Here is a 60,948-nt window from a genome sequence, read left to right on the forward strand (position 1 = left end):
AACAGCCTTGGTTCCTCTAAATTTTCTCAAGAAACAACATTTCTTCTTTGTCCTTTTGGCAGTTGAATTGAATCTATGAAGTGATATTTCAATTACATTGAAATGAGAAAATAAGCAAAAATAAACACTAGATGAGGGATTGGCCCAGTAACAATTTTCAAAGTGTCTTCTCAGTCAGCCCCCTCTTCATCCAACAAGTTTAATTAGAACACTGCAATCAAAAGACTAGGAGGTAGAATCCAGATACTGGTCCAAATCCTGCCACCTGCCAACCATGTGACCTTGGTTGGACAAGTCACAAAGGGTTGGAGTTCCCATTTTACAATTCATCTAAATTTCTTAGGTGAATTCTTAGAAATTCAGCCCCTAAGATTCCCTTAGAATATAAGGAATAATATTCTTTTTTACATCATTCTACTTATTAATCAAAAGGTTTATGGAGGGAAATAAACAAGAAGCAATAACTGTCTGAATTCCCTGGGTGGAGAAATCTTGTTTATCTAAGCTAAAACTCCTTACAGATGAAGACCCTGAGAGGCAGAGGTAAAGTGACTTACCCAAAGTTGTAAAAGAAAGCAAGCAACAAAGCCAAGATGCAAACCCCGGGTGACCTCAGTCAAGTTGTTTCACTGCTTCCTTTACCCTAGCTTTTAGGATCTGAATTTTACTTTATCAAGTACTACTTTGGACCTAGTTTAAAAAAATCCCATGTGCTAGACATTTTGGAATTGTGAATGTGCTACTCGGGATTCTGCTGTCAAGCAGGCAATAAAAGGACTGAACTAGCCAGTAATCACTTTTCAATACATTACAATGGAGAATCATTTACTGTAAATTTCATACCATCCCCTATTCAGTGGGTTGCCAATCCTAAAGTGATTTGGAAGTAGGACTTCCCTATTTACCCAACCCTGCCCACCCATCTCCCATAAAAACTTGCATTTCCTCCTTCAAAAGAATTGAGATCAAATAGCATGGATATATAAGGTAGGTCTTGATAGTGGGTATTTTTATGGTGGTAAAAGTGAAAAACTGGAGATGGATGATTGAGAACTCACACTTTGGTGGAAATATCATAAAACCAGGTATTTGTAGGGCCTACAGATACACTATTTCTTCTACAGGATTATTCTATATTGATATATTTACATGAAATTCAAAGTATTATGACCCTATTATAAACTACATACTATAAATTACATCTAACCTAAACCAAACTAATTACTGAAGATCAAGAATGAGAACAAATGGCAATTTCATCAATGTTTCTTATTTAAAATCCAAAATTTACTCTAGACTTTACTGTTTATGCTTAAAAATAAAGTTTGCTATATTATTGTCCTTGATATAAAATTACTACACAAGCTAATTTAGCTTAGAATGCTTAAATCAGGTACACTGTTCATATGCATCCTAAGAAGCAAGCAAAGATGCTAATCTATTTGCAAATATGACTGGTTCATCTTAAAAAATAAGAACCACCCCAACTTGCTCAAAACTAATACTAATTTGCCTTCCTGTGCTGCATAAACAGCACATTTTAGACATCTTTTCTATGCTCATGGGCAAGCAAGTCACACCTACAAATACATAATTTAGTTATGACATTGTACAATGTTAAAACCTTTCATTAGTTTAAGCAAAGAACAGTATACTTCAAAGCAAGATTTTTATACTTAAATCTGAAGGTGATAGATTTCAAGAAAAAATTATGCCCCCATCCAATGATAAATCCAAACTTTTGTTACAGGAATTCATGGAAACACCTAAAATTTCACTGCAAATTATAAAGGAAACAATGATAGTGGGTGGTAATTTATTAGATTTCAGATTTTAAAAGGGAAAGAATGAAATCCTAAAATCCTAACTATTCCCCCCACCCCTTTTAAATTCTCAAAATTTTAAATATACTTTCCCAAAGCAGCTTGGTAAAGCAAAAAGCAAGCCTCTAAAGCCATCTAAGTGGGTTCAAGTCCAACTTCTGACATGTTCTGAGCAAACTTGATCAAGTCATTTCACTACCTTGGTAATTATCATAATCGAAGGAGAATAGCTTTGCATTAAGTGTTCGCCATACCAATGAAATCTTATCTTTTTAATCTATGCATACCTATTTAAAAAAAAAAATAGTATAGTCTCATTCCATAAGTGTTCATATTCTACCCCTACAGTTCAAAATGCTTTTAATTGCTATGTTTTTATTAAATTTTATTGCAGACACTAATTTTTAGATTTATAGACTTTTACATGGATGTCAAGTCCCCCTAAAATCTTCAAGCAGACTACAGAAGGCGGCAACAGGTAAATTGCAAAATAAACTAAGGAAACTGATTTGATTTACTGTGATTCTTAAGGGGAAATTAAAATATTTTGTTTCAAAGATAAAAGGAAAAGTTTTCTATTTTAAATGGGCAGTTATAGTAAACTGGTCATTTAAATGACAAATTTAAATGGACATTTCAGACTTTTACTTTAGTATAAATCTGCTTCCCACATTTAAATCAGAAAATATATGACAATAAGGTACTTGAAACTTCTGACAAAAATAATATTAAGCATTAGCAAATTAAAATATCCATATTCTAAAGTGCTTATCTTTGATAGCTCAGTAAAAGATGTAACCTGTCTAGGTGGTTCTAGACTCTCTCTCCCCCAACACAAAAAAATAAAAGCATGGAATTATTTCATAGGAATGATCACACACAAAAAATGGTGGTATTCTGTGTGGGAGATTATGGAAAACACAAGTATTAATTTGGATTATTTTTAAATATGTGAATGGTGATGAGAAAATCAGTATAGTGCAACTAAAAATTCACTGAAAAGCAACGAAATGAGGTAGCATGAGAAAGGATATGACTACCTATACAGGAACAGTAATTTATTCCAGTGGCAAACATGAAACTTAGACTTCACAAACTTCAATATTAATTCTAAAAAGTTAAATCTCAAATGAGGCACATGACTAACTCATTGATTTGTAACTGAATAAAATCCTACCACGTACAGCACAAAAAGATGCAAAAAAACTTTGTGTTCCAATAAAAAAAAAGATATGTTTACCATAAGGTAACAAAGTTTTAAAATTAACCTTTTACTTCTATACATACTTTGAAAAATATACAAGCAAGTTGGATGCTTCAAATCAGACCTGGTTAACTTAAAGTTAGGGGCACTGCAACATGTGAATTAGTGATGCAATGCTCTAAATAAGGGAAAATAATTGGATTTAACTGTATGAGTTTTTTTTTTTTTTTTCAATTTAAAACCAACAGCAGGTTTCAGTTTCCTTGCCTCCTTGAGGTTCATTCTGTTAATGAGCCACAAATTAAACCCATTTTATCAAAAGATACTTGCATTTGAGAATTTAGGGGGAACTATTGATTAGAGCTTTGTTATTATAATGGGACATAGGACAGTATAATTAATTAATGTCAGTATGTCAGGGACAATAGAGTAATAGAACCTCAATCAAATTTTAAAAACTTACCACTGGTAAACTCACAGTAAAAACAACCCCTTTAAAAAGGCATTTGTAGGCCATCAGATCATATCCACAATAATATGGGGAAGAGATAACCAGACTTTCCCTCCACTTTTATTTGTTATTTCTTCCCAAACAGACATTCAAACAATAGTTAGAATGGCCACCTCCCAACATTTTTTAAACAGCACCTCCAATGGGTGAACAAAGTAGGAATAACCTAGAGTTCAGTTGAGTAAGCCACTGTGGAGCTTAAGTGGTCAGGTTGTCCAATTTCAGAGTGTCTTGTCTTCAACTTGTACCATCATTTTAGTGGAAAAGTATAATTTTTATTTCGTTCAAATGAGATTCCTCTCCAGTCAGGATTTGTTAGTGCATTCACTGAATTTCAAATTCTTCTTGTCAAACTGTGAAGAAAAGGAATGGTAGCTAGAAGATGAATGGGATTCCAGCTCCAGCTGCAGATGGAATGACATACACTCAGGACAAATACCTACATTTTGATTTACAAAGCTAAACAGTCTTAAATCTGTAACTTAATTACAAACGGACTACACCACAACCTTTTCAAATGGCAAAAATACAAAAAGGTTTAAGTGTTACAAAAATATTTCAGAAAAAGTGCATAGTCTAAGTGCATAGTAAATGAAAGCACTGGAAAATATTTGCTAAAAGCTTAACTTGGTAAAATCTTTAACCAAGCCAAACTTTTTTTTTCTTTCCTTTTCTTTTCTTTTACACAAACCATACTTAAAAATAGCTTTATGAGAGTGATTTCTAACTAAAGGACCAAAGAAAGGGTTTATTAAAAGTAACTAACACCATAACAAGCTTAGAAGGGGGGAGGAGGGGAGAGAAGGAATCATTACAATAAGCTGACTACCCCCAAGAGCTCATTTATTAAGATGCTTGCAGTATTGAAGTTCTGATATATATATATATATATATATATATATATATATATTTATATATACCTTAATGGCTGAATGTGGCAATCATGAAATTATTGCTAAGGCAGTTTTCAAATTAAAAAAAAGAAACAAAAAAAAAAACAAAAAACCCCCAACTAAACTGGAATTAAAGGGCACAAAATTATACCTTAACGTGTGTAATTTACAGTCTTAACAAACTTAATGTACAAAACACCACATTTACACATAGGCATCTGGTAGCATTTTCAGACAATTTTTTTTTAATTTATTCTGACATGCTATATAAATGAATAAATTACACTGTTTAAAGGATTACCAGCAATCAGAGTTTTTTTTTTTCTTTCCGCTGGGTCAGATAAAGTGAAAAAGAAAACACGCAAATAAGCTGGAAAATGCACTCACACAGGTTGCCTTGGAGGGCTAGGGATAGTAATCATAAGAACACCACAGTGTGAGGCAATCTAAGAACAAGAAACAATCTGGTCATAGCCACTTCACAAGAATCTGAAAGAAAATCTCCCTTGTTTGCAAAACCCTTTAACACTTCCATTCTTATTTTCAAAAGGAACAACACAAATCAGTCCAGCTGTTTAGTCGATGGCAACACTAGAGCTACCAACACCAGTCCTGCAGTTGCGCTACTAGGCATTGATGCAAGAACTTAAAAAAAAAAAAAAAAAAAGAATGCCTTCTCCCTTGAGGAAAAAAATACAAAATTTATTTAAAAAAAAAAAAAAAAAAAGTACAACACTAAATCTAAAATGATTTGCAAAGGAATATGACTTAACAATGGCCATCAAGTAGTCTGTTAAAAAAAAAAATTGGGGAGATGTTGATTCTATCAATGAATTTTAGCCAGGCATTTCTTTAAAAAAAAATTTTTTTTTACAGAAACATTTTTTTTTTTTTTAGTTTTTAATGAACTTGTAAACAAAAAAAGCTCCCATTTCAAAATAAAAACAAAATCCCAGGTCATATAGATGTTTACAGTGATTACATTGATCTAAGCAACTTACATACAAGTTTAGTTGTAAGATGTTAACTAAATTTCTGTGACGAGTATGTTTTTCTTTTTATACCAAGAACATTATAGAGTTAATGCAGAGTCCTAAAGATAATCTAGTAGTCACTAAGTTTTTCTTATGTCTTCACTTTTAGATGCTGTTTAATTCTAGCACAGTAAGCAGGCAGAGTCTTTCATATGCTTAAAAACTGGAATCTTTGGTTGCTACCATGTCAGCTGACTTGCACACAGAAGCCAACAATTTTAAGAATGTGTAAGTTTACAACTTTCAAACCCTAGGAAGGGGGGAAAAAAAACACAATTGTGAACATTTACAATTATCACAACTGTGGTTGAAAACTGTTCATGCCGTTCTTCTGAAACGAGATCTCAAAGCAGTGTAGTTCCAAAAAAAAAAAAAAAAAAAAAAAAAAAGGTAACAAAAAATTGGCATATGCACAATTTCTCCACCACTTGTGTGTCAACCATTTAGTTAACTTTTCCACTTGAAAAAATGCAATAGAAAACTGGACACCATGTTTCACTATCTCAGTTAATATTCACAATTACAGCGGCTACAACTCAGGATGCAGCATCACCAACGCTGACCAGAGCCAGTTTATACTGAAATTAAGTTCTTTACACCAAATAAATGGTTGCCCACAACCACTGGTACGTGTACATATGAACTAAAATTTCTAGATTTGGGGAGTAACAAGTCCTGCTCTGATCATCTGCTCTGCTTCATCTGTTCCTCTTCATGTTTAGAAACCTGCCCAAAAGAGACAGAGAAAAGAAAAACAAGAGTTAATTCAAACTGGAAAAAAAAGAAAATATATTGAGAACAGGGGAAATGAGCCATACTAAGAAGTATCTGAGAGAGTCCCTCTTCTTGTATTCTAAAAGAGTTCCCTGTTCTAATTGAAGGGCTGTTTTATCTCTTGCATATTAAAATTTGTAGCTCTAGATAGCCTTGCAATCTATTTTAAAGTCACTCAGAGATCAACACACAACTGTTTAGTAGTGGCTAATCCTCAAACCAAAGGGATTTTTTGATTAGGGTTATCCTAAACTAGACATTGCTCTAAGAACTGTAGATTAGCCAATGTTCATCAAACTGAAATAAATCAGTTTTAATAAGTAAAAGAACTCATTACTTGTAATTTCTGGTTTTTTCCCCTCACTGAATTTGGTCCAAGGGATCTGGTCAAGAAAGTTTGGGTTGCATCCTTGAAGATTGCTGGACAACATAGGTCTTCTAATTAGTTAGTTTCAAAATCTAATATGAATACGTTGCTTAAATTTAACTACCTATAGAATTTCTCCAATCTTACAATGGCCAAAGAACCAGATTTTTACATCTATTATGTCTCCCTAACAAAACTCATTTTAGCACTAGAAGCCAAACCAGGTAAAGGAGCTAACCTGTCACTTGGACTTAAAGGTGCAGCTATTTTTTTGATCAGCAACTGACACCTGTATTACCTCTTAAGTTTTATACTTTTATCTTTAGATTTTCACTTTTTTCTTTATACTTAATACATTTTAGAAGTCAAATTAGATTCTATTTTAGAGACAATAAATTCAAATATTTTGTGGAAAGGTCTCACTTGCCTTTAACAGTGACCACTAAAAGAAGCTGTATCAACTATTAGTGATACTCAAAAATCTATTTTAGCAAAAATAAAGACCCACATTTTCCAAAAACACGTTTTGTAATACTAAAAATTTTCATCATATAAAAATAATTGTATACAATTACTTTTATTTATGCTAGAAGAAACTGAGAGACAAGACCTATGAAACATCAATCAAATATCATTTTAGTAGTTATTTGCTCCACATAAAAGAAAAAAGCTGCCATTAAGAAGAAGTGATGGAAAAACAAGATCTGGCACTCTTTCCTGACACCAGCATTTGAACACTTTGAATGAGGATAGAGACAAGGTTTACACTTTCTTCAGGACACAATAAAACTAGAACTTCTAAGAAAGGGAAAGGAAGGAAACTCCAAAATGCCCATTACTGTTCAATTTGGACAACTCCATAGAATAAGCTCTTACCTCCACCTAACTTAAAAAACATTATCAACTTCTTTCTTCACACTTAAGTAAACATTCTGCTTATTTATAAATTTTTTGCATAGGCCCTACCTCTTCCAGAAAATCTTCCTCAAATTCACCCTTTCTCTACACTATTAATTTGTTTTCCTATTCACTTGCTTAGCAATCCATGTAATTTTATGTGACATCTCTTAATCAGTTATATATATAACTGCTACCTGTCTCTGAAACTATCTTTCCAAAATTTCATGTGTTTATTAAGATTATTGAGGGAAGAAATAGTGTCTTTTACTACTTGAAGAGTATGCACTTTACCAGTATGAATGGTACATACAAAAGTTTGTTGTTTTTTATAAATTAAGAATTTACTTGGGATAACCCAGACATGAATTATTAAAAAAATAAAGCCTGTAGATCAATTCCCAAACCAAAAATACATTAAAAATGGTCACACTTAATGACCTAATTTCAAAGAATTAGAAACCGTACAATTCAAGGTGAACCCAATTCTTTCATGGCCAGCTCCCAAACTACAAGTTAATTTAACTGGAAATGGCATGGGTTTTCTTTTTGAATCATAAAACCTGCAGTCAATTCTTGAAAATTTTGTTATCATAACTAGTAATCTTTTAAAAAAGAAGCCTTGTGAAAATGTTAAGAAGTCTATATATTTAAACAAGAATCTAACATTAAACTAGAAAGGGGGTTATACTTTCTTTTGTTGGAAAAATAACTTTGCAATGTTTTAAGGGTTAAACATTGCTCCATTTTTTTTAAGAGGGGGAGGATAAAGAGAAGTGGGCCAATCTTGCTTCCCTTAAAAAGCATGCAAGCTATAATTATACAAGACTTCAGTTCATTTAATCTGACCTATTTTGAAAATTATTCTGTGCAAATGAAACCACTTTCTTGAGAGATAAATTTAAGAAGGGGTCAGTGGGTCAATGTTTTTGGAAGGAGTGGTAGTTAATTCCAGATTCAACTCTCCAAAAAGGTCAACAGTAAGATACTCCACCCAAGGATGATCATTCCTCTAGTAAATTATCCTAGGATTTCAGTGGAGTTCAATAAACATTTATTTGGGTGGGAGGGGAGATGAGGAGAATAGGGGAGGAAAGGAGAACCAATACGCATATCCACCATATATATAACATTTGGGCTTTGCATCTCATCTTCCAAGCATTAAATACTCTCTTGAATTCGTTTCCCAGTTAGCATAATCCTTTATTCCTTGGCTTTTATTTTTCAGTCCAGATGAAGCCAGGATCCTCCTGGCTTCCAAAAGATAAAGGTTGCCATCTTCACAGAAACTTCAGCTAAACTAGGAGCTAAATCCTTTCCCTCCTGGAAACAGTAAAACCAGAGCTTGAAGATAGTCCAGAAGTCAGTGGTATGCATCTGGCTATTTCTCTATTTTGAAGTTTTCCCCAAACCTGTAAATAAATATTAAAAAAAGAAATAGTTAAGTTGTATAAGTTAATATAATACATAAATGTATATATAATTAGCCCATGTATCTGTAGTCTTTGGTATATAAATTTCCACATTTCTCATTTAGATCAAATAAAAACAATGACCAAATTTAGCATCAACTGATCTTTACTTATCTAGTATAGGAATCAAGACCTTTTATACCTTAAAAATTTAGGATCCCTTGATGAAAGATAAAGCACAAACACATTAAAAACACAAGAGTTTTCTACTCTTCATTATTTAACTTTTTCAGACAGTTTTTAATAATACAAAATTTAAAATGAACTATGAAAATTCTACAATTTGAACTATAAGATAGCATACAAAACTGAATTAATAACAGCAATGCTGCCTTCCCACAGAAACTTAAAAAATATTCATTAAGTGGGAAGAGATAAAAAAATCTTATTCTTATCTTCACAGCAAAAATAAATTAAAACACAGCAAGTATATTTATTTTACTTAGCTCAAAGATGACCAAAATAAAACTTAAATGAACTCAAATGCTTTCAAATCTTTACTATAACAAAGGTCATAATTTTACAGATATTTGTGAAGTTTTTTTTTTAATTTGAAAATAATACCTGTTGTACTGGCTCCTCTCCCAATAGGAAGACACTCTGTCTGATAGATCGTTGGACTGATCCCTCTCCCAACTGGAAGTTACTCCACATCATCACTGATACACCAACATCGTACTCCAGTTAGGTATTCACAAGGCCTTCTCACTTGTTATAGAGCTACTCAGAAATATAGCAATGCCAAGAGCATGAAAGATTCGGTGAGTTTTTGGAAAAGATGAGTTCAAATCACAATAGATTCTTTGACATTTATCTTCTTTCTTGCTGGTTAATTTTTAATTCTTTGCAATCCAACTTTATTGTTCAATTTTTCTAGATTCCAGTAGATAGTCACAGTTCTTCTGGCACCTCATTAGATTCAAGAGATTTTTTTTTTTCCTGAGTAGATTAGCATTTCCAGATCTTCATTCAAGATCTTCGCCTGTGATTTGCATTATGTTGCTGAGTAACCAGACATGTTCCTAGCAGTAATTGGTGAAGTCAGAAAAGGTTATGCTAGACAAAAACTGAAGCTGAAGTCCAATAAACATTGGAGGGTAAGAAAAGAAATTGTAAAGTAGGTATGATGAAATAGTATCACTCCATTTGTTCTGAATGCCAATATCCTCCCAATATAGAGAAATATCATCTCAAGTCAAACTATATTTATTACATACTGGCTTTGCTATCTAGATTATAGCTATATTTAACATAAATGCTAAGCATACTTAAACATTACACTAGAAAGTCTGGGAGATAAATATACTTTCATGTATACTTGAATTATTACTTAAAAACATTTTTGCTTTCAATCTCTATCAAAAGATATTAATGGCATTACTTTATAATACAATGCAGACTCAAATGAATTATATATTCCATTCCAGAATCCAGATGAAATATACCTAACCACATCTAGTTGACCCTCTCAACCACTTCAGAGATTTCCTTTATCATCACAACCTATAACAACACTTTGCTACCTTCAAGCACATTCCATTTTTATGAGCTCTAATTTATCTTTAAGTTCTTTCTTATAGTTTATGCGTGAAATGTGTTTATCTATTGTCTATCTATAATTTCAATTCTGTTCTCTGGAATAAAGACAATCTACTTTCTCTTTCATAGGATAACTTCTCACACAATTCAAGTTATATTCACTATATCATCTTGCCCACACTTCCATCTCATCCACCCTTTTCTAGGCAAAAACACACCCAGATTCCTTCAAAAGAACTTCATGTTAACACAAAAGACCTGTAAACTATCCTGCCTACCAACCATTCTTAAAAAATAATACTGTAGCATCAAGTTGATCAGAAGAGAGCCTACTAAAAATTTTACCTCACTTGAATTCTGAGCACAAACTGCTATTGATTCAATTGAAAAGTACATTCTCATTTTTGACAGTCAAACATCTACTAAGCCTGAAGATAACACAAATTCTAAATTCAATTTCATATTAAAAGCCATGTTTTTCTAAACCTGTATTTGTATGATGGATTTTTAACCTAAATTTAAAGCTTACATTTACAGCTAATAATTTTATGTTGCTAATTACTAAAGCCTGTCGAGATATTTTTGAATCCAGACTTTGTCAATCCAGAATATTACCTGTTCCTTCTAGATTTTAAGCTGAAAACTTAATGAGTGTTTCAATGTCTTCATCCAAGTTGTTGATAAAAACATTGAAAAGGATCCTATCTGTGACATGCATTAAAATAAACGGTGTCCCAAAAAGTTTTAAAACTTTGGTTCTAGAACCCCTTTATGTCTTTTTTTTTAAATGTCACAGATATTTGCTTACTTTATAGGTTCAACTCATGTTTTCTTTCTAAAAATCAATACCAACTGCTCTTGATAACACCATTTTGTATATTTATTTAGGCACTCATTGTTAAAAATTAATGCCTGTCAAAATTAAGTTAAGCTCATATAGCTCTTATAGATCAAAAGCCCCAGTAAACAACAAATGGTTCTAAGTTGTTATTTGTTCTATTGCACTGAGTCCCTGAATTTTTCTTTTCCAGTTTCTAAGGGGGAAATGAATTATAGTCCCTTAGAATTAAATAGTTTTCTCCTGTGCCACTCTCTCAGTAAACTTCATTACTTCAAGAGTTAGACCCTTATTTACCTAGGTTAACTGGAACTGATCTCCTAATTTTTTCTTTCCTTTAATAAACCCAAGTTCTCAAAAATAATTCACTATTACTAAGGTAGATATTTAATGAGAAAAAACAAGTATGAAACTGACTTTAAAAAAGTGCTTCCATTTCTTCAGTGTCTTTACTGGGTATAGAACACATAGGCAGTTCACTTCACTATTTAGTTACAATATGAATATGACAATCCATAACTCCTATCTTAAGAAAGAACTAAGGAAAAAGTTAAGAAGGGTTGACCGTTGACTAAAAAGTGAATGACCAGACAACAGAAAGTTTCATTTAATAACTTGTAAAAATACTTGTTAAAGTTCACTTAGAAGGTTCTGTGTCCGTCATAATGATTAGTTTCAAAGTAGAAAAAATTAGTTTACTTAAGAGAAAACATTTTTTCGACAAATTAAAAATGGAGAAAAATGAATATATACTAAATTAGAATTTGTACTTGGGTTTTACAGAATCCAAACAAAAGAAAAGAAATATTGGATACTTAATCTTTAAAGGTTAATTCTGAAGGCTAATGAGCTTTGGTACAAGCACAACTTTCAGAAAAGGCAAGCAAAGTTCAGTATCTAAAAACAAAAAGTATTCCCTATTTAAAAAAAAAAAAAAAAAAAAGCCAATACTGCAAGAACAGTTTTAGGCTTTGAATTTTCTTTAGCTAGCCTATATTCGTTTTGGTTTTAAACAATTCAACTTCATTTAGGAAATGTGAAACAGAATTTTGGAAGCAACCAAAAATGTTACCAATTTTTAATCACAGAAAAGTGACTAAAACCCTCAAATTTGTAGTCTTAAAAATTTTAGGAAAATATTGTTGAGAAAACAGACTATCTTCAACAGTTGTGTGTCATTTCTTGGTACTCCAATTCTCTAATTATAAAAGCAAAAGGTCTTGTAATGCCAATAAAGGATTTCCCTAGTTGCCAGCCCACAAAAACTACTAGATGTCAGTCAGCACCTGGCATAAAAGGGATTTCAAGTAACAGCTGTTTGTCATTTAGGATGGGGGGCATTTTGAGCACAAGTAACATTTTACATGAGAGCCAATTTTTTTTTTTCTCCTAGACTTTTTTTGAAGGGACAGGCAATGAAATGTGAGCTCCTTCAGTTAAAAAACAACAACAACAACAACAACCTGGGGCAGTTAGATGGATAGAGCATCAGCCCTAGACTCAGGAGGCCCCAAGTTCATAATCTGATGATTAGCATACATTCTCCCTTACTTTATAAACAGAGCTTATTGGCCATCTTTTTTTGTTAAGGTGAAGGAATAAATTTGTCAGAAAAAATACCACTGTATATTAATTTTCTACAAAAGTCATTAGTTTATTAGGAAAATATCCATCACAAAAAAGAGTTTAATTTTTTGCAAGGAATTATAAATTCAAAAAGCCCGGGATACTTTTTTTTTTTTAGTTCTGGAAACAAAAGGTCTTATTTTTGCGTGTTTATTGGCAAAGAAACCCACAATGTATGTAGCACAGAAAGGACATTTAGATTTACAGCTGGGAAAAAAAGGAGAACGGGGACCAATTCCCCAATAATTACAGTTGTCCAAAGTGGAGTGGACTTGCCTTAAGGTTCCTTTGTCACTAAAACAGTAATGGTATTACATTGTTTACTTCCCAGGAATATTTCAGAAGACTCAACCTTTAAGTAGTGATTGGACTCAGTGGTGTCTACAATAATAAAATCTTTAGCTCTGAAAGTCAAAGTCTAAGTTACTCAGATTCCTGAATTAAAATGCTCTAGTGTTGATATCCCAAATTAATTTGAGTATATTCCATGTCCAGAAAAGATGTTAACTAACTTTTGAAATTTTCTTTCTGTTTATTTAAGTAAGAAATTATTTCATTTGTAAGGAAAATTACACCATAATTTCCCCATCTTAATAATGAGTCCTAAGTCATGGACATCATTTATTTCCTTCAACATTAATCATACAATCAGTATTAATCTAATATATGGAATGTTTAAGAAAATAATGAAATCTATTTCATATTAGTCATATAAAGACTAAATCAAGTCATTAACTATTTCTTCCAACCTGCATTACTAACTCTACTTGTAGAGATAAGTATGGAATAAGTACGGAATATATTAATTTCAATGAATCTCAAATAAGAAAGGAACCTCATTGGTCACCTATTGAGACTAATGTCTCAATAAATCCAAGAATCACAGTCCTATACAACACCCACTGACAAGGCAGTCAAGTACATTTATACATTTCTAGTGATAAGAAACTCAAAAAGTTCAGAAGACAAGGCATTCTAATTCTTAAGCAGAATTATTGGCACTATAAAAAAATTAAGTTTAGTGTTTCTGCCACATGGAAAGCCTTCCAGTATTTAGATTAATATTAAGGATTAATAGTGACTCATCCAACTCCCACAGTTCCAATCCCTATTTGGTTTGTCCTCTCTTTTTCTCAGAAACCTATTTTTGTTCCATTAAGAAATACATCCTGGTTTTACTATGGATTCTCTAACATGTACAAACCTCAAATTCAGGAGTCATTTTTGATGTCACAGAAAGACCAACTTTGGGGGAAGAGAGGGGGACAAATTCTTTTTAAAATGCTGCTAACATTTTTCTCTCCTGTTTTTAATTGTAGCTTGAACTTTTTGTTTACCATCCCCCTCACTACTTTTCTTTGATAATTTCATTACAAATTAATCATATATGAAGATTACCTTTTGAGATGAGGATGACACCAATAAATTATAGTTTCTGAAACTAACTCAGAATTAAGATCTTTTATCTTATGACTTGAAAGTTGTTATAAAAAATTTTAATCAGACTACAGATCAAGTGCAAACTGTAGACTATATCCAAACTAAATCATCCATACAGTAATAAAGACATTATAAACTTAAAAAAAAAAAAAAAAAAATCAAAGACCATCACCATTTCCAGGATTGTCAAACAAAATTTCCAGTAGGCTCCCAAGGAAAAAAGAATGCATAAAGGAAGTGGGGTCTCAAGGCAACTGATAAAATGAATACAAATTGCCATAAAACCTCAACTCCCTTAAAAAAAAAATAATAATAAGTAGGTAAAGAGAAGACACCAGTTATGCAGCAGCCATTACCCAATGAAAATAGGTATTTTCAAGTTGCAAGCTCTTGATATAAATAAAAATGAACAATGAATTTCTATACTATAACTCAAAGTAGCTTACATATTTTCCCTAAAACCATTAAGCGGAAATTTCTCAACTATTTAGAATTAAGAAAATAAGATAACTAGTGTAAATTATGTAAAAGTATACATATACTCAACTCCTATATTATTTAAATAGTTAATTCAGTAAAATTCTTTGCAACTAAGAGGCATAGTCATGAGTATGAGCATTCATAGTATTGCCATTCACCTAGTGAAACAAAATCATACCCATATTTTTCTATATTTACTGCCACATTCTCATGCAAAGAAAAAAATCTTAACATTGTTAGTTTCAAAATACTATGGCTAACCAAATCTATTTCTAAAAAAAAAAAAGGGGGGGGGGAGGGAGGAGAATAACCCAACAAGTGTTAGGTCTAGGATTTTGGATAAAATAATTCATTGATCACATTCCCAACACCAAATCATGGTTCTTTTTTGGAAAGGGGGTTAATGCATGAATAAAAAAGATGCAATTGTTAAAAATGACCCAACATCCCAAGAGAAATGATATAAATATACACACATATATATGAAAATATATATATATATATACATATATATGGACACACATACACACACATATATATATATACATATATATATATGAACAAGGACATTTTGGGTTTAAAGTTAGTAGTCAAATTTTCCAAGGACGTCTGATTTATTTTAAATCAAGAGCCAAATGTGTGTGTGTATTTTAAACCACCTCCTTGATCTAACACTGTTATAAATTACTGACTGACCCAAATTGTGTGTTCAAATTTTTTCCCTGTAACGTCACTTGGTTCTTGGCTACTAACCTTTCATGTTACTCTTGGTTTTGTCAGTTTGCTTGCCTGTGGGGGTTTGGGCCTGCTGACCCTGCCCACTGGAAGAGGCTGCCTGTTGGGCTGCTTTCTGCTTTAACATTGTCCAATCAAATGTGTAGTCATACTGGTGGTTCAGAGTCCTAGAGGAGAAAAACAATTTTCTTTATACCAATACCTGGCAAGTGTTATACTCAAACACCAAGTTCAGACAATTCATAATCTAAGACACTATATATTTCCATATAGATAAATGATGTTCTCAAAAGCATACCACAGCCTATTTGTTTTCCTTTCCTTTTCTTGCCTTCCTTCCCCCCAAGATGGCTAATTCAGAAATATGTTTAGCATGACTTCTTATATTTCTTGTCTTCTCAATGAATGGGGGAAGGATGGAAAAAGGGAGAGACGTTGGAACCGAAAATAAATTTTTTAAAATTTCTTTTATGAAAAGTAAAAAACATCTTAACAAAAGAATTGGGTTTTTGTTTGTTTGTATGTTTTTTGCTTCCAGTAAATTAATTCAAAACTAGCCTAGTAATTGCATCCTCTCTTTAGATATAGGAGTGGTAACAAAGTATTCTTACAAGTATTTTTTTGTCTTACAAAAGTACAGAGATTAACTTTCTATACTTTTTTCCTCCCCCAAAACACTCAAATAACAAACCTCCAAGCCCTGAAAGTGCTATCTGTGAATTTATATGTAAATATATAAGCATATAATTGCACATGTATATATATATTTTATGAATATAAACTTTGAATTATATGCATACCAGTGTAACAAAAGATCAAAGTTGGTAATATATAATAGTACCCCAATAACCCTGAACAAAATATCATTCAATACTGAACTACTGTGGGAGGAATTAATGCAAGTAGTAATGAATCAAAATGAGCATTTCTAACTATTAAGACTGATAAATCAGAAAGAACTGGCTTTTTTTTTTAAAGCAAAGGAGTAATAATAGTTAGCATTTACATAGCACCTAATTTATGAAGTGCTTGATATAATCTTTTGTAATTAGAAGAGTGTGAGTGAGGTAGGTAGTATAAGTATTTAAATCTAATTTACTGATGAGTAAAAGGAAACTTGAAATAATTTTAATGTCACAAAGCTAGTGAATTGTAATAGAAGAATTTTTTGAAAACTCAGCTCTTATAATTCCAAGTGCAGTGATTACACCACAGCTGCATCCCATAAAGTAGAATTATAAACTATGCTTATAGAAAAGCCTATGAGGAATATATCTGTATTGCTTGGGAACGCACCCATATGGAGTTAAAGGTTTATGAGAGAAACAAGCAGTATCAACCAGAAGAACATTTTCTCTATGTTTAAAGGACAGTCAGGCCATTATTAGCCCCTAAATTTCTATACCTTAAGACATACTTGAGAGCAATTAAAAAAAATTATATTGTGTAGGGAAAACCATTCCAAATATCTCGAAGGTATACTTATATTACTTTTAAATGTTGTAAAAAATCTTTAGATCAAACCTCAAACTCATGTTAAGATAAAGTTAAGTAAACCAACTAAGCCTAAATTTTGTCATGAAGTAGTTAAAAGATAAAATTATTCACATGGTTGTGATCCTGTTTTTATCAAGTTACATCTAACCAGTGATTGTGAAAGCACACAATCCCTGTTCATTTCAAGATGGAAAACCAAGTAGGCATGATAAAGTATAAAAAGAAGAGAATATTAAGTACATAAATATAATCAATGCTTGGCTCAGATAAAGACCTAAAGACTATAGGGATGTTCCTGGGAAAGGGGGTAAAAAAAAAAAAGGCAAAACCTTGAGACCCACGATTCTTTAGCTCCATGAACAGTTTGTCTTTGACAACAGAGTCAATCTGTTGCAAATTTGAAACATAATCTACCTTCAAGTCTCATACCCTTGAGAAAAAGTAGAAGTAGCCAACAGAATCCAAATAAACATCTGGAAGTCTTTAGTATGATAATGCTTAGCAACGTTAATAATTTATCAAAATTGTTAATTTTGTATGCTTAGTAACACTAATAACAATAACCAACATTTACATAATGTTTGTTATGTGTCGGGTACTGTGCTAAGAATTTTACAATTATGGTAGCAGTAGGTCTTCCCTCTAAGCTAACAAATGATGCTGGTAAGCATCTTAATACATACAAATAGGTTCAAAATTCAATGCTGCTTACAAAGAAAAGTGTGCCCTCCCCCTTTTCATTCTACAACAGTCTATTATAATATAATCCATCAAAAGACCTTAAAGTTCTAACTCCATGAGTGTCATTTGCAGTCAGCATATTAGTAAAAGGCTTTATGGTTAATAACATTTTCACAGTAATCCCATATGATATCAACAATAGTCTAATTTAGACATGGGACAGATATTTAAGAGGACAATTTGCCCAGTGTCAGTAACTAATAGATCGGATAGACAGGATTATAAATCAAATTTCCTGTGCGTCAATCCTATGCCCTACTATTACTGCCTTCTTGATTTTCTATGGAATTTGTATTTTCTCAAAAGGTTTCTTACAAAACCTTCAGGAATCATCATTATCATTATTTAAATAGTCTTAAGGTTTACAAAGCTCTTCATATATGATCCTCATCATAACTTTCTGAGAGATGGACTATAGATATACATACATTCATTTTACAGGCAAGACTTAGATAATTTCTATTTCTTTCTGCCATAGTATAGTTTAAGTAAAATGAAAGATTGAATATGATGTAATGTGGATGGGATGTCTTAAAACAATTTTAAAACTGACCTGAAAAGAATACGAAATAGTTGCCTCAGATACATATAATCTGGTGCTTCTTCAAAACGTAGTCCACGACAATAGTTTAGATACATGGCAAATTCTGCTGGAAACCCCTATAAAAAAAAAATAAATAAATAAAAAAAATAAGTGAGTCAAAGAAACATACTGCATGTTTTAACAGAAAACATTCATATGTGATTTAATAACAATTAAGTAGGATGTTTACTATTTCAAAGTCTGAAAATGAAAAGTAACTACTCTAAAACTTGGTTTGCCTACATTATGTAACCAGTATCATGTTTCTTTGTTCACTCTCTATTATTACTTATTGCTCAATGGCAGCAAACTTCCTGTTCACATGAGTGGTAACCTACTGCTAAAATGTACTTATACACATAATTTTAAAAATTAGCTATAACGTTAATGCTTCTAATGTGATAAATATATTTCCCTTCTATCTAGGACTTTGAAAAGTGTTCTTTTTAAAGAAACTAAAAGAAATGAAATGCTTGTTGGAAATAACTGTCTTTCAGCACATTGCCATAAATACTACAAAGAATTCAATTCTTTAGCTTTGATGATACAGGAGCAGAGATAGAAAATGGGCACATAGCAAACACTTATTCCCTGTCCTAATCCATTCTTACCTTTACCTTTCTGTCCAATTGTTTGCCTACCTCCAAAGTCTTCCCTTAATAAATTCCTTTAAGAGAAAAATTCTGGATATTTAGAAGCATACAATATGTGGAAAAGCCTTATCATCTGCCTTTCCATCGTAGGAAAGGAAAAGTGGAGATATATAAAATAATTTTACTTCTTTAGCACACTTTTCACTTTCAGAGACAACTTGTTAATTTAGAACCCCAAGACCATAATACCTGCAGAAATACAAACACCACAAACATGTATTAGGTCTATTTTCCTAACAAAATATCAATTCCTTTAAAGCATATATCATACCTTATATTTCCCGGAATCAAAGACATACACAGTAGTTACACAAAACTTGTTAGTATTTCAGACAACTTTTACATTACACACAAATTATTTATCTATTCTTAGTATACAAAATGTGATGAGATAAATATCTCATTGTTCATACAAATAATACAATTGTATGAAACATTCAATAAATTCAATCAGTAATAAGGTTTTTTCTAAGCTAATTTTACTCCCTTCAAATAAAATGAGTTTTAATTCCTTGAAAAGTAAACAAAAATCAACAGTCTTTCTATCTACTTCTATTCTTTTTTTACTGTGTCTATCATTTCTTCTGATGACTCTACATCCCAATGTAAATATACTAGATATTTTTCTTTTTTAATTAAATTATACATTGCTTTGGAGAATCCTATTAGAAAAGCTTACTCCTATACCTTTTTTCTCAATGTGCATCTTTAACTATTTAATATGAATTTTTCTCTATTTTATCACACTAGGAATTAATCCAAACAGACTAAAATATGTTGGCATAATGGGCTACCTTAAAAAATATCACCCACTTTTGGCCAATTCACCAAGAAATTAATTAAAATGCCATGGCATTTGCATGAAGCAAGTTCATAAAGGTATACCCCGATAACACATTCAAGTTTTAATGCTTGCCACAAATTGTTTTTCTTTTAACTGCTAATAAATTAAATGCATTTGTTACAACCTCTTACCTTACATAAAACTTCAACGGGAGTGGACATCTTCTTTTCACTAATCTTTTCATACTTTTGTTTTTTTGTTGCAGCCTATGGAATACAAGAAACACAATATAATCAGTAATAGATTAAACAAGGGACAGCCATAGGGATTGGGGGAGAGGGGGAACTAATGAAATAAATGTAAAGTTCAGAACATTTTAGCCTAATGGCTTATTTTGTTTTGAAATTTATATTTTATCAATCCTGAGTTCTCAAAAGTATTCTTAAGAGGATCTCTACTCTGGCAGGTTATACAACGCTGAAGTTTTCAGGAATATACTTGTGTCAGTTATCAAAAGGCAAATCTGGCAAAATCTAGAAGAGGGCTCATTAGCAGATTTGTGGACCACAGTTATCATTAAGTCCCTCATATTGTGAAAGTCTGCTGTTCCACTGGGAAGTGAATGTAAATTGTTAGCACTACTGTCTATCTACCCAGGTTACTTATACCTTCGGAATCTAATACTTAATGTGCAACAAGAAAATGGTATTTACACACATATATTGTATCTAGGTTATATTGTAACACATGTAAAATGTATGGGATTGCCTGTCATCGGGGGGAGGGAGTGAAGGGGGGGGACAATTTGGAAAAATGAATACAAGGGATAATATTATTTAAAAAAATTACTCATGCATATATACTGTGGGGAAAAAAATTCTAAATTTAAAAAAAAAAAAAAAAAAAAAAGTCTGCTGTTCCAGTCAGAAAAATTATCCATTAAAGACTTTAATATAAATATACCAATGACACTACAAACTGTACAGCTGAATTTTCCATAGGGAACTCTCATGGGTCAATACAGTCCCTTTGTAATAGCTGAACTGACTCATACCATGGGAAAAACATTACAAATTATGGTTAACTTCCTTCTATCTGCTGCTGCCAGATTAAGAGAAATATGGAGATAGTACATAGAGTGCTGGCAAGACTTGGGATGGAGTCTTGTTTCGTTCCAATATTGGCTATTTGATCCTTGTTAAATCGCTTTTATCCTGTCATTCTGTGTAACTCTCTTGAGACAATAGTTACAAAATTTTTTTTTTCATACACACTAGTGATTTTTATAGATGTACCTCCAAAAAACACTGGGAGTAGAGGGACCACAACAAAAAAATGGTTCTAATTTAGTGTAATCTTGTCTAATGTTTTATTAACAAAGCAAAATACTCTCTCTTCCAATACAAGAAAATAGATTTGATAGAAAAAAAATCAAAACTAGAAGAAAGGTTTTCTCAATGCTCACTACTTGTCTTAAACTAATATAAAACAATAAAATATTTCTAAGGAAGTGTTATTAATTCATTTTTTTAAAAAATTGAACAGCAAAAATTTTACCTATTAGAAAATACAAGTACACTCAAAGAAATCCTTCCAGCTTTCCTTTACACAAAAAATATGTTTATTGTTCATATAACAACAGATCTAACACTTTAAAAAGTCTAGTATGGCAGCAGAATGGAAAGAATAATGTGCTAATAGTATGAAACATATTAGGTCAAGTTTCAGCTCTATCATTTACTAGATGTGTGAATGTGTTGCAGATATAACTTGGCTTTCTGGACCATAATTTTTTCATCTATAAAATAACACTTGTGTTGCTATCTGGGTTAAATGTAATAACAACATTAAATAAATTAAATATATAAACATGTTTAATATACAACAATTTATATAAATTATGTGTTATGTGTGCACATATACACATACACATATAATATAAAAATCTAAAAATTCCACTTATAAATTGTAAAGTGCTAGAGAGATAAATTCAGCTCCTACTCCCATGCAAATGAAGCAATAATTAGAGAGTATATAATCCACTAATAAAAACGTCATAAGCCTCTGGCTGGGTCTCTGATAAAACTGAGCATGGGAAGAAGGAAAGGAAGTGTTAGAGGAGCCCCATTTGTGCAAGAAGAGTCCAACATTCCTGAAAACAGCACCATCTCTCAGACTTCAACCTCTTTCAGTCCCGTACTTGGCAATTTGCAACAGGTGAGAGCATCACCGAAAGCAGATGCATACAAAAGTGGTACAGGCTAGGTAGCTAAAACCTCTGCCATTACATCTCTTTAGATGCTAGTGGAAATAACCCAGGACAATGAATCTGAACCCCCTCAGATATCAAAAAAGGAACTGTTTTGGAAAAAAGTCTTTCCATCCTTGCTACCAGCAACTACCACTAAAAGACAAGTAAGCTTCAATATCCTGAGAATCCCTATCCACCTAACCTTCCAGAATTCTTTACTTTCCCCCCCAAAAGTTAATTAAAACAGATTTAATCTATGCTCCTTTAATATAAAGCCTTATGGTACAGGAGTTCTTAACTTTTTGTTTTTGTCATGGATCTTACTAACAGTCTTATATAACCTATGAACTCTTCAAAATGTTTTAAAATGCATAAGCTAAAATATGTAATATTGCAAAAGAAGTCAATTAAATTAAAATGTAGGTATGATGTTCAATATCTAAAAAACAAATTCACAGACCTCAGATTAAAAGTTCCTAAGGAAATGGAAATTGAGTGGACAGCCATCAACTGGGGAAATAGCTGAGTAAGTTATAGTATATGAATGTAATAGAATATTATTGTTCTATAAAAAATGATCAGCAGGATAATTTCAGAAAAGCCTGGAAAAAACTTGTGTGAAGTGATGTTGGATAAAGTGAGCAGAACCAGGAGAATACTGTACATATTAATAGCAAGATTATAGATTGTGATGATCAACTATGACAGACAACAATTCCAATATACTCGGGAATGAAAATTCCATCTGCATCCAGAGAGCGAGAGAACTATGGAGACAAAATGAGGACTGAAGCATACTATTCTCACCTTTTTTTTTTTTGTCTGTTTTTGCTTTTTTGTGTTTTTTCCCATTTGTTCTGATTTTCCTTTTACAACATGACTAATATGGAAATTTATTTAAAATTAATGTACCTAGATAACCTATATCAGAATATTATTTGCTGCCTTGGGGAAGGGGGAGGGAGAAAAAAAAATTCAGAACTTAAAAAAAAAAAAGGATCCCTGCTTAGCAGGAATATGACGTACCTTTAAACCTTGCCAGGGCAGGCTGGTCCTATTAAAATACATCAACACATATCCTAGAGACTCCATATCATCACGTCGACTGAAGAAGAAGAGAAAGAATTTTAGGAATACACACACACTATTTTAAAAAGAATACCTTTGTGAATTGACAGAATTCACTGGCAAAAAAAACTTTAAAATACAAAGGGAAAAGTTCATACCAAGTTGTTTTTTAAACAAATGACTAGATTTTAAATGAAGGAAACTTTATTAGTCAATGAATCAACAAGCTTTCACAATGCTTGATATGACTTTAAGGAAAAGCAAAACAATTTAGACAAACAATTTTGAGGCATCAAGTACCACAGCAATTCTGAAAATTCAGTGTGAATAGCACAGCAGGATAAAAAGCACAAATTAAGGTTTTTAAGCTAACAGTATCTAGAATGTTCTAAATACTTCTAGAATGCTTCTAAAACATTCCTAAGTAATCACGATCTAAGAAAATCATCTTCAGTGTATTTGAATTTTGAAGCATAATTTTTATCAAATGACAACCACCTTATTACAAGTTTAAAAAAAAATCTTCAAATGTGCTTTCAGTTCACACATACAGATTAACAAAATAAAACACTTTTATGTATATAGCAAAAGCACATAAAAGTGCCACGGTTTTAAAAATGACTTAAGACGAAAATAATCACGTAATATAATACGTTTGACAGATTTTCTCATTTTCTTGCGTAAGAAAATAGTAAGATATAGAGACTTAAGTGACAATACATGCAATGGAAAGGAATCAGTTGAATGGCCAGACTCAAAAATTCATTATTAATGATTCAATGTCAATCTGAAAGACAATCTCAAGTCTCATGTCTCAGTCATATGTGTACTGGCCTTGTGCAACTTCACATTTTTATTGATAATTTGGAAAAGTCACAAAGTCTCGAGGAAAGGCAGCACGGGGTAATATTTAAGAATCTAATTAATTCAAAATTAAGACCACCCAGAATAATTCAGAATCAAGCCTAGCTTCTGAGAAATTAGGTGTAAGCCAAGAGCAAGTCATAGCAGCTTTCCATAAATTATAGAACAAGATCCAAACTGCGATTTTTTTCATAAAAGACTTCCTGTATCTGGCCAGAAAAAAAAAAAAAAAAAACCAATAAAGGCAGACAACATTAGATAAAGGAGGAAAGAATTGTTAACATCCTGAATAAAAAGATTTAAGATCTAAAAAGATAACAGGCTAGGTAAAACACTAGTTAGAATCTATTAAGATGTGATTTAAAAGGCATTTATAAAATTTGGTTCTTGGTTTACACATGCACACATACACATAAACTACTTCAAAAATATCATATTAAAAAATCATGGCTAGACAACAGTTTATGTAGAATCATCTTTGGGATTTTGATGGACAGTAAACACAATGAACAATTGTGATGCACAGCTAAATTAAGGAAACCTAAAAGTTCCCAATCAAAGGAATAATTTCCAGGAATAGGGAAATGATAAATAATACTGCCTCTAGTTCAGAACACTAAAGAAGTATTGTATTTAGTTCTAGGCACATCAGAAAGAATGCTGACAAGATGGTGCATTAAAAAACAAGGTCAACAAAGAGTCCTGAAATTAAGTCACAAGAAAAAGACTTTAAAGGGATTGGAGACATTCAGAAAAGAAACTTAAATGATACATGGCAGCTATCTTCAAGTATTTCAAGGACTATCATATGGCAAAGGGAACAAATTGTATTCTGCTTGGTCCCTTCAGAAAGAAGCATATTTAGTCTAAAGCAATACTTCCTAATAATTAAAGCTATCTAAAAATAGCATTGGATGCCTTAGGAGGTACTAAACTCATTCTCGCTTGAATTTTAAGGTATGTTCTAGAAAGAATTCTTGTTCAGGTATGAATCGGGATAGTCTCTATGGTCCTTGACAACTGAGATTCTATTTTATTTTTATACATATTATAATACTTAGACTAAACTACTGAATGACTTTAAGTTTTGAATTTTTTAAAATAAATTGCTTATTACCACAGAATGATCAGTGTCAAGATGGAAGGACCATAAAAGAATTAATTTACAGATGAGAAAATTGAGACAAAGAGAAGTTATGCGACTTCCCTAGGTTTTGAAGTATTTAAGATGTAATTTGAATTCAATTTTCAAGACTCCAAAATCAGTGTTTAATCCACTCTGCCACAATTAACAACTAAATATTTTGAGTAATATCAGTATCTCTAAATAACATCTTAGTAGTGAATTACAGAAAACTGGTAGGGAGCTGGTAAGGCAAAGGAAGTTGTGAAGATCTAATGACATGTAAACACTGAAAGAATTACACAAATAAAAGTTATACATCTACAACTATAAATATATCAAAGGTCAATTTTTCTCTATAAATATTGCCTCTATTCAGTTTCCACTGTCAAACACTCTAAAGAGTTGCTTATGTACTCTGTTCTCTCACTACTTCCCTAACACCTACTTACATTTTCCTCATTAAAATAATGAGGAAGATATTTCCTTTCAAATTTTAAAACATACAAAAATCACACACTAAGACAAATGGCAGTAGAAAAAAAATATTTTAAGAATTCATAGTATCACAGATTTAGTGCTGGGTGGGACTCCAAAATTCAAACATTAAAGTAGTAAAGACAAAATTTAATTTAATTCAAATCCTTTGCAAAAGATATCCTCATATGATAAAAGTAAATTGCTCAAACTTCAGGAATGGCTACTGTGTAAAATGTTTAGGAAGTACAGCCAACTTTCATAATTACCTCTGCTCGATGCCAAGATGTGCATTGATGCTGGCATACCGGGCAGTGCCAGTGAGATTTTTATCTTCTCTGTATGGTATATGTTGTCTTGTTCTGTTGTCTCTGTACTTTTTGGCCAAACCAAAGTCAATAAGGAATAACTTTAAAAAAGAAATGAAGATAGGTTAGGTTTATAAATACTTTACACTTCAAATCCTTTTTTCTCATTCATCAAATGGTTACCCTTATTTTGATGCAAACATTTCAAAATAAAGACTTATTTTTACTAGCCTTCACCAATAAACCAATAAATAAAAACATAACTAGCTCAAGCATTTTGTCATTTGCACTATTCAGCATGCCAAGTTCATTCACTCTTAAATATATTTAGGCATGTAGTCACTTCTTTATTGAAGGGGGGGGGGGGGAAGCACACCACTGACATGCTAATTTCCATAATGCCATGAAACCATAACTAAAATATTTTTTAAGATCTCATTTTAATCAACAAAATTCCATTCTATCTATTAAGGCCATATACTGCTCAACATGCCCAAAATCTGATCTGAAATAATTACACATTTAAAAGCTTTACATAAATGAAAACATAGTTGCAAATAAAATTTATAGCTCTTCTACAGAATCATGTTATCACACTGACTAATTCAGGGTGACATTATGCATTTAAATTAGGAAGTTAAATGTCTACATATTAAGTTGGCTTAATTTCTAACAAGAATTTAGTATGTATTGAAAATAAATAAGCTAAAGTTAACCAAGAGATTAAATGAACCAAAAGGTTTGTATATTAAAAAATTGTTTTGGAATTTAACTGAGGAATAAAACTCACTAATTGTTCTTATAGAAACTCAAATGGACAGTCCTGCCTCACATAGTATCTAGAATTACTAAGTATTCTTGAAATCTGAAGACACTATTTTGGATTAAGTTCTAAAAACATTTGTTTTTTACATTTTTCTGAATATAATTTAAGCTTTTCATGATAATTCAGTATCATGATAAACATTACTTGTGGTTTTATAATAAAATAGTATCTTTAGGAATAAAACAGTGCTTGTATCAGCTTTTTAGTTATGCTTTTTTCCTTTTTGTTATTTGCTCCCTATTTCTAATTTTCAGTTGACTTGAAAAGTAGTTTATTAAATCTTATAAGGAGTATACAAAATAAAATTAACAACTTTAATCCTATGAATTAATGAAGTAAGGATATTCTTAATGAGCTCTTTTATGACATAAAAGATAGGAAATTGGTTAGTTTACTAAGAGGCCTATATGTGGCTGTGTTCTGAACTACTGAGGATGGCAAAAATCTGACTCACAGTAAATGGAATTACATGTTTCCCTTTGTTTTACTAAAAACAGATCAATTGCCATTCTTATTAAGATGTAATTGGGTATTCAAAGCTTTCCAGATAAGTTAAGATTTATACTTTCTTTGTGGTAAAGGATCATAAATGCATCAAATATTTTAAAAAAATAAGATTGATACTAACATAAAAGATTTTTCTTCATATGAAAACAGACAGATGACTCAAAACATTTAAACAAGTTTAAATGAATTCCTAAGTAAAAACGTAACTATAATTTCTAACTTCTGTTCACAAAATAAAATTCAATATGGAAAAGAATGAAGAACCATCATTCATATTCTCTTTCTCTCTTTGCTTCTATTCACAAAATGAAGGGATTGGTTTTGATTGTTTTTCATGACATTCCTACTAACATTGCATGACACTATGTATGTATGTATTTATAACCTATAAATAAAATTTAAATTCTCCTTAACACAAAATCAACACTGGGAAACATTAGGAATGAGGAAACTTAAACAAATCTCTACAGTTGAAATTTGATATAGCTGCTCCTTTTGATACACTAGTATACCAAGTAGTAGCAGAAAGTACTTGCTAAAGGGCCAGCCCTGAGCTAGAATCAAGAAGATTTCAGAGGGGAAATGATGCCTCTTAGAGAGCTGTAGAACTACACTGATGGAGGGAATCTGTGTACTAGGAGTATTCTACACTGATAAAAAAATCACAAGTCGGTACCCCAAAAGAGAAAACAAGGAGGAGCAATTATTCAATTTTACAGATGTTATATACATATCAATTTCATATGTAGCTAACTATTAAGTACAATAGCTGTATGCATTGTGACAAATGAGAAAAATACTTTCAAACTGACAGTTTTATTAAAAACCATTACCAGTATTAAAAACTAGAACATCTTTTCATAGCTTATACTTGTTATTAGGACATTCTCAGTGAAAATAAACTGTCTTCCTAAACATCTAAGTAAGTTAACCTAACCCTGTCAGGTTAAGATAACTGAATTCCAACTTCACTAAGAGAAATCAAAGAAAATTTGAAGACTTCCTGTTATTTTCACTACTAAAAATTGTGCCTGGAAAACAACTAGATGGAATACGAAAAATTATCTTAAGTAAAAAAAAGGCAAATCAGAAAAGGGGGACCCAAAATATAAATTTTATCATGTCTCTAACCTTCACTTTAGTTATGTCAACATAATTCAGTGCTTCAAAATAGTGGGGCATGTAGACATTTAATACATATGACTGCTCTGATACTGCTTTGAAATATCTTCAAAGTAATAACAAAAGTCCACTTTAGGTCATAAAATCCCAACCAAAATGACATCTATTCAATCACAAAAGACCCATCTAACAAACCTTACTTAAATCCATAGCCTCAACTAACCTAATTATTTAATGTCTATCAAGTTCTCCAATCCTTATTTTACCAAACCCTATCCTCCTCCATCCAGAAACACAACTCCTATTTAAACAAATGGTACAAAATGTATCAGTCAATGCGATTTCACCTAACAAACTGTTTCTAGGAAACCAAATGACCAGAAAAGGTCATGCCAGAACAAAATAATTCTGAAACCCTAAATAATTTGTTAGCTCTTTCTTGAGATTCAATAAAATAAAGGCATTACCAAATAAATCAGGTAGGGAGGTCATCAATAATGAATCTTAAGCTATCTTTGGATAACCCTACATATGTAAAATTTCACTTATTTGACAATTAAAAGTTATCCAAAGGTTTCTATAAATTGCCTAGAAGGAAAAAAAAAAATATATGTTTTGAAAAATCTTTTTCTAAAAAGTTATCCCTGTGGTAAAGGTAAAAAAAAAAAAAAAAAAAAAAAAAAAAAAAAAAAGACAACATTCAGTGAGAGGAATTTTCCATTCAATAAATACACTTTTCTCTTCAAGATTTTGTCCAACTTTAATAAATAGAAGAAAATAATATGGAAAACTCAATTATATATAGCCATTTTTTTAAATCTAAAGTTAAACTACTTCATGTTCCATTATTCCTAAATTTTATCTCTCTTGCTCATCCCAACTGAAAATATAAACACATTTTCAAATTAACTAAATAAAAAAAAAAAGAAAAAGGAAAAAGGAAAAATGCTGCAAAATCTGTAAAATTTAAGTCAACTCTTAATTATTTATGCTGATGAATAGGGAACATTCAAGTAACAAATATTTAAGACAAAATGTCTAGTAATCTATTTAAGGGTTTTTACCAAGTAAATATACTTTTCTTATGGTTCTGCTTTGGCAAGAAAGGAATATAAAGGAAAAGTTGACCTAAAAAGTATTTTGGTGCAATATTAAAAGCTCAGTTTGGGATTAATTTGGTCTATGTAATGCACAATAAAATCTTAAATGCGCGCTTACTAATGTTCATTCATTAGGCTGGAAGAATTTAAAAGGGGGAAAAAAAGGGAAACATTTTCAGTCAATGCTCTTCTTCATCAGCGCAGCTAAAAAGAGTTGACTGTATTTATTACACTCTCAAGCAGCCTTTTAAAAGTACATGCATGATCATATGACATATGAAAGCCATTCAACTTTTAGTTTGTTCTCTTTTTTTGTGGAAAAAAAATCTAATGAAGGAGGCACTTAATTTTCACTATTTAGTAAACAATGAAAAGATATTTTGTAGCACATGCAAGAAAAGACTATAGCTCCTATTTTCTAACATTCTATCAGATACACAGGCAACTTTTAATTTATCGTAACACATCTCATGTATCAGGATTATGAACATTCTAAATATGTTGAGATGTGAGAACATAGCATAAGAGCATAACAGTATTGGACTCGGAGTCAAAAGACTCAAATTTGAGACCCTGCTCCACTATTTTCTTAGCTGTTTGACTATTCTCCTATAAACTAATTTCCCTTTTTTGAATCAGCTTCTCACCTGTAAAATAAGGGCAATAATTGTACCACACAGTATGAAACATTCTGCAGCTATAAAAGTATTCTATCAAGTTGATTACTATTATCACTGAGATATACTAATGTAGTACAACTTTTTTTTTTCTTTTTTTTACCAAAGTTTCTGGTTCCAAAACATTTAGTGTATTGAACAGCCATTTAGTTCCTAAAGTAGAGAGAAAGGAATATAGAACTAGGATCAATTGTTGTACCAAATGCCCAAGAGCTAAAACTTAAATTTACTTACCTGAAATTCATTAAAATTAGAAAAGGGGACAAAGGGGGCTTTCCAGAAGTAATTTCAGAAACAAAGTATTCAGATGCAGCTATGGTAAGCTATGTTCCCCCATGCATTAAGATCTATTATTCCAAATGTTATTTTAATAAAATAAACAGGGCTATTCCTTTAAATTCAACCCAAATAACACTCTTAAGTAATTTTTGATAACAGAACTACAACAGCATTATCTCATGTAGGTAGATGTTAGATATTTAAAATTAATCCTTTTATATACTTTTCTCTAAACTTTATAGTTTAAGCAACAGCCACAAGGAAATATCTTAGTAACGTTACATGTTTGCCAAGTATGTCTGAATAATGCCAACGTAAGAGGTGCTTGAGCAAGGTCTACATTCTCCAGAAATCAAACAAAACAAAAAATAAAACCAAAAAAGCACATGAATTTGGGGTTGAGGTTGGAATAGGAGACAGTTTCAGACCTGGTTTAATCCTGAGAAAGATGGGTCCTGAGAAGTACTAACAGTCATGCTTCTTTTCCTCTTCCCCACTGGAGATTCTAAACACTAAACAGACAATAGAGGGTGGCAGTGCATCAAACAGGATTGCTTACATTGCAACAATGGCCGGCGCAGACAGGCAACACCGAGGCATCAGAGAAAGAAAAGGGTAGCCAAATGCCATCCTTCTTCCACCAAGCACTGGAGCTTCTCAGTTTTTCAAATATTGAGAAGAATCACATGCTCAAGAAAATTTGAATCCTAGAAAAAACTTAATTTTAAGTGTCACTTTATATAGTGCCACTGCTGTAAACAGGGATAGCAATGGTGACATTTGGCTCTATTTTAAAAAAAGGAATTTAGTCTTTGCAATCTTTTGTACCACAAACTGCCCTTCCCCCAAAAAGACAGTATATAGGGGAAAAAAATCTTCAGTAAGGAAGAGGTAGAAGGCATTTAGTCACCTTAAAGTTTATTTTCATAAGCATGCAGGGCTGATTATTGGCAAAAGTGAATAAATTCACCTTTTAAAGACAGGAGCAGTGACTCCTTAATATCCATTCATAACAATTTTCCAAATAATAAATTTGGTTAAAAATAATTTACTTAAACCACAAATTTTTCTATTAATAAAAAACTACTGGAACAAGATTACCACAGAATCCAGTCTTTATTCAGCTGGTATTACTAACTATAGTAAACAATAAAAAAATAAATAAATAAATGGATCACCTACAAACAAAATACTACTTTATATCTGGAAACTGTTAAAAGGAATCAATTCTTAATGTAAAATTTAAAAGCAATATCTGTTGCTTGATTTCTACTTAAACAAAATATTGCAATTCTATGCCAGATTCTCTAAAAGTGTGTAATGTAAGACAAATTCTTATACTTTTTATGGCTGACCTCTAAAATGAGAGGACAGAACTTTTAAAACATCATGGGAGTAATTTGGGCTTTCTATTATATCTATATGACTAACAAACTATTTCTTAAAATGCAAAGCAGCATTTTCTGGGTCATTACTCCCATTTAAAGTAAAAACTAGGTATTACAATGTCAAACCCAGCATGACTGCACACAGTGGGTATTAAAAGGGATAAAGGTCAAGTTAATGGAGATAGGGAAATGAAGGGAAGGGGATTGGGAAATGGCCAAATAAGGGAAAGATTGAGAAATTGACAAAATTGCCAAAAAATTAAGTTTTTCCTTCAATTGAACTATTATCAGATTTTTTTCCAGGACATTTTAACACCCTGGTTTTATTTATAGTAAAGAAATAACTAGTAAATTAAAAAATATGTAACTTGGGAATGGGCAAGATTTAACAAGTTACATGTAGATTTTTGAATACTGTTAAAAAGCTCAGTTTCTCAACCAAAAAAATTTAATTCTATAAAACTAAGTCAGACCGACACTGACATCTCTCACATTAGCAACCAATTCCATGTCTAATGCTCCAAGTTGGCATTCATACAGGCAAACAAAGGTAAACATTTGCAGCTAGAGCTTAAAAATATCAAACATTGTGATGGTTTAACAAAACGATGGGAATCTTGCTTCCAATTTAAAAAAAAAACAAAAAAAAACCAATGTACAGTTGTCCTGCAGTTGAGAATTTCTATCAGAACACAGCATGCTTAGTGCATTGCCAATGCTGCCTGTCTGCCCGAGCTGAACATTGAATCGGTAAATTAAGCAATTCACTCAACAAAACTAATCATTGAAGAGAAATTCTATACGATTATACAATATTTGACTGCAATCATGCATCACTAACTAAGACCCACTCACCACATAAGTTCAATAGCTATCAGAAATTCCAAAATATGAAAGAGATTTTATGACATAATAAATTTCATTTTTCTCAAGTTTCTTTAAAAAAAAAAAAAAAAAAAAAAAAAGCCCACCCAAATTTAGCATCTGGGCAAGTGTAACATGGATAAAATTGTATATTACTTCTGAAATAGGCTCAAGAAAAACACTCATAACCAATATTTAAGGACTAAAGAATTTCTAATTACCAACCATGCTCAGTCAGCAAACTTTAATGTTTTGGTGACAAGTGGGTCAATAGCTTCAAAGCTGGCATAAACACGTATCAGGAAATCCAAAAGTTAAGAGCCAAGAAGTTAATATCAAATTGTAACACAAAAATATATGGGGACTTCCACTATTATGTGAATGTGGGACATAATACTTCAAAAGTAAAACAACAGAAGCAATTAGGTTTCTTTACAGAGCACTTGGACTTTTAGGTTTAACACAACTTCTATAATAAGATCTAACTAACTTTCTTGGCTGAAAGAGTTGGAAAAGTTAAGTTAGGAGTTAGGTGATTTGGTCTTTGTGGCACAATCTTCAAAAGTGGTTACAAACAACTAATTTAAGTACTAAGAATTTTTTTAAGCTGAAATTTTGTGAGAAATTAGAGAGAGATGCTTTGTTCTTTCATGCAAAGAACACCGGACTAACCTTATTACAGTGACGCCCAATACCCATTAGGAAATTATCTGGTTTAATGTCTCTGTGTATAAAATTCTTTGTATGCACAAATTCAATTCTACTGATCATCTGGAAAAAGAAAAGAGAACTGAGTTAAAATAAAAAAGAATATACTAGTTTTAAACAAGTTCATTTGACAAAAAAGTTTATAAGCATTGCAAAATATTCCCCCATTCCCTTCTAAGTCACAAAAGTAGCATTTTTCAAAATTATACAGATAAAGGAACCAAACATATTCTTGAAAAAAAGTCACCACACTGGACCAAGAGTTCTTAAAAGTATGGTATATTAAATGCCAACAGAACCAATGGCTAGTTTTTTTCTATTAACAGTTGATAAGATCATTAAAATATTTTTTTTTATGGTATAATGAACATACACACACAACTATTACATAAAAACCACATATTCTTTTAATTCTTATGAAAATTTTTAAAAATATCTTAAGAAGAAAGGAAAAGGAAGAGAAAATACTTGGAGGAAAAAAGATATGGTGGTATATAGGAATATATTATAGTTTTATATATGGTAGTATATAGGAATATATTATAGTTTTCTGCCTCTTGTATCATTTTACTCCCATTATCTCATTAATATACTCTTCAGTCAAAACATTGTTCTGGCTATTGCTAATATGGCTTTCCATCTCACATTTCCATGCTTTTGCTCATCCTGACATACAATAAGTAACTCAATAAATGCTTATTGAATTATAAAACAGGTACATTATTTTACTACCTTGATTTTTTTGCTCTTTCCTCTTCATGATTTCAAGCTTCTGTTTTTTAATCGCCTATTTCTTGCTAAAGAATTTTTATTTCTTTTCTTTTTTAAAAAACTGGCATATCCCTCTCATAATCTCACTCCTAAATCTTGACATAAATATTTTCTGAAATTAGGGATGAAAATGATGAAAAGTCTTTAATGAATATCTATTGAGTACAATGAGTTAGGTAGGTATCATATTTGTATATGAGTAATATTCTTTTTTTTACTTTTCAGAAGAAAAATGCTAACATGTTCAGTTCATTAAAATGCCAAATTTCAGCATATTAGTCAAGTAGTAGACAAATTATAATTATAGATAATTTACCTCAATTTTTTATACTCAGTAAAGGAATATCAATAATCATAATGATTTTACTTAGGACCATCTAAAGTACAAAACACTGCTCCTGACTTTCCAGAAGTTTTGATGGCTCAATATAAAAATGAGTTTTGATCTTCTGAGAGATTCCTAATAAGAACTCTTGAAAGATGACTATTATAATTTTTAAAAAGCATCTAATTCGGTATCAGAAGTTATTGAACTTTTGCTACATATTACTTTTGATCAAATGAAATATGTTATGTGCACAGCAGGCATTTAATAAATGATTGTTCTCTTCTCTTCCTCCTTCTAACTTCATGAGACAATTTCAACCTCTCTGCTCTTCCATTTCTAAATATATAAAACAGTGATGCCACTTTAATTTCTACATTGTTTTTCAAGTGTATTAATTTTGTATTTAAAAATCTGCAATTTTTATGCCATTCTCACAGGACTATTATAAAGAGCAAATTAAAAAAAAAAAAGTGGTGTAACTATAAAGTGCTTTTATAAATGTACACTATCACTAAGTCCTACAGATCTGAAAAACACTAATATTAAAATTTAATCTGTAAAAAAAAAAAAATTAGTTAAGACAAAAAAGTTGGATTTAAGGAAATGTTTCTTTCTCCCTTACATAAACTTTTCCAAAGTTCTACCAAAAGTTTTTACTATCCTCTCAATTTCCTTCTCACTCTCACTGTATTTCCCAAAACACATAAATTCTCCCTGAATATTTTCAACATATTTTCCTATCTTTGATTTTATGCTCAAGTGCCAATCTCGAATATCTTTCTATAATTTGCCATTTTCTATAAATGTTTAACTTTTCCCCCAAGATACTCCCCTTCCCTCATATCACTTGTAATAATATCAAGTACTGTGTTCCTTTTTCCTATTCTTTATTAACCTCATTATCTATGAAAGAACTGGAAATTTTATTTCAGAGAAGCCTGACAAAAAATTATCTAAGTTTTGGTTTCAGAAGGGTCACTCCCACTTTTAGGCCCTCTCACATTAACACCTTAATTTAAAGACCTGATTAGCAAGAAAAAAACTCAAATAAAGATCTGTCCCATATAATGTTGAAATAAGAAGCAATATAATCCCAAATCCTAAATTTATACTTGAGTGACTCTGATGCTCACAAACTTAACAGATATCTCAAGTAACAGACAATTAATTCCCTGAAAAAAACCCAAGATTTCAATTCCCACACCAGTGTTCTTTACATAACATCATATTGCCTTCTCTTAACTCAACCTGACAAAAAGCTACAGAATCATGACAGCAAAATAGTCTGCTTTTAACCAAGGACCTTCTTACCCTACTCTAAGAAGGATAAAGTTATCTAAGCATATGAGTCACAGTCTTTCCTTTTAGCCAGTTAATCGAGCTTAACAAAAGAAAAAATTATCTGTTGAATGAAAAATAGTAGTTTCTTTTTTAAGATATGGCAAGTTTGACAAAACAACTTAAAATTGTATAAAAACTTTTGGTGCACTCATAATTCCTAGACTCTGTTTTAATAACAAGTACAAATTACCAATATTATAGAATTATGCTAAATACCATTTTATTATGTCAATTTTAGTAATAGCTTTTCTTTACATACCTGGTCAGCTAGCATAAGTACTGTTTTCATTGTGAACCTGCGAGAACAGAAATTGAAGAGGTCTTCAAGACTCGGTCCAAGAAGATCCATGACTAGAACATTATAGTCTTTTTCTTGACCATACCACCTGCAAAACAAAGATATAAAAATGTTTATTATGAAAAATCATCTAAAATTTTCCATTAGTTAATTGTTGAAATGTAAACTAATTTACATAACATCAGGAATAAAATTATTTTCTATTTTAAAAAATGTCTCAATATGAAAAAGAGCTAACAAGATATAAAGAACATCAGAAACCTGGGCTTCTTTTCCACCAATTGTGTGTGTGTATGTGTGTGTGTATACACAGCATGAAAGTGCTTGCAAAAACACTTTCCACACAAGCACTGTGAGGCCAAAAATTTGAAAGAAAAAAAAAAAAAAGCATGATTTATATTTACATATGAGGTAACCTCTGAAAGGTTATTTGCCCTCTCATGGGTCATCTTTTCTTCTTTCTCTTGGATTAATCTGAGATAGAATTTAAATCCCTGTCCTGATTTCAAGTGAAACACTTTTCCCACTATTATTTATAAAATAAAAAATACTTAGCTTAATAAGATGTTAGTTCTTGCCTATTGTTTTAATTCACTTCTAAACCTAGTTTTTGATTAGGACATAACCAACCAATTTAATTAGTGTATTTGTACAATCATTATTCTTAAAAATAAAATGCTATAATTCTTCAAAAGTACCCTTTAAAATCTTCAAAGTCTATCTCATAAATTGTGCTTAAGTATTTAATAGTACTATGCCCTTTTTTTGCTTCAAAAGTACAGAATTTGAATTAAGTGACTTAGCATTAAGAATCTATTATTTGAAAAATTTTAAAGTTAAGTTCTGTTCAAAGTTCCTTATAAAAAAGATTTTCCTAATCCTCCTTAATGTTTTAAGATTATCTCCAATGTGTTTAGTATGTAACTTTTGTACACAGATGTCTTCCCCATTTGATTTTGAGCTACTTCCTTGAAAGGAAGGGAGCTGTTTCTGCCTTTCTTTGTAATCTCCCTTGCTTAGCACAATGCCTGGAACACAGAAGGCATTAAATACAAAAACTTGTTGACTTAGCTGATAATCTAAAATTTTAGTGAACAATCAATGAGCCAGAGATCCTAAACTTGTCTTTTTCATGATTCCATGCCCTCCCAGGCTAGAATGTTAAGTGCCACATGAGCAAGATCAATTTCCTATACTTCCCCCTCATCCCTTACAACCATACACAGTAGCAGTATCCAAAAAATTATTGTTGACGCTTGAGTGTCTTAATAATCAAGTGGATTCCAAATATAGGTTGATCTTTATTAAGGGGAGAAAGAATGCAAGAGGAATTAATTCTCAATATTTGAACATAACTAGTCAAGGCAATCAAAAGAAACTGCAAGCTCACTGTGTATATAACATGAAGCATTTACTGTGTAGTAGAACAGAGATATAAAGAGAAATGAAACACATGATACTATTTATTCTTTGACTCAGCGATATTATAAGCATATAATCCCATGGAAGGCAGAAACATCCAAAAAGGTATACAATATGCATAGTAGCAATTTTGAAAATGGCAACAATAATAACAAAAAATATTTACTGACATTACAGTAACAGAACAGTAGAACAGGAGTGAATGAACGGAACAGAATACTAAAGAAGCCTACATTTGGAATAACTGCGTTCATATATCTGTCACTATTTTTTACCTGATGTTGGACAAATCACAACACATAGCTTAAATTTGACTAAATGACTTCTCAGGTCTTTGCCAGCTCCAAATCTATCATCTAGTAAAGGGATTGCATATATACAATGATTAGGACAAATAAAAACATTAAAAAGCAGTAAAAATCAGATTAATTGCCCAATCTTAGTCATGAAGAATATGATCAAATGCATTTCTAAATTTTCCCTATGTTAGGTAAGATCTTTTTATCAATTTTGCTTAACTTTGAATGTGGAATAGGAGAGATGGTGAAGACCTCAATTCTAACCTAGGCTCTAATCCAGGATCTACCATTTACTGAGTTCTCTAATGTATAGAATAGGGGTTGGATTAAATGACTTCTAAAATGCCTATGGTATATAACACATAATTAGATGTGTCACTATAAACAAATCTCTTCACCTCTCAAACTCCATTTCAGGACTTAACCATCACAACTTCATAGAGTTGAAAGGGACCTTACATATCAATTAGTCCAACACTTTCATTTAACTTGAAACTCAGAGAGGTGAAGTGATTCACCTAAATCTGAATTTCTTTTTTGGTAAAATGCCTAAAATCTTGTCTAACCAAGGTCAGTTCCCTCTTATACTTCAAAGTAGTTAGAAATGTATCAAATAAATTAAAACACAACTGAAAGAGAAGATTAATAAACCATCACAATAAAAGCCTAGAGTAGGGGAAACTCATAGGGTTGTCAAATTTAACTGCAAAGAGCTCTGCCTACTAGGTATCTGGTACTGTGCAAATATTGGGACAGTGCAGACAAAAAAGGGCAAATCACAGTCCCCACACTCAAGCAGGATGGAACATAAAATAGTAAAAGGAATATGGTAATAAGGCTAGAAATACAGATCAGAAAATTTTGTATTTTATTCTAGAGGTAAGAGATTTAGCTTTTGAGCTAGGAAATGCCATAATAGATCTATGTTTTAGAAATATCATTTTAGCTTGAGGAATATCACTTTATGAGAAAAGAGAATGATAGAAGCAAGCCAATCACAAAAAAGCTATCCCAACAGTCCAAGTGAGAGGCCTAAATATCGTTGGTAATGTACAGATAGGACACATGGAGTATGAATTGACAAGCCATAATCAAATGCTTAGGATGGGGAGAAGAGAAAAGATATGTAGGGACAATAGAATAGAAAATTAATTGATAGAAATGGTGAGGTTTGCAACCTTCAGTTGTTAGTGATGCCTTAACCAACCAAAATAGTGCAATCATTTAATCTGCCCCTCAAATTTTTCATCTATAAAATAGGGTTATATGAAAACACTTTTTCTCCCAGACACAAAAATATTTTTACAAATCAGATTTTCTAAGTTGTTGACTGAAAAATAACAGAAAAATAACATTGTTCTTAACTTTCTAATTATCCCTCAGAAAACTCACATCTCTCTTCTTACCTCAATTTCATGGAAACCAACTCTACTATGAAACTCCTACTACTTCCTATCCCCTAAATTGTTAATGCTTTCTGTGTGCCTAAATAGAAAATATTTAGGCAGTTTTTTTCTTATTTCTAATTCCTAGAACAATTAGTATTTTGCACATAATGCTTGATACTTATTGAATTTAATTTCTAACTTCTTAATTCTTGTTCAACTTGGCATCAAATTGGAAAATCTTCTAATTAATTTTTATATCTTGTCTTCCTTGCTTCCACATACTAATATTAAACTACCAAGCCCTATTTAATATTTTTTTCATGCCTCTCAGCAATTCATCTTTTTTTCATTCCTATATTAATCCAAGTATGTTTCTCCTCAATCCTAAACTACTGCAACAGTTTCCTAACTGGTGTTCATGCCTACAGTCTCTTTTTCAAATGCTCAAGTCACTAACTCGATATAAAAACTTTCAATAGTTCCCTTTTCTTTACAAGACAGAAGTATAAAATATTTAGCTTGACATTAAGGGCTCAACCAATCTTTCCAAATTTACCATTTTACTACTTTTTATTCAAACCAAAACAATACTTACAATTTTGCTTACCCCAGTTTCCCCACTTAGAATGACCTGCAATCCACCACCCTCTTCCCAGTCCACCTTTTGTAATAGAAAATTAAGTTCCTAAAAGTATATTTTATATATTATTCCAGCATCCCTTCTCATAAGTCTTTTTGATGAGAGATCCTATCTGTAAAGACTTAAAAACTTCAATTAAAGAACTATTTCCATCTGTCCTATATGGTGTTTTACAATACACTCTTATGTAGGCCACTCCCAAGTTCATTTTACTCCCATTTCAAATTCCTACTCAGCTATGTATTAGCCCTATTAATTACAGTAAGATGAATACTGCCAAATCTATTTCTCTAAGCCTCCATTTACCATCCCTTTAACTTTCCAAAAACAACAAACAAACAAAAAAACCACTTTGCCCCCACCATTTCCCCTTTGTGGCTTTCTTATATTAGCATGTAAGTTCCTTGAGGACAGGGACTGTCCAGGATTTTATATTTGTATCTCCAGCTCTTAGAACAGTGGGCATTTAAATACTTAAGACATTGTTTTCTCAACCATAGCAATGAAAAATAGAGGATATTTCCATTGATGGGAGAGCATTTAAACTATTTGCACAATCATTCAATATTAATCATATTGTAACTTTTTTTATTGTTATTTACAGTAGTATGTGAATTTCCCGGGACAAGTAATTTTGATAGTGTGTAATTTTGTGACAAGTCATATTGTGTGTCTTTCTCACATAAGGTAGAATCAATGTTTAATTCTGACTAGACAAAAACTGTCAAGCAGGATTTCCATGACATACCATCATTTCATTGCTCTCTCTTGCAATTCTCTACAATTTATTTCTCCACAATTCCCAAGCACAAAAACTTCCAACTTTAATGATGGTCTCCTTTCTGTTCCTCTTACCCACAAAACTCATCTATAACCACATATTACTTCTCATCTATAAAAATCAGGGGGTTGTATTAGATGTCTAGTTTCTTCAAGGTTCTAGATGTTGATCTAATCACTGACCTTTCCCACCCTACAATTTAAGGATCACAATATTGTCAAACTAGCATTTTCATGACTCAAGTTTTCTTCTCAATACATAAGGGGGTTTAGACTAGATGATCTGTAAGGTATATAATGTTGATTTTTTTCCCTTCCTTTCTTAATAAAACAATTCCTATATTACCTTGGAGACATTTCTCAATTTCTATTTCATCTATATAAAATAGTTCATAATAGTTGGATCACAGCCCTATTTATAAAATATTGAGTTTGTATCACGTATCTTTAATTTATTACAAAGGTCTAGTTAGTAATTTTTGAATTTATGTTATAGCTACTAGACAAAAGCACGTAACGTAGATAAAAGTACTTGGACCTGGAATCAAGAAAATCTGTGACTGGAGCAAGTTACTTAATCTGCCTCAATTTACTCATCTCTAAAATATATTATTCCATAATTTTTGAGATGAAATAACATTTATCAAGGGCTATGTAAAAGCTATTATTAGACAGTAATAGGAGACAAATCTGCTATTTCTTTTTTATCTATGACTGCCACTTAACAGGACCAGATAAAAAGTTCCAAAAAAGGCCAAAGTATCTTTTCCCAAAAATAAACACATCCCCCTCCTTTTTAACCGTGTTTGCTATGTTGATGAGAAAATTAACAATTAAGTAAACTTGGCTGTAACAAGACTGAAAAAGCTAGTCAATGGTGAAATGTCTTACCAACCCAAGGTGTGAAATCTAACAATTTTTTTTTTAAATTAACAGGGAGGTATTCCCAAATTTTCACCCTACTGCTACCAGTCTGGTTCCCTCTTTTTTTTTTTACCAGTTGAGGAACACAGTCTACATGCAGAAATGCCTCTTTGAAGGAACACTGGGAAGTGAATGTAAATTGTTAGCACTACTGTCTATCTACCCAGGTTACTTATACCTTCGGAATCTAATACTTAATGTGCAACAAGAAAATGGTATTTACACACATATATTGTATCTGAGTTATATTGTAACATATGTAAAATGTATGGGATTGCCTGTCATTGGGGGGGAAGGAAGGGGGGATAATTTGGAAAAATGAATACAAGGGATATTATATAAAAAAAATTACTCATGCATATATACTGTGGGGAAAAAATTCTAAATAAAATTAAAAAAAAAAAAAAATAGAAATGCCTCTTTGACCTAGCTATGTCCTTATTAGGCCAAAGAAACCCAAGAAGGGAAATGCCTTGAAAGCAACTCTTTTATAATAGTGAAGAACTGGAAACTAAGAGAGTGCCATCTAATAGGGACTGGCTGAACAAATTTATGTCACGATATAATATTAGGTCAATTCAAATGATAAAATGGGTTTGTCCTAAAGAAATCTTGTTGAGACATGCATAAACTCACTTAATATTTATTAACCACCAGCTACATTCCAGGTACTATGTTAAGCACAGGAATTGATCAATTTTATGTTAAGCATAGGAATTTATCAATTTTTTCACTGAGTTAGCAAAAAATAAAAATTTATATTATCATTTAAAAAAAAATCTGTGAAAGACTTGAGAACTGACAAACTGAAAGACAAATACAATTCTCTAAAAGACTCATGAAAGATCCTACCAAAGACACATTATAAATGTTCATATTCAAACAATATATTTTGTTTTGCTTAACTAAATGTATGTTACAAAGGCTTTGTTTTTTTCCTCTCCCCTTCCCCTAATAGTTGGAATAGGAGTTTAAGTAAGGGGAAACAATATAAGACCAAAAAGCAGCACAGACAAGACAGCTTTGAAATCTCCAGGCTGAGTATTTACATAATTAAAAAATAAACAAGCTGTTACATTATTAGAGTTAGTGTTTCATATATAATGCTTTTTCTATTCTACCATGTATTCAAAAGTGTCATTTTATTTCATATTTTAAGACTTACATGTGGCTCATCAACATAAATACAGTAAAAACTAAAATAGATTCATAAAGATCCAGGTCAAGACCCAAACTCCACATAGATGTTCTAAAACTACAGAGATTCTGAGATTGCAAAAGGAAAAATTACATTATGTTCATTATTTAAGAAATGATGACTGCAATAGATACCAACTGCAGTAGATACAAGAAGGTTTAGCTCTATTTCGCCAATGTCTAGCAGGAAACATTACAAGGAGATACTTTCCAGAATGACCAAAGGATATGAACAGACAACTTTTAGATGAAGAAATAAAAACCATTTATAATCATAGGAAAAATGCTAAATCACTATTGATTGAAGAAATGCAAATTAAGACAACTCTGAAATACTACTTCTCATCTTTCAGGTTGGCTAAGATGACAGGAAAAGATAATAAATGTTGGATGGGATATGGGAAAACTAGGGACTCTAATGTACTGTTGATGGAGTTGTGAAATAATCCAACCACTCTGGAGAGCAATTTGGAACTGTGCCCAAAGGGCTATTCAACTATGCATACCCTTTGATTCAACAATCTCACTCCTGTCTATCTCAAAAAGATCATAAAAGGGGGAAAGACCCACATACAAACAAAAATGTTTCTAGCAACTCTTTATAGTGGCACGAAATTATAAATTGAGTAGATGTCCATCAGTTGGAGAATGACTGAATAAGCTATAGCATATGAATGTTCTTGTATTTTTTTTCTCTGTTGATCTGATTTTCTTTCACAATATGAACATGAAAGTATGTTTTTTAATTTGTTAATTTCACAATTATATTTTTTGACAGTACATATGCATGGATAAATTTTTTTTTTTAACATTATCCCTTGTATTCACTTTTCCAAATTTTCCCCTCCCTCCCTCTACTCCCTTTTTCCCTAGATGGCAGGCAATCCCAGGTATAATAAATGTGTTACAGTATATCCTAGATACAACATATGTGTGTAAAAACCAAATTTCTTGTTGCACGTTAAGAATTGGATTCTGAAGGTATAAGTAACCTAGGTAGAAAGACAATAGTGCAAACATTTTACACTCCTTTCCCAGTGTTCCTTCTCTGGGTGTAGCTGTTTCTGTCCATCGTTGATCAACTGGAACTGAATTGGATCTTCTCTATATTGAAGATATCCATTTCAATTAGAATATATCTTCATACAGTATGGTTGTTTAAGTATATAGTGATGATCTGGTTCTGCTCATTTCACTCAGCATCAGATCATGTAAGTCTCTCCAAAACTCTCTGTATTCATCCTGCTGGTCATTTCTTACAGAGCAATAATATTCCATAACATTCATATACCATAATTTACCCAACCATTCTCCAATTGATGGACATCCATTCATTTTCCAGTTTCTAGCCACTACAAAAAGAGCTGACACAAACATTTTGGCACATACAGGTCCCTTTCCCTTCTTCAGAATTTCTTTGGGATATAAGCCCAGTAGTAACACTGCTGGATCAAAGGGTATGCACATTTTGATAACTTTTTGGACATATTTCCAAATTGTTCTCCAGAATGGCTGGATTCTTTCACAACTCCACCAACAATGCATCAGTGTCCTAGTTTTCCCACATGAAAATATGTTTTAAAAGAATTGCATGTTTAACCTATATCAGATTGTTGATGTGTTCAGGAGATATGGGAAGGAAAGAGAAAAACTTAGAATACAAAATTTTGCAAAAAAAAAAAAAAAATGCTGAAAACTATGTTTACATGTATTTGGAAAATAAAGTATTTTTTTTAAAAATACTCTGTCCTGGCTATGTGACCCTGAGCAAATCACTTAATCCCAATTGCCTTAGGGGAAAAAAACCTTTAAAGACCCAAAGTCATACCACAAGGAAATAACTTTTAACTATTTCCAAATCTTAGGTGGCCTACTTCCAAAAATGACCAAAAAGTCTCTAAGGTATAGAATCACATGGCTTTCTCCAAAAACAAAGGCTTTTTAACCTGCAAAAAAAGTTTATGTAGAGTAATACCATGTCTGCTTCCTTTCAATTAAGTCTACTTTTGGTAACATTCTATTTGCAAAAAAGAAAATGGACTTGATAGTAGCTTATGACAAAATTACTGCTTAAAAACTTGTTTTCACAAACAAAAAGCTAAAAACTTTAGAAATATTAGTTATTAGACCAATATGAGGAAAATCTAAAATTAAAGTCAGAAAAACTGCATTCCACCTATTTTTTGTATAGCCAGTAAGCTAAGGTGTTTTTTACATTTTTAAATTAAGTTTTATTGTCTGGTTTTGGTCCTTTGCTGTAGTTCGCTGATTTCTGGTCTAAATAGGCATAATTTCTGAAATATTCTCCACAGATACCCCTATTATCTTTAAATAAACTACAAGACTATCAGCAAGCTCTCAATTCCCTAATTCTGCCAATCAAGAACCGAACTTCAGACCAAAAGCACTTTCCTTAATGAATCCTAAGGAATATTAAGAAACCTAGTCAATTAACACCATTAAATCTTTATTATTATATTAATAGATAATTAGCAACATGTTATTGTAAAATCTAAACTGTGGAAATAGTCTAAATTCCAAGAGTTTAAACTAACTATTCTTAGGTTTTAGAGTCAGAAGATTTGGATTTCAAGAAAAGAATAGGAAGGAGAAAAACAGTTTTGAATCTCTTCTATTTACAACCAATAAAATTTTTGGCAAATTGGTTATCCTCACAGGGCCTTAATTTATAAATTCATAAAGGGGGAGGAATTAAGGAACACATTTGAGCTAGAAAATATCTAAGGGCCTTTCTATTTGTAAAATAATTTTAAGATCAATTATCCTAAATCCCAAAGAGTTTTATACCCCCAAGCAAGCAGAAATTGATTATACACTTATAACACACAATTCATCTGAATTATAACATGCATTTAATTGGTGTTCAAAGATCATATAGATTATTATTTGATTTAACTTTTCCTTCCAACTGCATTTCCTGGCAAAATTAAAGAGAATAAAAATAATGACACTAGAAGATCCTTAATCATTATGATTTTTCACTATTATCAATGTTGTAGTAAGATTTTTTCTTTTTACAATTATAATTAATATACAAAAAAAATGAATTTGTATTTTAAATTTCAATAATTTATAAGGCAGGGTCTATTCATACTGGAATGCAATCATTCAAGTTCTCTATATTGGCTGTTTGGTAAGATACCTGAATTTAACTGACATTTAAACTTATAGCTCTTTCCGGAACTATTCAAGAACTTCACTATTTTTATTTCCCTCCCCTAACAAATGTAAAAATGAGCTCCAAATTCTCCCTCTCTGCTGATGTTCTTCTCTTTTCCCCCCACACTGAAAAGTAATTTGATAAAATATATATGAACAGTGGAAAAAAACATAATTCCATTTTAGACATGTTACAAAAGAAAATAGACAAAAAAAAAAAAAAAAACAACAACACAAGAAAAACAAAAGAAAAAGTATACTTCCAATATGGATTCAGATTCAGTTTTTTCTCTGGAGATGGAAAGCATAAAAAAGCTATTCCTTTGGTTTTAGTCCCCAATTTATCTGAAATTACCCAATCTGATTACCAATTGTCCCTAAATAAGAGTAGAAAATTCCTAGACTGGATTATGGAATCAAATCCTATGACCCTATTTACAAATTCAATGAATATTTTGATAAAATTCCATATTTTTTCCTTTTTTTTTCCTTTTTTTTTTAGTATGTCCCTCTCAGGTAACCCATAATCTACTAGAAAATAGCCACTACAAATACCATGGATCTATCTTATCCATGGATATCCTTTAAAAAAAAAAAAAAAAAAAAAAAGAGAGTTAGGGAAGGAATTTTCTGACTCCCCCCCCCAGCTTATTATTCTTTTTGTATTTAAATACAAAAACCGAACAAAACCAATTCCCATGTACATAACACTGCATAAAAAGATTCAATATAGGACCATGAATTTCCATTTCACACACTATCCTTTTTTTTTTTTTTTGAAAAATTATGTAATATTTTCTTTCTCGTGATAAAGGGAAAACTTTTTGATCTGATTTTCCTTGCACAACATGACAAATATGGAAATATGTTTAAAAGGATCAAATATTTAACCTACATCAGATTGCTTGCTGTCTTGGGGAGGGAGGAGGTATGGAAAGAAAAGAAAAATCTAGAACACAAAGTCTTACAAAAATGAATTCTGAAAACTATCTTTACATCATATATTTGAAAAAACAATATTATTGGAAAAAAAAATTTTAATTATGTAATAAATGCTACATATTATTTTCAAAGCAGCCAGCTTTCATGTGCTTCTTTCTAATTTTTTTTTTGTTCTCTGGTGTGCACATTTTTATCTCTCTCCCTTCCTACCCAGCCCTAAGAAAGCTACACAAATATGCATGTTATATATGTAAAGCTATACTATACATACATATATTTAACATTCTTTCTCTAGATCTGGATAGCATCTTCCTTCAAGATGACTTCAGGCATTCAAAGTTGTTGAATAATATACTGCTATTACTATGTATAATATTCTCTTGGTTCTGCTCATTTCACACTTTCCCTGTTTTTGTAAAATCAATCAACTTATCATTTCTTATAGCATAGTAGTATTCTAATGCAATCATATGCAACTTATTTCTGATTTTCAAATTATACTGCCCTTTCATAGGGCCCTTTACCGGCACCCAAACAAATACAAGGTGTCCCAAAAGTCTTGGTGTGGTTTTAAACTTTAATAACATCAAAACCACAAATGATAAACATATATTTTTTTAATTAAAAGATTAAATATTTAAAATTTTAAAGTACTGATGTGTTCCTTATTAAAATTTAACTAACCAAATTATCTATTGCTTTTATCAATTAATTCCTCAATAACAAAAAACTGTATTTGTAATCCCTGCCTAAGCTCAACCAAAGAAGGTTTTGACATAATATACAACAATTCTAACCCAATCCCACAAGAAAACTAATGAAGACATGGTCAAAGCCAAGAGGATTCTTCTTTACTGATCCACCTAAGAAAGCTTCAAAAAGAAAATAAATTAAAATTTATTAAGTCTGACAAAGAAAAGAAGAAAGACATGATATCTTCTCCAAACAACATTAAAATACAAGCTCTAACTGAATTTTGGAACCAGCAGAATCTACAAAACCAGGATTTTTTTCCAGACTAAAGAGGTCAGCAAAAGTTCTGGGACATTGGAGAACATTCAATGCAACTAGGACAGGATCTGGAGACAGATGCAACAAGCAGCAGCAGCAGCATGGGAGCTCTCTATCCAAAGATGGTAAGAGATTCTGTAAAATGATGTGAAAAGATTACAGGGAATTCGCTGCATGTAGCTGGCAACTATTCTCAGCCCAACAGAAACGCTTGTGATCAGTCACAAGGAAATAGGGGACGTAGTCACAGGGGCCAGAGTCTGGAAGAGGTTCTAACAATTTTAGGACAGAGGAGGAGAGGCCTTCCCTAGATAAAGATAAAAGTCCAAAGCACAGATCAGGAGAGCAGTGAGAACACACTTCCCAGATCATACCATTTTGGGAAGTACCAAAAACTTGCACAAGCTCCCAGAAGGAGCAGGGCAGAAGTAGCCCTGAAAATAGCATGAAACTTTGGAGTGTGTCAAATTTTAAAGTCAAGAACAAAAAAAGAAAAGAACTTGACCATAAAAAACAGGAAACAACACTAAGACAAAACTCAAAACATATCAATGTGAAAATAGCTAGTTGAACCGATGCCCAGCAAGAATTTCTGGAAAAGTAAAACAAAAAGCTAAAAGTAGAAACAGAAAAACTGAGAAAAGAAATGAATTATGCAAGAAAATTATGAAAAAATGAATTAAGAGCTTTTTTTGTAAAAGAGACATCAAAAAACTAACCCCTTTAAGAAAAACCAGAATGGTGTCATGGTAAAAGAGGCACAAAAATTTACTGAAGAACAGATTGGGGGGGTGGGGGGAGGTGTTAAGGTAATTGGAGTTAAGTGACTTGCCTAGGGTCACACAGTTAGGAAGTTTTAAGTGTCTGAGACCAAATTTAAACTCAGTTCCTCTTAACTTCAGGGTTTAATACTCTATCCACTGTGCCACCTAGCTGCCACCTAAAGAACAGAATTCTTTAAAAAACTTTGATAAAAGGTACTATAAGCAATGAAATAGTATCAAAAACTTCTATGGCAAATTTTCATGATATAAAGTCTCTTTTCCCAAATGCTGAGTCAAAGTCTTAAAAAACATGAGCTATTTCCCAATTCATAAATTGTCAAGCAATCTGAACTGGCAGTTTTCAGAAGACAACAAAGATCTCCAAAATGATGTGAAGAAAGCATAATCGCTAGCAATTAGAAAAATTTAACTTAAAACAAATTTTGGAAGTATTAATATCAAATCTAGCATAAAACAATGCCATATACTAAAGTTTAGTTCTTCCAAGTCATTGCTCCCCTCATACCTACCAGATGTGACAAATGCTGAAAATGATGAAAGAAAATATATACACTAATGAACTGTTGATGGGAGTTGTGAGCTGGTCCAATCATTCTAGAAAACAAGCTGAAACTTTGCCCAGAGAACTATAAATCAATACATACCTTTGACCTAGCAATACCACTTCTAAGAACTTATATGTACAAAAATATTTATAGCAGTCTTTGTGGTGACAAAAAAAAAATCAGAAATTGAGGGGATTCCCATCAATTAGGGAACAGCTGAACAAGTTATGGCATTTAGTTATGATTGAAATACTATTGTCCTATAGGAAATAATAATAGGGATAATTTCAGAAAAACAATGAAGGACCTATATGAACCTATGCAGAGTAAAGTGAGCAGAACCAAGAGATCATGGTACACAGTAACAAATATTGCAATAATGATCAACTGTGAAAGATTCAGTTATTCTCTGATCAACACAATGATCCAAGAAAGTTCCAAAGGAATGAGTAACAATGCCATCTACACCACAGAAAAAGAACTGATGAACTCTAAGTGTAAACTAAAGTATAGTTTTCTTACTATTTTTCTTGCTTTATAAAAAACATGGTATGGCTAATACAGAAATGATTTTTAGTGGTTTCATATGTATAAATGATATATTGCTTGCTTTCTCATTGGGTAGGGGGAAAACAGGACTTAAGGGGAAATTTAGAATTTAAAAAAAAAAAAAACACAAAATTTTATTCAAAATTCACAAAACTAAATTATAAAAGAAATTTAAATAATTAAGCTTTCAAAATGATTTTTAAAAGTATATGTAGCATCTACACATCTGTAGTTATTAAAGCTTAAAAATTCAGTAAGAGTTTTGAAGCATTTAAAGAAAATTGTACAAGCTTAGTCTTCAGAAAGCATATACCATTTTCCCATAGAAACATCTATAACAGTCACCATATGCAAAGTGCTATGCAAAAAGCTGAACACAGAACCTGAGCTCTACCTAAAGCAGTTTCAACTTGTTTTCTAGAATGAACTTAAATTCTACTGAGAAAAATATAACATATACATAGGAAAAAACAATAAAGTTAACTTTAATAGAATAAAGTGCTAATATAACTGAAGGGGCCTGGAGATGACTTAGGAAAAGTTTATAGGTGGTACACCTAAAGTGTACTTTAAAAGTTGAGTTCAGGATTCTCTAAGGAGCGATTTCCAGACACATAACACGAAATTGTTGTTAGAAAGATAGAAAAGTAATATCAAATAAGACTAGGTTATGTCGAAAGCATTAAATGTCAGGCCAAGCAGTCTTTTGAGTTTTATCCTAGAAAACATAAGAAGGAACTAAAGATTTTTAATTGGAGGGACCTGTGCATTAGGAAAATCAATTTGGCAGCTGTATGGCTTTGGGGAGGGAAAGGATTGTAGTTAAAGAAACCAACTAGGGTTATAAAGAACAGTAAAAATGAGGAGTGATTAGAATCTGTACAAGTTCAAATTTCCAGCTTTTAAGCCCAATGATGCATAACCTTTCACATAACCTGATTTGATGATCAATATTATTTTTTCCCAAAGGACTGCAGCTTTGGGAACTGAAATGGGGGCTTAAGAATTCATTCAGTCCAACAATTCTGAAATGTTTTGGTCTCAGAATCATTTACAATCTTAAAAATTATTTAGGACCCCAAAGAGCTTTTTACTTATGTATTTAACACCTACCAATATTACCATATTAAAAACTAAAATTTTAGTTTTAAATATGTATTAATTTATAATAAACCCATACACATTAAATATACTTTGAAAATCAATGAAAAACAATTTTCCAAGGTATAAAAAAAACTTACTGAACAGCACTTACATTAGCATCTATCTATATTGCAAATTTCTTTTAATATCTGGCTTAGTATCAAGCAATTGGATTTTGCTTCTGCATTCAATCTATTGTAACATGTTTAAAAGTATATGAAGATGATAAATGTGGAAATGTGTTTAGAAGACTTACATGTTTGGCCTATATTAGATTGCTTGCTCTTTGGGAGGAGAGGGAAAAGAGGAGAAAAGGAGGGAGAAAGATTTTGAACACAGGGTTTTGCAGGGGTAAATGTTGGAGACTAATCATGTGTTTTGAAAATAATGCTATTTTTAAAATGTTTTTCTTAATGTCAAGAAAATCTGGTTCATAAGGATATGTAATTACAAGACAACTACAATTGACTTGGAATGAGAAATGACATCCACATCCAGAGAAAACTGTGGAGACAATGTGGCTCAAAGCATAGTATTTTCAACTTTTTTGTTGCCTGTTTTTTTCTTTCTAGTGGTTTTGTTCCCTTTTGATCCCTTTGATTCCCTTGCACAACATGACAAATAAAAAATATGTTTAAAAGAATTACAAATATTTGACCTCCAACAGATTGCTTGCTATCCTAAGAAGAGCTAGAAAGGTATGGAAGAGAAATGAATGTTGATCACTACCAATATCAGAGAATTGCAGATTAAACAATTCTGAGGTACCACTACACACCTCACAAATTAGTTAAAATGACAGGAAACAAGTTATGATAAATGTTGGAGGGGATGTGGAAAAACTGGGACACTTAATACATTGTTGGTGGAGTTGTGAATTAATCCAACCATTAGAGAACGATTTGGAACTATGCCCAAAGGCCTATCAAATTACATACCTTTGGATGCAGCAGTGTCTCTACTGGATCTGTATCCCAAAAAGATCATAAAAAAGGGCCCACATGTGCAAAATTGTAGCAGCTCTTTCTGAAGTGGCAAGGAACTAGGAACTGAGAGGATGCCCAGCAGCAGGAAAATGGTTGAACAAGTTATGCTATATGAATGATATGGAGTATTATTGTTCTATGAGAAACAATCCACAGGATGATTTCAGAAAGGTCTGGAAAGACTTACAAGAACTGATACTAAATGAAGTGAGTAGAATCAAGAGAACATTATATACAATAAAACAAGATTACGTGATGATCAACTCTGATGAACTTGGCTTTTTTCACCATGAAGTGATTCAGGGCAATTCCAATAGACTTATGATGGAGAGAAAGTCATCTGCATACAGAGAGATTTATGGGGACCTGAAGGTGGATCACAGTATAGTATTTTCACCTTTTTGTTGTTGTGGTTTGCTTGGAGTTTTTTTCTCATTTTCCCCCGCTTTTTGATCTGATTTTTCTTGAACAGCATGATAAATGTGGAATTATATATATAAGAATTGCACATGTTTAACATATATTGGATTATTTGCTTCCTCTAGGGAAGGGAGATGGAAGGAAAGGTGGGAGAAAAACTTGGAACACAGGATTTTGCAAGAGTCAATGTCGAAAATTATCTTTGCATGTATTTTAAAAATTAAGTGCTATTTTAATTTTTTTAAATGTTGAAAACTATTTTTATATGTATTTGGAAAGGGGGAGGAAACCAAGGATATGAAATTAGGAAGGGGGCTATTTTAATAAACAAAATATATTTGACTATTTTAACATTTGACCCATTAAAGACCCTCTTGAAAAAGTTTTGAGGTGGGAGAAGATAAGAAAACCAATGACCTAATAGTTCAATTCTTCATTTTACAGATAAGTAAAAGATAACAGAGGGTTAAAGTAGTTGCATATAGTCACATAAGCACTGAGTAGCCGAGCCAGAACTAGAACCCAGGTCCACCAAAACAAAATCTAATGCATTTTCCACTATGAATAGATTGCCTCCCCTTCTAACATTTCTTACTCAACAGAAAAATCACTTTTCCAAAATTCAATGTTCAAATTCAAACTAAAACTTTGAGGAAAAATGAAAATTTATACATAAATTGTATTGTAAAATTAATCTATACTGGAAGGATACAAGATGTCGTCAACATACTTACTACCTTCCATCAATATAGATCATAATCACAATATGATTTAATACATGGACTTTGGGAATTTCTGTGGCCAATATTTCCTTCTTAAGTAAAAGCTGGAAGATAATTAACTGCTCTAAACTTAACTACACTCATCCCAGAGAAACATACAAAGTCCATAATCAAGCCACAATGGAAATTTATTCATCCATTTTACCAGTTCCTTTTCCAAAGGCACAACAATTGTTAAGCCAGGATCACCTCCACACAAAGCAGCAAAAAAATCCTTTAGTATAAGGATGCCCATCCATTTACTTTACAATGGCTCATGTAATCAGCTATAAGTCACAAACTTTTTTACATCTGTAAAATAAAGGATTTGGTTAGATTACCTCCTTTTCAGCTCCAAAATCCTTTACTATTGAATCATTCCATTTTAATCCACAACTGGAAATTCACCATAATGCATCTAGTTCTCTATGTGATCTATTAACAGGGTAAGTGTCCCCTAATCCAGGCAAGCATAAAGGGGATTACAGAATTATCTATTTGTTAGATTACTGAAAATTTTTTTTTTCACAAAATACCACATTTTAAAATTATTTAAACTTTCAAGGAAAAGAACTATTTGAATTCAAAATTTTGAAAATACTTCAAAGACTTCAAAATTCTCTCACAAAAAAGTTTATAAATTATATATCAAGTGCAGAAGAATATTTAATTTTTTTAAATGAATTCTTTTTTTTATCCCTTACATCAGGTTTCATCCAAAAGTAGTAAGTGCTTTACAGACATTTAAATTAACCCTGCAACTGAAATTAAGATAAGATAGAACAATACTTTCCTATTTCCTTCATTCTTGGTCTCTTAAAGTCATATCCCCAAAATTCAATTCATTAATAGCAGGTAATAATAATAATGATGACATCTAACATTTATGTGGTGTTTTGCGGTTTCCAATGAACTTTACAAATATCATCTCATTTTATCCTCACAACTCTGGGAGATGGGTACTATCATTATTTCCATTTTACATCTGAGAAAACAAACTCAAAGGGAATGCTCTTTCCATGGCATTACATAGATATCTTCTATTAATCCCCATCAAAGACATCATTAAACATTTTAATTCCCTGTACGAAGATTGAGATTCTCCTAACTACAAACAGAACTTTTAATTTTACCTTTGAATTTTATTACAGGTCCCTTCTCCCAAGTTGGAAGTTAACATTAATGAATTCAGTAATGTCAAGCATCGTGAGATGGCCCAAAAATCTTGAGAGAATTTTGCTTCTGCTCTCTAAAATAGTAGTATGCTTTTGATTCTATGGAGCAATTCCCTCAAATTACCCAATAATGACCCTAACAGATAAGTGTTATGTAGGTCAGTGACTTACAACTCATGTTTAGGTCACTCAAGGCCATCTCAAATTATCTCTATGGGATGCCAGAAGCTATTGAAGTTAAATTCATTTATAAAATACACGTCTTTTGTGCTTTTTGAGGAAGAGGGTAGTGTAAAACAGTAATAAAAGTAAACTTAAATCTTCTAAAAGTTTTGAAATTACTTTCTTGTTTAATTGTGCCAACCTGTAAAGATATTAAAAAAAAAACAACTCAGAACCATAGAAAGAAAACATATCCCAACATAATATATCAAGGTGAAGACTAATCTTTCTTACAAAATCCTCCATTTGAACCTCAAATATTTTTATTTCATCAACACTACCACTAACCTTACAATTGTGGTTACAAAGCCCCATTTTTCTTTTATATTCCTATTGTTGAAGCCTTGAAACTATCAGGAATCATAAATATTTTTCCTTCCTAAAGGGTCCCTAAAATACCAAAAAACATACGAAGCCAGGTGGTAATTTTCCCCCAATCACATCCAACTTAACTGCCATGACTACACCTTACTCAACTTTTTAGGACCTCAAGTCTTAACAGAAATTAAGAGATCAAGATCCATAAGGTGCTCAAATCCTGTATTATCACTAGCAGACCACTTAAATGTTTTTTTTTTTTAAATATTGATATCAAAAATTCAATTGAAGTAGCTTAAGCATCAGGGAAGAACAAAGCATTTTGTCAGTTTGAAGGCCTGAATTTGAATCCAGATCTACTTAGGCAAATAACAACCATATTAGTTATCACTAATTTCAGTAAAATAAATGAACTTTTACTATCACCTCAAAATCTATTTTAACCTATTATTATTAAATCATAAAATAAGCCACCAATTTAGAAAAATAAAATCAATTTCAAGATTTTCATCATTTGAGAAAAGTAAAGTAATTCTAGCTCCAGTGCTTGCCCAATATCCAACAATATCTTATCAACTTCAAGAGAAGACCCTTATAATACTGAGGCTTCCCTCAGAGAACTTGAACAATAGTTGCAAAGATGTGTTTCAATTTCTTATCACTGAAGGGAACAAGGACATAGAGGGAACAGTTTTGATGTTTTAGGGTTTCAGGAGGGTGTTACAAAGAAAGAAGGAAGTTTTAAATCAATTGAAAAATTAAGCAAAAAGAAGTTTTCCATTTTGTGCCCAATGTGGAAATTCTCCATATTTCCCCCCCCTTTTTTCTGAGGCTGGGGTTAAGTGACTTGCCCAGGGTCACACAGCTAGGACATGTTAAGTGTCTGAGACCAGATTTGAAGTCAGATCCTCCTGAATTCAGGGCTGGTGCTCTATTCACTGCGCCACCTAGCTGCCCCAATTCTCCATATTTTGGATGAGAATTCTAATGACATGACCATGTAACAAAATAACATTATTCAAATTTTAGAATATTCTATTAAGAAAAAAATAATTTTCCAAGGAAACTGAATGCAAATCAACACATTCTATGTTCACTTTTTTTTTAAATCTCTCCTATGGTTTTTATCCCTTTTGCTCTTAATTTTCTCTCCCAATATGTTCATAAAGAAATGTGTATTAAAAATAACTTTAAAAAAAAAAAGGTTTTTTTTGTTTTGTTTTTTTAAGAAAATAAATTGGGTATGTTATAAAAGAAAGCTGAAAAATCTTTTCACTACATTTTCTTCTTGAAAAAAATTGCAAATCAACTTAAGTCATTCTGCACTATTAAATTTCACTTATTGGACAACATAATCAGAGAGGAAAAAGGAGATGTAATTCAATTTTCTGTTGTTTAGTTATTTTCAGTAGTATCCAATTCTTTGTGAATTCCATTTGGGATTTTCTTAGCAGATACTGGAGTGATGGTTTGCCAGGATAACTTTGAACTCAGGTCTTCCTGATTCTACCTCTTCCCCATGTTTTAGGATCACATATTTAAAACTACAAGGAACCTATGATTTCAATTAGCCCAGTTTCTTCACATTTTGTAGGTAAGGAAAAACACAAGGCCAAAAATTGTTAAGGAAGCAAGTAATATAATCAAAATTCAGTGTTCTTTCCACTCCACCGTCTCTCATTTGTTCAACAGGAAATATAAAAATAGTTTTTCATAATAAAAACTTGATGATTATTTGCCAATTACAAAACCCATTTTATTTTATTTTCCAACAAAAACAACTGATGACTAACCAAAGTGGCTACTGAATTTTCAGGTATATACAACTTTAGAATTTACATTTTATATGTCTATGTAAAACTCCAATCTTTAAGTCAAGCCAGACTATTACTTACTGGTCATTAACTACACGAACTCAGCTAACTTCACGTTAAAAAAAAAAAAAAAAAAAAAAAAAAAAAAAAACCCAAAACAAAACCTACATGTGATAAGGTACAGTTGTCATTTCATTAGTTGGACTGTGGTCAAAACGATCTTCTGATAAACCCCAAATCCAAACTTTGTAAAATCCATTATGTTTAACAGACAGATGGGGAAAAAAATCAAATTTTAACAAGCATTTCCACTTGAAGTCGACCTACTTTTTTCCCTCCAACATTCACTTTTACAATAAAAATAATTCAACAGGTTAATTTATCAAGATGTGGAATAGTGATCAAGTTTTTCTCTTCAGGAAAATGAACTAAACTCAGATGCACTAGGGAGAAAAGCTTAAAGGACATTTATAGTTAATTGATGAATGAAAATTGTTAAATGTATAAATAGTAGCCATGGTTCAATCTGACAATTTCATATTGCATTAAGTTCAGAAACTACAAGAGTAATCATTACGCTGTTCCTAGACCCCCGAAGTTCTATTCTCCACCTTTCACAGGCACCATTCGCTTTAAGGAAATGAAGGAAGACCCAAGGAAGAAAGACTTATTAACAGAGTAAGAGAAAAGGGCTGGAAAATGGAGTTGAGTCACGTAGATCCGCCATTTTCTAAGCGGAGGAGGAAGACATGTTGGAACAAAAACACAACAAAAGAGCAGCCATTTCCCAATCTAGATCCAATAGCAACCTTAAACGGATAAGCCAAGTCCCCGAACCTTCCAATTCACTGCCCAGGCTAAAGTAAAAGTTATTAAAAAATCAGACATAACACAAAGACAAAAATCAATTTCTCCCCACAGGAATGAAAGCAATAGTTCCTGTAAAATTAAAAGCACAAAAAAAAAAAAAAAAAATGCCTCAGTAAGAATGTTGAAAGCCAAAGGAGAATCAGGAATAAAATTTAGCCATAAATTTACACACAAAAATATGGTTTACTTTAGAGTTTAATTGGGAATCAATGCAAACGGCTGAGTGCACCAACACAGAAACACTTAAAAAGGTTATGACTCAGATGTTCCCGAACATAGACACACTGAAAGCAGTCTGATTCAGGTATTCCCGTTAGATGCCTAGCTGCCCACTCTCCCCATTACTTCTGCCTTCAACGGCTCATCTGATTCTGGGTTCTTACCGTATGTGGGGAATGCCAACCCCACCTTGAAGAATCTTATAGAGTTTGCTCTCGTACAGCAACTGGGGATGCCTGGCCTTCTGAGATTCTAGCTTCACTGCCACTTCCTGTGGGGGAGAGAGGGGATGGCATCAACACCCCTAATACCGAATTGGGGAGGGGACAGTTAAGGGTACTGAGGGACAACAAGTCAACTTCCAATTCGAACAACCCAGTGAGACTGGGGATTTGAGGGAAGAAAAATCTTTTCTTGAATTCATAAAAATGAGTCAATTGGCCTCAATAGAGCCTCTTCAGGCCAGTGACAAAATCGTCCCGATTCATAAATATAAGGATAATAACAATGCAAATACGGAAAATGTTTTTGATTACACGCAGTGAAGCCTATGTAAAATAATTTAATAAGGGGTGGGGATCGGAAGCTATTCAAATTAAGACCAGAAAAGGGAGAGGGAGAGTTCAAGAATATAAGTCTCAATGCCAAAAAAAAAAAATCCTTGGTTATACATCAATATTTAACGGGGGGAGGGGGGGGGAGAGAAGAGGGGAAGGGAGAGGACAACCCTTTTTTTTTTTTTTTTTTTTTTTTTTTTTAAGATTCAATAGAGATTTTAAAAGGCCTGGAAACTTAATTATCGTTTCTATCTCCCCCTATCCCAACACGAAGCTCACTGGGATTTTTTTTACTCTTTAGTGGAAAGGTCCACAGGGCAAAACGAAAACTTAGGCTGGGCCGGGCCGGGCCGCCTCCCATGGGGCGACGACGAGGTACCCACGTAGCCGGGAAAAAAGGGCAAGAATTGTTCTCCAGAGAAGGGTCGTTGCCCCCCCCCCCGCCCCTGGCCTAGAGCGACCGCCCTCCTCCCCGCGCTACCCTCAGGTGATTTACCTCTCCGTTGGTGATGTTGATGGCCAGATAGATGTCCCCAAAGGAACCGGACCCGATCTTCCGCACCAGTTTATATTTCCCTCCGACAATAAATTCGGCCTTGGAGCCGCTGCTGCTCGCCATCCTGACAACAGGAGGGGGATACCGGGACCTAGGGGTCCCGGGGCCAAGGGGGAAAGGGACGCGACCAAGCGGGTCTCACCCACAAGGGGCGACCTTTTAGCCACCGGAGATGGTGGCACTTAATTTTTTCCCCAAAAAGCAAATTTCAAAAAGAGGTTCTTTCCCCAAGTTAAGACGACGCTAAGGCGTCCCGAGGGAGCCTTGTAGCTGCCGTCGCCGACGCGCCGAGTTCCGGCTTCACCCTCCTCAGGCTCCAGGGAGGGTAGTGGTTCCAGGCCGGGCAGTTTTTCCCGGGTGGCCCCCACCCCCGTTAGAAGGTCCCTGCGGGTACAGGGTAACCTCCCGAACCAAAAAAGGAGCAGTAAGTGGGCGTAGCCCACCTGCTGCTAGCGCCGCCGCCGGGTCCCGCCCGCTAGGACCACGGTCACTCGGCCGACGCCGCCATCTTGTTCCTTTGGCTACAGCCGACACAAAATGCCCCCAGCCCACAGAAGCCGCTTCTTCACGGCGCAAAGGAGCCTGGGAAGGGGATCGCCGGGCGCGAGACACCGTGGGTGACGAGAGGAAGGAACTAGATTGGTGTGAGCCTCGTCTCACGCCGGTAGCGTCAGTCCGTCGCCAGAGGGTTTGCGCATGGGCGTAACTCGGACCGAAGCGGGGGGAGGGGCCAGGGAAAGCCGAGGGCGCATGCGCGCTGCCTCCACGACTAGTACTAGGGCGTTTGCCCCGGGCCTAGGGCGTCGTAGTTGGTGCAGCGGATGCCGCCGCCGCCGCCGCCGCCGCCTGGAAGGGTTTGTGGCGTTAGTCATCGACGGGCCCCAGCCGGCCTCCCTCCTTCCCTTTCTCGGCAGCCTACTTTTTGTGGGCTCAATCCCCGAAGAGTGGGCATGACCCGCTCAGGCTTCTTTAGTAGCGATGGGTAGAAGGCCTACGCCGCGGTGTGAGGCTGGCGCGGAACCCCCAGCCTGGCCCGGCCCGGCTCGCTGTTGAGAGCTCTCAGTCTGCGGCCTCAGCCCCGCCCCGCCCCGCCCCGGGGGTAAAACGACGCCGACTCTGGGCGGAGGTGGGGAGAAAACTGTCGGCCGCGCTGACTATCTAGGTGGAAAGCTGCGAGGAGGAGGCGATTTCTTTCAAGATAGGGCAGGTGAATCATAGAGTCGGCCTTGCGAGCTGTAAAGGGCCTGGCCTACGTCATTGCACCCAACTCTCTCATTTTCCAAATGGGGAAATTGAGGCCTTTAAGTAGGAATTGACTTTCAAGGTTGAACAGCGGGTCAGTGACAGCTGCTTGGAGCCACGAGGCTTTTTGCGGATCTCAAATTCGTTTGGAAAAGAAACTACCCGATGAAGCTTGGACTAGGTGGATTTTCCCTGGGAACCGCCTAGAGGGTCATAAACCCTGCCCGAGCCTCCCTCTGACCTCTTTCGTAATCCTTTGTTCCTCCCGAGGTTTTACCTCCCGCCTAATAATACTTGCTTTGTACCGTGCTTTGTAAGCGCCTTACAAAGGTTATCCCTTTGATCTGTGCCGGACTCTCTGCTTCACCACCTGGCCGCGGTCATTGTTCCCACCTCAAAGCTCTATTTACTATCCCAAATGGCTTTTCCGCAGTTTGTGGCCTCAAGTTACAGCCTGGCGGAATCCTTGCTTAGCAGAGTTTGTAAAAGAAATGTAAACACCAGAAAATAAATGATTGTGCTCCGGACATTGTACCACCTAAGGATACAAAGCATAAGTTATAGAGCAACTGATGGAAGGTAGCAAAAGGTAGTTTTGAAGCCTAACCGGAAATCCGGAGAACTGAAAAGAAGGCATAACTTTATATAAAACATTTATGTGACTTTGGATTTTACAAAGCAATTTCCCCTCTGCAAACGGGAGGTAGATACTTTTTACAATTGAAGAAACAAGCGTCACAGACATCCTCGGTTTATACAGTGGCTCAGTGGCAGAATTCTGGCCTTTGAAATTTTTTTTTTATTAAAGCTTT

General features: G+C 32.8%; 1 protein-coding gene across 8 annotated transcripts; it reads right to left on the bottom strand.

Moving 5' to 3' along the window:
- Nucleotides 1-5,312: 5,312 nt before the first annotated feature.
- On the bottom strand, nt 5,313-59,995 carry CSNK1A1 (casein kinase 1 alpha 1). 8 transcript variants are annotated; one of them, XM_074291767.1, is made up of 11 exons: nt 58,835-59,995; nt 57,946-58,052; nt 36,153-36,279; nt 33,418-33,516; nt 30,922-31,005; nt 25,944-26,083; nt 23,169-23,247; nt 20,083-20,157; nt 18,425-18,531; nt 15,688-15,800; nt 5,313-6,191 (listed from the first exon to the last, which is right to left on the bottom strand). In XM_074291767.1, exons 1-11 carry the CDS (start codon nt 58,955-58,957, stop codon nt 6,184-6,186), a joined length of 1,062 nt encoding a protein of 353 aa, XP_074147868.1. In that variant the 5' UTR covers nt 58,958-59,995; the 3' UTR covers nt 5,313-6,183. The 8 variants fall into 8 exon arrangements, with proteins under 8 accessions (XP_074147868.1, XP_074147865.1, XP_074147871.1 ...); XM_074291764.1 differs by having other exon boundaries at nt 15,652-15,800; XM_074291765.1 differs by lacking the exon at nt 5,313-6,191 and adding an exon at nt 9,561-9,695 and having other exon boundaries at nt 15,652-15,800.
- Nucleotides 59,996-60,948: the final 953 nt, after the last annotated feature.

Source organism: Sminthopsis crassicaudata, chromosome 2, assembly GCF_048593235.1.
Source record: "Sminthopsis crassicaudata isolate SCR6 chromosome 2, ASM4859323v1, whole genome shotgun sequence".
In the NCBI taxonomy this organism is placed as follows: domain Eukaryota; kingdom Metazoa; phylum Chordata; class Mammalia; order Dasyuromorphia; family Dasyuridae; genus Sminthopsis; species Sminthopsis crassicaudata.

What these genes read in the sequence shown, in the direction of transcription:
- CSNK1A1 (XM_074291762.1), bottom strand. Translation starts at nt 58,957, where the DNA reads ATGGCGAGCAGCAGCGGCTCCAAGGCCGAATTTATTGTCGGAGGGAAA. An exon ending in TGCCCTGGCAAGGTTTAAAG is followed by an intron (nt 20,158 to 23,168) that starts GTACGTCATATT and finishes TGTATTCCATAG; the next exon opens with GCTGCAACAAAAAAACAAAA. An exon ending in CCGTTGAAGTTTTATGTAAG is followed by an intron (nt 18,532 to 20,082) that starts GTAAGAGGTTGT and finishes TTTTTTTTATAG; the next exon opens with GGGTTTCCAGCAGAATTTGC.